Source organism: Monocercomonoides exilis, assembly GCF_001643675.1.
Source record: "Monocercomonoides exilis strain PA203 chromosome Unknown scaffold8-1962414, whole genome shotgun sequence".
In the NCBI taxonomy this organism is placed as follows: domain Eukaryota; phylum Preaxostyla; order Oxymonadida; family Polymastigidae; genus Monocercomonoides; species Monocercomonoides exilis.
This window is the reverse complement of record NW_027150553.1, coordinates 1,557,569-1,612,217: the sequence shown is the minus strand read 5'-3', so window position 1 is coordinate 1,612,217 and position 54,649 is coordinate 1,557,569. Positions and strand designations below refer to the sequence as shown.

At 35.0% G+C, this 54,649-nt stretch overlaps 10 protein-coding genes across 10 annotated transcripts; 6 read left to right on the top strand and 4 right to left on the bottom strand.

Moving 5' to 3' along the window:
- Positions 1–7,513: 7,513 nt before the first annotated feature.
- MONOS_14642 (uncharacterized protein) lies at positions 7,514–8,391 on the top strand (the record flags this gene model as incomplete). Its single annotated transcript, XM_067867459.1, has 4 exons — positions 7,514–7,608; positions 7,677–7,774; positions 7,840–7,885; positions 8,241–8,391. The coding sequence occupies 4 exons, from the start codon at positions 7,514–7,516 to the stop codon at positions 8,389–8,391; spliced, it is 390 nt and encodes a 129-aa protein (XP_067733130.1).
- Positions 8,392–12,382: 3,991 nt separating this feature from the next.
- MONOS_14643 (uncharacterized protein) lies at positions 12,383–14,078 on the bottom strand (the record flags this gene model as incomplete). Its single annotated transcript, XM_067867460.1, has 1 exon — positions 12,383–14,078. One exon carries the CDS (start codon positions 14,076–14,078, stop codon positions 12,603–12,605), a length of 1,476 nt encoding a protein of 491 aa, XP_067733129.1. The 3' UTR covers positions 12,383–12,602.
- Positions 14,079–16,556: 2,478 nt separating this feature from the next.
- On the top strand, positions 16,557–17,793 carry MONOS_18575 (uncharacterized protein). The gene is made up of 3 exons (XM_067871606.1): positions 16,557–17,303; positions 17,366–17,673; positions 17,740–17,793. Exons 1-2 carry the CDS (start codon positions 16,764–16,766, stop codon positions 17,480–17,482), a joined length of 657 nt encoding a protein of 218 aa, XP_067733128.1. The 5' UTR covers positions 16,557–16,763; the 3' UTR covers positions 17,483–17,673; positions 17,740–17,793.
- Positions 17,794–18,088: 295 nt separating this feature from the next.
- On the top strand, positions 18,089–19,867 carry MONOS_14641 (uncharacterized protein; the record flags this gene model as incomplete). The annotated part of the gene is made up of 2 exons (XM_067867458.1): positions 18,089–19,606; positions 19,666–19,867. One exon carries the CDS (start codon positions 18,089–18,091, stop codon positions 19,508–19,510), a length of 1,422 nt encoding a protein of 473 aa, XP_067733127.1. The 3' UTR covers positions 19,511–19,606; positions 19,666–19,867.
- Positions 19,868–20,180: 313 nt separating this feature from the next.
- MONOS_14640 (uncharacterized protein) lies at positions 20,181–20,708 on the bottom strand (the record flags this gene model as incomplete). Its single annotated transcript, XM_067867457.1, has 2 exons — positions 20,181–20,507; positions 20,682–20,708. 2 exons carry the CDS (start codon positions 20,706–20,708, stop codon positions 20,181–20,183), a joined length of 354 nt encoding a protein of 117 aa, XP_067733126.1.
- A 149-nt stretch (positions 20,709–20,857) lies between these two features.
- MONOS_14639 (uncharacterized protein) lies at positions 20,858–21,736 on the top strand (the record flags this gene model as incomplete). The annotated part of the gene is made up of 2 exons (XM_067867455.1): positions 20,858–20,885; positions 20,966–21,736. The coding sequence occupies 2 exons, from the start codon at positions 20,858–20,860 to the stop codon at positions 21,541–21,543; spliced, it is 606 nt and encodes a 201-aa protein (XP_067733125.1). The 3' UTR covers positions 21,544–21,736.
- A 5,528-nt stretch (positions 21,737–27,264) lies between these two features.
- Positions 27,265–27,526, bottom strand: MONOS_14638 (uncharacterized protein; the record flags this gene model as incomplete). The annotated part of the gene is made up of 2 exons (XM_067867454.1): positions 27,265–27,271; positions 27,333–27,526. The coding sequence occupies 2 exons, from the start codon at positions 27,524–27,526 to the stop codon at positions 27,265–27,267; spliced, it is 201 nt and encodes a 66-aa protein (XP_067733124.1).
- Positions 27,527–30,083: 2,557 nt separating this feature from the next.
- On the top strand, positions 30,084–32,224 carry MONOS_14637 (uncharacterized protein; the record flags this gene model as incomplete). Its single annotated transcript, XM_067867453.1, has 3 exons — positions 30,084–30,099; positions 30,151–30,775; positions 30,842–32,224. 3 exons carry the CDS (start codon positions 30,084–30,086, stop codon positions 31,710–31,712), a joined length of 1,512 nt encoding a protein of 503 aa, XP_067733123.1. The 3' UTR covers positions 31,713–32,224.
- Positions 32,225–36,660: 4,436 nt separating this feature from the next.
- On the bottom strand, positions 36,661–36,953 carry MONOS_17161 (uncharacterized protein; the record flags this gene model as incomplete). The annotated part of the gene is made up of 2 exons (XM_067870055.1): positions 36,661–36,813; positions 36,891–36,953. The coding sequence occupies 2 exons, from the start codon at positions 36,951–36,953 to the stop codon at positions 36,661–36,663; spliced, it is 216 nt and encodes a 71-aa protein (XP_067733122.1).
- A 15,977-nt stretch (positions 36,954–52,930) lies between these two features.
- Positions 52,931–53,223, top strand: MONOS_17160 (uncharacterized protein; the record flags this gene model as incomplete). Its single annotated transcript, XM_067870054.1, has 2 exons — positions 52,931–52,993; positions 53,071–53,223. 2 exons carry the CDS (start codon positions 52,931–52,933, stop codon positions 53,221–53,223), a joined length of 216 nt encoding a protein of 71 aa, XP_067733121.1.
- Between the last annotated feature and the right edge of the window lie 1,426 nt (positions 53,224–54,649).

Here is a 54,649-nt window from a genome sequence, read left to right as displayed (position 1 = left end):
CATTTTTTAATATTTTTGCAAAGAAATATGGACCACCCTGTAATTTTGAATTTTGAAATCGTGAATATGTCAACAATGATAACATTTAAAACAACAGAAACACAAAGCTTGTGGGAATACAAGCATGTCTTTGATCATAAAAATAAAACAAAAACATTATTTTGAAGATCTTTTTGAAAAGATAGAAATGATAAAAATTAATTTTCACATACAATGTCACATCATATTTCAAAGATATTTGCGTATATATTATGGGTTATCTTTTTTGAAATCAAATTATTTCTGTTAAAAATTTCGGTTTGAATATTTGTTTTGAGTATTCATAAATGAACACTAAAAAGTGATGGATCCGTTTTATGACGCCTCTACTATTTTTTCGTATCTAGCTTTGGCTTTTGTAATAATTGACATGCATTCAACATTCAGATGAAAATTATTTGGCTAATGACGAGAAACCTTTGGATATTCAACACACCGATAAAAGTTATGATTTGAAAAATAATTACCTATATATATTCAAAAAATTTTTAAATGAAAATTAATAATAATAATAATAATAATAAAAGGAAAAAAAAAGTCACTAATATAATTCTGACATTATCTTCCAGAAGGCAAAAAAATATAAAAAAAAATATCACCAGAAAAAAATATTGTTGTGATGTGTAACATCAACTCATTGAAGGAGATTGCAATAGATTTACACAGAATCATGATCTTAATAATCGCTTTTATGAGAACAAGGTCAGGATATAGCGCATAGTACAGAACTTAGCCCACGCCTTTTTAAAGAAGCAAATAATTAATCACCGTTTATCAAATTAATATCACCTTGAGTCAAATGAATCATGGAAAATACAATCGGTCTTATCAAAAACATAAATTTTAGAAGTTGAAATCAAAGTTATCAGCAAGCAGATCTGCTGGCTGTTTAATAAATAAATTCAGATAAAATAACAATGGCTCGTAAAACAGAGCTCTCCTTTCTCGCTCTCCTCCTTTTTCAAAAGAAAAAAAATATTCTATTTGCTATTTGTAATAAAGTTAGCTTATTTTTTCCTGTTGATATACCTCCCTTTTCACACAGCCTTATTCCAATAAAAATCATTCGCCTCTTAAATGCTTGTGCTGCTATCTTATAAATTCTCAAATGATTCATACCAAAAATACATCTACGTACCCATCATTCCACTTACCCCAGCTGTCGTGCCAACCAAAGTAAATGGCGTCTTCTCTCGTGCTAAAGAAGAAGAAAAGAAAAAGAAGAAGAAAAAGAAGAAGAAAAAGAAGAAATCTTTCCTGTTCCAATGACCGAAATCTTCTTTGATCCAATCACAATTATTGCTGCCTCACTTATGTGTTCCCCTTCCATCAGCGTAACAGACAGGCTCACCTGGATCTTGCTCTTATCAACTGCAACACCAATGGTTCTGCATGCACTTGGCTCATCCAATCCACACAACTCTTCTTCACCACCACCACTCACTGCCACAAATCGGTTGAGAATCCCTCTCTTCAGCCAATCATTTTTTGATGTTTCGTCATATGCCCAACTCCCCGAATTCGATGCATTGTATGCGTAGCACACTCTCTTGTCATCTGTGTTTGTGGTGTAACATTCATAGAATGGATTTCCTGAATTCAAATAGAGATTAAAATGATCTCCATATACCATATCGTGACCATAAGGAGGATTGGCCGAACATTTGCATTCACATTTATGGAAAAAAAGAAAATAACAATAGAAGCCATCATCTGGTGCCGTTGACAATTTCGGTTCCAATCTCATTCCTCCTCCATACCCCATTGCCGAGCACGAAATGAACTGAATATTCCTCATTTTGAATTGAAAAGGAACGCCGTAGCAGTAAATGCCTCCTCCATGATAAGTTGAAACTGAGCATGAAGTGAAACAGCAGTCAAACACACACGCACTTTCCCCTTCTCCACTTTCTGTTCCAATGCACCCTGTTCCTGAAACATCAAAAGTATGAAGCAAAAGCCCTCCTCCTTGACTGTTTGCTTTACAATTCTGGAATTCACATCCACTGATCCGAACACACGTTGAAATCGTAAAAGCATACATTCCTCCCCCCAATTGATTTTGCGCGGTGCATGAATTGAAAGAATTGTTCATAACCTCAACGGATTTTATATTATAGCACATTATTCCCCCTCCCCGGCTGTATGCAATGCATCCATTGAACACGCAATGCGAAACAGACACCGATGCCGACGACTGGCTGTACATGCAGATTGCCCCTCCGCTTGATATTCCATCAGCATACGAGTCGCTTTCTCCTGTTGTCCTCGATCCATCCCACTCGCACCAAGTGAATGAATTTGCTCCATTTTCTGTTTCGTTTTGTCTCCCTGGCTGTTTCTTATTGTCTTCAGTTCCAGCGCATTCAACATTTCTTGTCCTGCAGCATCCGATGAATGATGTGTTTGAGGCAGACAATGAAGCTAAAGGATTGTTGAAGGAATGAACAATCCAGCCATCATATGCATCACAAACAGACGAAAATGAGCAGCTGCACATCATATATGAGGTTTGGGTTGATGTAGTTGCTGGGGACGGACAATCTGAAGATGCTGTTAAAATGTTAAAAAAAATGAGTTTGGAGAGAGAAGCAAAGGGCATCGAGGGAGTTGAGAGGAATGGACAAAAAGAATAGAGGTGTGATTCATTCACAATAATTCTTCCTTTCTCTTCACCCATTTACTATGTGCTTCTCTTGTATCTATCCGCAATTTTGTAATAAACTCGGAAAAGTTCAAATTCCATTTTCCTGCCTCTTTTGCACCTTCTGAAAAGTTTTTTGTAAAATAATAGAAATGCATCTTTCCCTTCAGCGCCTCAAAATGGAAATGCATTCCAACATTCTTCCTCATCTGTCTTTCCACAAAATCGCTTTTTTGGCTGTTGTCATCTTTTGCCTTCTTTCCAGCATCTCTCATTCCATATGTTTTCATCGGCTGTAAATCTTCTCGCTTAAATGTCCTAATTTCAGAATAAAATAATAAAATAATATTTATTATTTATTAAAAATAAATTCATGCCTTTTATAACAATCAATTTTCATGGCTTCTTTCTTTCTTTATTCTTCACATATTTTCCCTTTCAATCAACTCATCCATCTGCCTCATCTACGCTGCTCATCTGATTGCAGAATGAATTGATTCATTTCTGCTTCCAGCGGAATAACTCCAACAGACAAAAATCTTAAAAACAGGCAATAACAGTGATGAAAAGATAAAGAAGAGAATGATGAAATACAAAAATTTGTTTCTGTTCCAATCGAACATGTTTCTCTTCTTTTCCCAATGACTGAAATCTTCTTTTCTCCAATCTCAATTGTTTCTGTCTCGCTTGTGTGATTCCCTTCCATCAGCGTAACAGACAGGCTCACTTGAATCACGCTCCGAATGACTGCAACACCAATGGTTCTGCATGCACTTGACTCATCCAATCCACACAACTCTTCTTCACCACCACCACTCACCGCCACAAACCGATTGAGAATCCCTCTCTTCAGCCAATCCCACTTTTCTGTGTGCTGAAATGTCCAACTTGTTGAACTCGATGCAATATATCCATAGCACACTCTCTGATCATCTGTGTTTGTTGTGTAACATTCATGGAACGGATTCCCAGAATCCAAATATAAATTGTAATTATCTAAGTATATCATATCGTGACCATGTGGAGGATCACCCAAGCATTTGCATTCATGGAAGAAGAGGAAATAGCAATAAAGCCCATTAGCTGGCACAGTTTTTTTTTCTGGCTCCAAATGAAATCCACCTCCCCCTGGTCGATGCATTACACGAAATAAACCTGACGCTTCTAATCTTGAATTGATTGGGAACATTTCTGCAATACATGCCTCCACCCCATGTGCTTGTAATTGAACATGAAGTGAAACTGCAGTCAAACACACACGCGCTCTCTCCTCCTCCACTTTCTGTTCCAATGCATCCTTGTACTGAAACCTGAAAATCATTAAGATAAAGTCCTCCTCCATAGCCATTTGCTTTACAATCCTGGAATTCACATCCGCTGATACGAACACATGTTGTAATTGCCACAACGCACATCCCTCCTCCAGCATTTCTTTGAGCTGTGCATGAGTTGAACGAATTGTTTTCAATCTCAACAGATTTAATATTTGCACACAATATTCCACCTCCATCCCAATAAGCAAAACAGTTGTTGAATGAACAATGTGAAACTGATGCAGTGGCAGATGACTGATTGTACATACAAATTGCCCCTCCATTTGAGACCCCATCGGTGTGAGTATTATTTGTTCCAGTCGTATTTGATCCATTCCACTCGCACCAAATAAATGAATTTTCTCCATTTTCTGTTTCATTCTGTCTCCCTGGAGTCAGCTTGTTGTCTGCAGTTCCTTCACATACAACATTTCTTGCCCGACAACACCCAACGAATGAGGTGTTTGACGCAGACAATGAAGCTAAAGGATTGTTGAGGGAATGAACAATCCCTCCATCATACCCATTGCAAACTGATGAAAATGTGCAGCTGCTCATCAGACATGTAGCTTGGGTTGACATTGTGGTTGAAGGTGAACATGCCTCATTTGCTGTTGATATATTGAAAAATGTCAGGTGAGATAGGGATATAAGGGTAATGAAGATTGATGAGAGGAATGGGGTTGAAGATTGGATAAGAGATTCTCTCACAGAAATTTCTTTCCTTCAACGTTTCCTTCTCTTCCCCTTCATTCAGAAAAATTTTGCAAAATATCCCAATAAGTTTCAGTATCTTTTTTTGTCTTCGCTCGCCTCTTCTGATAGGAATGTTATCGCCTAAATCTTTTTTTTTTCCTTCTGTTTCCGTTTTCTTCCTTCTTTCCATATTCCATTCGCATTCATCCCTTTTGGATATTCATGCAAAACTCCCTGTCATCATAAAAAAAAAAAAGAAAAAAAATATTTTAAATGTAATACAAAATATCACAAACCAGTACCATTTTCCTTTCGCAATCTGCTTCCTTTTCTTCATCTTCATATCCTTCTTGACTTCCTGTCACATTTCTTCTTCAGCCATTTCCTCAATTTTCCGATTATTCTTTTCCGTCGCTTCGCCTTCTTCTTTTTCAAAATTCAACATAAATCTTCAAATCCCTCCTCTCACATTCATTTCATTTAATGCCTCTGGCTTATTCATCTATATTCTCAAATTTTTTGTCATTGTCTGATTTCTGAAAAGCATCAAATGTGCTCTTTTCCCCATGTTCATTCATTGCCTGAAAATGTCCTTCCATAAATCTTAATCTCTCAAAATAAATAAAAATAAATATGTGAAAAATTGGAGAAAAAAAATTAATACAAAACAAACTCTAAAAATATGTTTATTGCCAATCTTCACACACTTTCTTCTTCTTCTTCGAGTGCCTCTCAAAATATTGTTCTTTTCTGCCAACAAAACTCGCCTTTTTTGCTTCTGCTGCCTATCTCAACATCAATGAAATCAATTCTGTTCTGCTTCCAAAAACTTGCTTTATTTCCAATTCTTGGCACTGATTCCACTCGAATAATACACAAATAATAAAAATGCTTCAATATAATTTTAATGAAGATGAGGATGATGATGACAGCGATGATGGCAATGACAGAGATGAAGATGATAAAGGTGGTGAATGCGATGTTATTTTCAAGTTTGAATACTATACATCTTCTGTCAGAAGATATTCTCAGCATCACTGCCTCGTTCTCTGCTCTTGTGAATAACGTTTCAATGATAGAAGGCTGAAGACAAAGGTCAAACGATAAAAGTCCATTTTGCCTGTAATTTGCCTCCAGCTGCCGTATTACGCAAAACTGTCCGTTTTTCTCGTTTTTTCGCCTCTCAAGCCAAGCAATGAAAAGCAGTTCCATCCCTCTCCTCAGTCCGTAAAATCAATGTCTTGTCCTTCTTCTCCAAAGAAAGGCGCATTGTTCTGTCCAAACTGATTTCAATCTCCTGTTTCAGTTATTTGCCCCAATCTTTCCAACAAACTTAAAAATGAAAATGTCTTCTTCCTCTTTTTAAAAAACGCTCCCTTTTCATTGAATTTGGTTATTCTTCCTTTTTGCCTTGGATATCTTCCAACCCCGTTGATTTCTGCTCCATTAAATTTCATTTTTCATCACATTTCTATCGATTGTGCATGTTGAGTTAATAACAAGTCACATAAACATTTATGATAAAATACATTCTGGCTCTAATATATTTGTAACATAACATTTGTCTCGCTTCCTCGCTGTTCTGCTCTGCATGGAATAAATTGTTCATTTTAAATAAGTTGTCTGAATCACGACTTTGGAGAGGTTACGGATGATAACATCTTCACAATCAACAGAACAATAAAAATTACATACATTGAAAATTCATCATTTCCATCGAAAATATTGTTGCTCCACAGCCATTCATCAATCAATATGAACAATTTCATCTTTCATCAAGCAAACATTCTTTTGTAATACCCCACATTTTCACTGGAAATATTTCACTTGGTCAACCTGTATTTGTTTAAACCTCGGAATCTGACCCCGTTGACAGTTTCTGAGCATTTGACATTGCTTGATCATGTTCCATAACGAATAAGAGCCACAAAAGAAAAGAAAGTCCTACTCGATGTGCCGTGGCTGAATGGGCATATGAAGACAATGCGATAACAATAGGATGGATTTATGGTGTGGGGTGAAGGAGTTGAGTTCTTGGAGGAGGCAGGGTTTAGAGAGGGAATGGAACGATTAAAGGATATTTTTTGTGGAAAAGAGGTATTTTTGTGATATTTCAGAGGCAAAATGGATGTGTAGGAGATGGATAGGGATAGACTTTTGTGGGGTAGTTTTTTCGATTTTTGTGAGTTGGAAGGTGTGGAAGTTGCGTTTATTATTTGAGAAAAGGAATTTGCTGTTGAGGAGGTGGGATAAGAGGGAACAGAGGGGAAGAAGATGAGTGGGGCTAATGGAATATATTTATTGGAGGAGAGGATTAGAGATGGAAAGGAAATGGAGAGATATGTGGAGGAGGTGTTTTTTTTTTTCAAATGCAGAGAGAGAGGGGGTTCATATGGGGCAGGGCAAGAGGGAGAGTATTTGCGAACTGATGTTTGATAAGAAAGAGAAGTGGGGTTGAAGAAAAAAAAGTGAAGAAAAATTTTCTTCATATTTTTATATAATTTATTTTGCGAACCGTTTGGTCGCGCCTCTCATTTGCAGGGCAAGGGATGGAGGCGGAGGCGGAGGAAGACGGGAAGAAGGAACATCAGGCTCAACACTTTGCATTGGAGGTGTGGGGACGGATTCGCGACAGGGATGGATCGAGATGAGGTGCTGGCTATGAGAGGGTGTCTTGCGCCAGAGACATACAAAGAAATGAAGTATTTATTTTTGATTAGGAGAAGGATGACGGGAGAAGAAGTAACAGGGAGTGAAGGAGAAGGGATTTGGGCGAAGGGGTTGAGACATTTGGTGGAGGGGCGTTGATATTTTAGAGGAAATGGAGAGAGGAAGAGGGCAATACAGCGATAAGGGATGGGAAGGGATTCTTCAGATGGAATCTTCTTCTTTACCAGTTTTTTTTAATAGAACGGAGTTTGTGGAGGTTATTTGAGAGAAGCAGAACAAGAAGTTGGACTTTGATTAACTTTTTTGTGTGGAAGCAGAAGGGAAGCGAAGAAGGGACAGATGGGTTTTGTTGCAGAAAGGAACGATATTTGGAGGAGGAGAAGAAAGTTTGAGAAGAATGATCATTATAAGGGTGTGTATTTATATTTTTTTAATTTTAATTTTTTATATATTATTTTTTTTTTTTGATGAAATTAGGATTTTTGCAAGAATGTTCAACGACAATGAATGAACATGGGATGTGGTTTGAGGGGTTATTGGATGCATATAAAGAAATCTGGATATAATAATTGGAGGGAAGCATGGAGGGATGAGCGGGCGCAAAATATAAATGAAAGGAAACGAGAAGAAGATATTTTTATTTGAAGGTTTTGGATGGCATTTACGATGAATCTTAATGAAGGCGAAAAATGGGATCAAGGAATTGATGATATGACAGAAGAAGAAATTTGAGAAAATTTGAGAAGAAGAAGCGGAAGATGGTGAAAAGAAAATGGTACGGGGCTTTTCATATCTATTATTGGAATTTTTTTTAACAATTTTATATTTTTGTATATTTTTAAATTTTTGTTTTATTAAATATATTTTTTAAATGATAGCAGGGGCTTTTGCGTGAATATTCAAAATGAATGGATGCGAATGGAATATGGAAAGAAGGAAAAAGACGGAAACAAAAGGAAAAGGAATACCGGGAAAGCAGACGATGAAGAAGGGGCAGAAGAGATAGGAAAAGGGATACGGCCACATTAGGATATTTTGCAACGCTTTGCCATGAATCATTGAGAAGAGAAGGAGGAAAAGAAAGAAGTGCTTCAGTGAGCGAACTGCATTTCTCTTTTTTCTGTATTTTTCTCTTCCAACATATTTTTTTCAATATTTCAACAGCAAATGATGTATGCTCGCCTTCAACGACTACTTCATCCCAAACCTCGTGTTTGATGAGTAGTTGTTCATTTTCATCAGTTAGCGACACATATGATGGAGGAATTGTCCCTTCCCTCAATAACCCCTATGCCTCTCTGATAGCCTCAAACACCTCGTTTATTGGGTGTTGCAGGACAAGAAACGTTGAATGCACTGGAACTGCAGATAATAAATTAAAGCCAGACAGGCAGAACACAACAGCCAATGGACCGAATACATTCACGTGGTGTGAGTGGAGTGGATCGAAGACGACTGGAAACAAAGATGATTATGCTGATGATGCTTCAAATGGTGGAGCAATTCGCATGTACAATCTGGGAAATGGAGAACTTTCTGTATCTCATTGCTCGTTCAACGACTGTTATGCCTATTGTAGAGGCGGTGGGATTATGTGCCTAACAATTAAGTCTATACATATCGAAAATAATGTGTTTAATGCTTGTACTGCACAAAATCAGCATGGAGGAGGAATGTATGCGTATGGAATTTCATCATGTGCCCGAATCAGCGAATGTAAATTCCAGGATTGCAAAGCATACAGCGCTGGAGGAGGACTTCTTCTTGAAAATTTTCAGGTTTCAGAAACAGGATGTATTGAAGCAGAAAATGGTGGAGGGGAGAGTGCGTGTGTGTTTGACTGCAGTTTCACTTCATGTTCAATCACAAACACATGGGGCGGAGGCATGTTTTGTAAAACTGTTCCTGCGACACAATTCAAAATGAGGAGCATTCAGTTTATTTCATGTTCAGCACGGCAAGAGGGAGGAGGATTGTATTTTTATCCAAATCGAGCAACAGCACCAAATGATAAAATTTATTGCTTTTTCCTTTTCTTTCATGAATGCAGCTGCAGGGATGCAGCCAATCCACGAGGACATGATGTGATGTATTATGATTATTACAATGCCATTTCGACTTCAGACAATCCATTTCATGAATGTTACACCACCAACACAGATGACAAGAGAGTGTGCTACGGATATAATTATGCAAATGCAAGTGCCTGGACATATGATCAAACATCAAAAAAAAATTGGTTGAAGGACAAGACGATTTATGTTTCGGTGAATGGAAATGATACATCTCCATTTTGCGGGGCAAATGAATCAAATCCGTGTCTGACAGTGAAGAAAGCGTTTGAGATGTGTGAAATACAGATAAGCTTAACAATCACGCTGATGAACGGGAATCATGTAAGTGAGGCAACAACGATTGATATTGGAGAAAAGAAGATTTCGGTCATTGGGAAGGGAAGGGAAGCATGTTCGATTGGAACAGGAACACTTTCATGGACAGGAGCGCTGTTCAGTGTGACGACAGGTCACCTTGGTTTATTGCACATGAAGATTTATTGCAACTCAACAGCAGATTTTTCTTCACCAAGCGTGGTTGTGGCATCTGATGGAGCAGGCAGAGCACTTTCCCTGAAAGAATGTTTCAGGAAGAGAGTTATTTGTATGCAGAACGCGATAGCCGAAGGATGCAAATAGACATGGCTTGCCATGGCAGTGATATTTTCATCGTGCCCTGAATCAGTTCTTGTGTATGCAATTTTTCTTTCAAAAATTGTTCGAAGATATGATGCATCAGTTGATATGTGTTTCTTCTTTTTTTCTTTTCTTTTGGAGGGAGGGGAATAAAAATAAAATAAAATATTAAAAACAAAAAAATCTAAGCTTATTGATGATTTATTTATTTTTAAAGAGGAACTGAAAAAGAAAAAAATAAAAACAGTTGTTGTTTGATCTTTCTCTGAACCATTTAACTCATCAAACCCTTTTTGTCAATGATAATATTTTTATTTTATTTTTTGATTTTTATTTTTTGATTTTTGAAGAGGCTTGGAGATGTTCAAGGAGATTCAAATAAATATTATTATTATTATTTTCTGAATATTGTGTTTGTTTTGTGAAGCATTTTATGAGCATTATGTTTTGGAAGTTTGTTTTTGTTTACAGATGTGTGATTACTGGCTGAGAGTTTTTTCAGAGAAAGTTATTTCTGATTTTAAAAATACTTTTGAGGTTGATCCGTCACGGGCATTTGCTTGTTTTCTATAACACGCACACAACACATTCAAACAAATAGAAATCAAAAAATACAGACATTTTATAAAATGCTCATGTTTTGTGTTTTTTCTTTCCATGTTTTTTTTTCTGCAAAAATCTTTCATTCTTCAATAAATAGTGTTTTTTTCTGTGTGACTTTGTTTTATAGAAGAATTAAAAAGTTTTGGAGGAAAACAAGGAATTGCAATTATTTTTCGTTTTTCAGATGAAAGAGAAGAGAAGAGAAGATGAAATTGGTTTGTTTCTTTTTTTTTCCCCAACAATGAAATGTTTGTTCGAGAGATATGTGAAAATAAGAAAAAAAACATGATCAATGACATTGATCCGATTGAATTCATGAGTTTATTCAATGGAGAATGAACCACTCAGATTTATTATTTTCTGTTGAATCCCTATGATATGATTAAACAATGAAAATACTGATTTCAAAAAGAATCACCCATCCATTTCCTTGAGATAACAAGGATCAGATATTGATATGGAACTCTTCCTTTGATTAGTTGTGATTCACCAAAATTATTCTTGAACAATCTTTTTGAAATAGATTGAATGAGAATATGATTTCAAAAAAAACAGCCCTTTGTTCCATTTTGTTTCCAAAAAGTCAATAATTCTGTTTTCATTTTCCAAAGTGATTTAGGAACATTTCCAATTTTTTGTGAGAAAAAATACCAATCTTTCTTTTTTGATAAGTGATATTATTTGCAAAAACATTCGTGATTATTTATTTGAATTTTACTGGATTTGTTGAAATTAATAATTGTGATATTTCTTTGGAAATTAAAAAATGAATTATTGACTTTTTGGAAACAAAATGGAACAAAGGGCTGTTTTTTTTGAAATCATATTCTCATTCAATCTATTTCAAAAAGATTGTTCAAGAATAATTTTGGTGAATCACAACTAATCAAAGGAAGAGTTCCATATCAATATCTGATCCTTGTTATCTCAAGGAAATGGATGGGTGATTCTTTTTGAAATCAGTATTTTCATTGTTTAATCATATCATAGGGATTCAACAGAAAATAATAAATCTGAGTGGTTCATTCTCCATTGAATAAACTCATGAATTCAATCGGATCAATGTCATTGATCATGTTTTTTTTTCTTATTTTCACATATCTCTCGAACAAACATTTCATTGTTGGGGAAAAAAAAAGAAACAAACCAATTTCATCTTCTCTTCTCTTCTCTTTCATCTGAAAAACGAAAAATAATTGCAATTCCTTGTTTTCCTCCAAAACTTTTTAATTCTTCTATAAAACAAAGTCACACAGAAAAAAACACTATTTATTGAAGAATGAAAGATTTTTGCAGAAAAAAAAACATGGAAAGAAAAAACACAAAACATGAGCATTTTATAAAATGTCTGTATTTTTTGATTTCTATTTGTTTGAATGTGTTGTGTGCGTGTTATAGAAAACAAGCAAATGCCCGTGACGGATCAACCTCAAAAGTATTTTTAAAATCAGAAATAACTTTCTCTGAAAAAACTCTCAGCCAGTAATCACACATCTGTAAACAAAAACAAACTTCCAAAACATAATGCTCATAAAATGCTTCACAAAACAAACACAATATTCAGAAAATAATAATAATAATATTTATTTGAATCTCCTTGAACATCTCCAAGCCTCTTCAAAAATCAAAAAATAAAAATATTATCATTGACAAAAAGGGATTGATGAGTTAAATGGTTCAGAGAAAGATCAAACAACAACTGTTTTTATTTTTTTCTTTTTCAGTTCCTCTTTAAAAATAAATAATTCATCCATAAGCTAAGATTTTTTTTTTTTTTTTTTTTTTTTAATATTTTTTTATTCCCCTCCCTCCAAAAGAAAAAAAAAAGAAGAAGAAACACATATCAACTGATGCATTTCATTTACAAACAATTTTTGAAAGAAAAAATGCACACATAAGAACTGATTCAGGGCACGATGAAAATATCACTGCCATGGCAAGCCATGTCTATTTGCATCCTTCGGCTATCGCGTTCTGCATACAAATAACTCTCTTCCTGAAACATTCTTTCAGGGAAAGTGCTCTGCCTGCTCCATCAGATGCCACAACCACGCTTGGTGAAGAAAAATCTGCTGTTGAGTTGCAATAAATCTTCATGTGCAATAAACCAAGGTGACCTGTCGTCACACTGAACAGCGCTCCTGTCCATGAAAGTGTTCCTGTTCCAATCGAACATGCTTCCCTTCCCTTCCCAATGACCGAAATCTTCTTTTCTCCAATATCAATCGTTGTTGCCTCACTTACATGATTCCCGTTCATCAGCGTGATTGTTAAGCTTATCTGTATTTCACACATCTCAAACGCTTTCTTCACTGTCAGACACGGATTTGATTCATTTGCCCCGCAAAATGGAGATGTATCATTTCCATTCACCGAAACATAAATCGTCTTGTCCTTCAACCAATTTTTTTTTGATGTTTGATCATATGTCCAGGCACTTGCATTTGCATAATTATATCCGTAGCACACTCTCTTGTCATCTGTGTTGGTGGTGTAACATTCATGAAATGGATTGTCTGAAGTCGAAATGGCATTGTAATAATCATAATACATCACATCATGTCCTCGTGGATTGGCTGCATCCCTGCAGCTGCATTCATGAAAGAAAAGGAAAAAGCAATAAATTTTATCATTTGGTGCTGTTGCTCGATTTGGATAAAAATACAATCCTCCTCCCTCTTGCCGTGCTGAACATGAAATAAACTGAATGCTCCTCATTTTGAATTGTGTCGCAGGAACAGTTTTACAAAACATGCCTCCGCCCCATGTGTTTGTGATTGAACATGAAGTGAAACTGCAGTCAAACACACACGCACTCTCCCCTCCACCATTTTCTGCTTCAATACATCCTGTTTCTGAAACCTGAAAATTTTCAAGAAGAAGTCCTCCTCCAGCGCTGTATGCTTTGCAATCCTGGAATTTACATTCGCTGATTCGGGCACATGATGAAATTCCATACGCATACATTCCTCCTCCATGCTGATTTTGTGCAGTACAAGCATTAAACACATTATTTTCGATATGTATAGACTTAATTGTTAGGCACATAATCCCACCGCCTCTACAATAGGCATAACAGTCGTTGAACGAGCAATGAGATACAGAAAGTTCTCCATTTCCCAGATTGTACATGCGAATTGCTCCACCATTTGAAGCATCATCAGCATAATCATCTTTGTTTCCAGTCGTCTTCGATCCACTCCACTCACACCACGTGAATGTATTCGGTCCATTGGCTGTTGTGTTCTGCCTGTCTGGCTTTAATTTATTATCTGCAGTTCCAGTGCATTCAACGTTTCTTGTCCTGCAACACCCAATAAACGAGGTGTTTGAGGCTATCAGAGAGGCATAGGGGTTATTGAGGGAAGGGACAATTCCTCCATCATATGTGTCGCTAACTGATGAAAATGAACAACTACTCATCAAACACGAGGTTTGGGATGAAGTAGTCGTTGAAGGCGAGCATACATCATTTGCTGTTGAAATATTGAAAAAAAAATATGTTGGAAGAGAAAAATACAGAAAAAAGAGAAATGCAGTTCGCTCACTGAAGCACTTCTTTCTTTTCCTCCTTCTCTTCTCAATGATTCATGGCAAAGCGTTGCAAAATATCCTAATGTGGCCGTATCCCTTTTCCTATCTCTTCTGCCCCTTCTTCATCGTCTGCTTTCCCGGTATTCCTTTTCCTTTTGTTTCCGTCTTTTTCCTTCTTTCCATATTCCATTCGCATCCATTCATTTTGAATATTCACGCAAAAGCCCCTGCTATCATTTAAAAAATATATTTAATAAAACAAAAATTTAAAAATATACAAAAATATAAAATTGTTAAAAAAAAATTCCAATAATAGATATGAAAAGCCCCGTACCATTTTCTTTTCACCATCTTCCGCTTCTTCTTCTCAAATTTTCTCAAATTTCTTCTTCTGTCATATCATCAATTCCTTGATCCCATTTTTCGCCTTCATTAAGATTCATCGTAAATGCCATCCAAAACCTTCAAATAAAAATATCTTCTTCTCGTTTCCTTTCATTTATATTTTGCGCCCGCTCATCCCTCCATGCTTCCCTCCAATTATTATATCCAGATTTCTTTATATGCATCCAATAACCCCTCAAACCACATCCCATGTTCATTCATTGTCGTTGAACATTCTTGCAAAAATCCTAATTTCATCAAAAAAAAAAAAATAATATATAAAAAATTAAAATTAAAAAAATATAAATACACACCCTTATAATGATCATTCTTCTCAAACTTTCTTCTCCTCCTCCAAATATCGTTCCTTTCTGCAACAAAACCCATCTGTCCCTTCTTCGCTTCCCTTCTGCTTCCACACAAAAAAGTTAATCAAAGTCCAACTTCTTGTTCTGCTTCTCTCAAATAACCTCCACAAACTCCGTTCTATTAAAAAAAACTGGTAAAGAAGAAGATTCCATCTGAAGAATCCCTTCCCATCCCTTATCGCTGTATTGCCCTCTTCCTCTCTCCATTTCCTCTAAAATATCAACGCCCCTCCACCAAATGTCTCAACCCCTTCGCCCAAATCCCTTCTCCTTCACTCCCTGTTACTTCTTCTCCCGTCATCCTTCTCCTAATCAAAAAATAAATACTTCATTTCTTTGTATGTCTCTGGCGCAAGACACCCTCTCATAGCCAGCACCTCATCTCGATCCATCCCTGTCGCGAATCCGTCCCCACACCTCCAATGCAAAGTGTTGAGCCTGATGTTCCTTCTTCCCGTCTTCCTCCGCCTCCGCCTCCATCCCTTGCCCTGCAAATGAGAGGCGCGACCAAACGGTTCGCAAAATAAATTATATAAAAATATGAAGAAAATTTTTCTTCACTTTTTTTTCTTCAACCCCACTTCTCTTTCTTATCAAACATCAGTTCGCAAATACTCTCCCTCTTGCCCTGCCCCATATGAACCCCCTCTCTCTCTGCATTTGAAAAAAAAAAACACCTCCTCCACATATCTCTCCATTTCCTTTCCATCTCTAATCCTCTCCTCCAATAAATATATTCCATTAGCCCCACTCATCTTCTTCCCCTCTGTTCCCTCTTATCCCACCTCCTCAACAGCAAATTCCTTTTCTCAAATAATAAACGCAACTTCCACACCTTCCAACTCACAAAAATCGAAAAAACTACCCCACAAAAGTCTATCCCTATCCATCTCCTACACATCCATTATGCCTCTTAAACCTCCCAAAAACACCTCTTTCTCCCCCCAAAAAAACCATCCTTTAATCGTTCCATTCCCTCTCTAAACCCTGCCTCCTCCAAGAACTCAACTCCTTCACCCCACACCATAAATCCATCCTATTGTTATCGCATTGTCTTCATATGCCCATTCAGCCACGGCACATCGAGTAGGACTTTCTTTTCTTTTGTGGCTCTTATTCGTTATGGAACATGATCAAGCAATGTCAAATGCTCAGAAACTGTCAACGGGGTCAGATTCCGAGGTTTAAACAAAGACAGGTTGACTAAATGATATATTTCCAGTGAAAATGTGGGGTATTACAAAAGAATGTTTGCTTGATGAAAGATGAAATTGTTCATATTGATTGATGAATGGCTGTGGAGCAACAATATTTTCGATGGAAATGATGAATTTTCAATGTATGTAATTTTTATTGTTCTGTTGATTGTGAAGATGTTATCATCCGTAACCTCTCCAAAGTCGTGATTCAGACAACTTATTTAAAATGAACAATTTATTCCATGCAGAGCAGAACAGCGAGGAAGCGAGACAAATGTTATGTTACAAATATATTAGAGCCAGAATGTATTTTATCATAAATGTTTATGTGACTTGTTATTAACTCAACATGCACAATCGATAGAAATGTGATGAAAAATGAAATTTAATGGAGCAGAAATCAACGGGGTTGGAAGATATCCAAGGCAAAAAGGAAGAATAACCAAATTCAATGAAAAGGGAGCGTTTTTTAAAAAGAGGAAGAAGACATTTTCATTTTTAAGTTTGTTGGAAAGATTGGGGCAAATAACTGAAACAGGAGATTGAAATCAGTTTGGACAGAACAATGCGCCTTTCTTTGGAGAAGAAGGACAAGACATTGATTTTACGGACTGAGGAGAGGGATGGAACTGCTTTTCATTGCTTGGGTTGAGAGGCGAAAAAACGAGAAAAACGGACAGTTTTGCGTAATACGGCAGCTGGAGGCAAATTACAGGCAAAATGGACTTTTATCGTTTGACCTTTGTCTTCAGCCTTCTATCATTGAAACGTTATTCACAAGAGCAGAGAACGAGGCAGTGATGCTGAGAATATCTTCTGACAGAAGATGTATAGTATTCAAACTTGAAAATAACATCGCATTCACCACCTTTATCATCTTCATCTCTGTCATTGCCATCATCGCTGTCATCATCATCCTCATCTTCATTAAAATTATATTGAAGCATTTTTATTATTTGTGTATTATTCGAGTGGAATCAGTGCCAAGAATTGGAAATAAAGCAAGTTTTTGGAAGCAGAACAGAATTGATTTCATTGATGTTGAGATAGGCAGCAGAAGCAAAAAAAGGCGAGTTTTGTTGGCAGAAAAGAACAATATTTTGAGAGGCACTCGAAGAAGAAGAAGAAAGTGTGTGAAGATTGGCAATAAACATATTTTTAGAGTTTGTTTTGTATTAATTTTTTTTCTCCAATTTTTCACATATTTATTTTTATTTATTTTGAGAGATTAAGATTTATGGAAGGACATTTTCAGGCAATGAATGAACATGGGGAAAAGAGCACATTTGATGCTTTTCAGAAATCAGACAATGACAAAAAATTTGAGAATATAGATGAATAAGCCAGAGGCATTAAATGAAATGAATGTGAGAGGAGGGATTTGAAGATTTATGTTGAATTTTGAAAAGAAGAAGGCGAAGCGACGGAAAAGAATAATCGGAAAATTGAGGAAATGGCTGAAGAAGAAATGTGACAGGAAGTCAAGAAGGATATGAAGATGAAGAAAAGGAAGCAGATTGCGAAAGGAAAATGGTACTGGTTTGTGATATTTTGTATTACATTTAAAATATTTTTTTCTTTTTTTTTTTATGATGACAGGGAGTTTTGCATGAATATCCAAAAGGGATGAATGCGAATGGAATATGGAAAGAAGGAAGAAAACGGAAACAGAAGGAAAAAAAAAAAGATTTAGGCGATAACATTCCTATCAGAAGAGGCGAGCGAAGACAAAAAAAGATACTGAAACTTATTGGGATATTTTGCAAAATTTTTCTGAATGAAGGGGAAGAGAAGGAAACGTTGAAGGAAAGAAATTTCTGTGAGAGAATCTCTTATCCAATCTTCAACCCCATTCCTCTCATCAATCTTCATTACCCTTATATCCCTATCTCACCTGACATTTTTCAATATATCAACAGCAAATGAGGCATGTTCACCTTCAACCACAATGTCAACCCAAGCTACATGTCTGATGAGCAGCTGCACATTTTCATCAGTTTGCAATGGGTATGATGGAGGGATTGTTCATTCCCTCAACAATCCTTTAGCTTCATTGTCTGCGTCAAACACCTCATTCGTTGGGTGTTGTCGGGCAAGAAATGTTGTATGTGAAGGAACTGCAGACAACAAGCTGACTCCAGGGAGACAGAATGAAACAGAAAATGGAGAAAATTCATTTATTTGGTGCGAGTGGAATGGATCAAATACGACTGGAACAAATAATACTCACACCGATGGGGTCTCAAATGGAGGGGCAATTTGTATGTACAATCAGTCATCTGCCACTGCATCAGTTTCACATTGTTCATTCAACAACTGTTTTGCTTATTGGGATGGAGGTGGAATATTGTGTGCAAATATTAAATCTGTTGAGATTGAAAACAATTCGTTCAACTCATGCACAGCTCAAAGAAATGCTGGAGGAGGGATGTGCGTTGTGGCAATTACAACATGTGTTCGTATCAGCGGATGTGAATTCCAGGATTGTAAAGCAAATGGCTATGGAGGAGGACTTTATCTTAATGATTTTCAGGTTTCAGTACAAGGATGCATTGGAACAGAAAGTGGAGGAGGAGAGAGCGCGTGTGTGTTTGACTGCAGTTTCACTTCATGTTCAATTACAAGCACATGGGGTGGAGGCATGTATTGCAGAAATGTTCCCAATCAATTCAAGATTAGAAGCGTCAGGTTTATTTCGTGTAATGCATCGACCAGGGGAGGTGGATTTCATTTGGAGCCAGAAAAAAAAACTGTGCCAGCTAATGGGCTTTATTGCTATTTCCTCTTCTTCCATGAATGCAAATGCTTGGGTGATCCTCCACATGGTCACGATATGATATACTTAGATAATTACAATTTATATTTGGATTCTGGGAATCCGTTCCATGAATGTTACACAACAAACACAGATGATCAGAGAGTGTGCTATGGATATATTGCATCGAGTTCAACAAGTTGGACATTTCAGCACACAGAAAAGTGGGATTGGCTGAAGAGAGGGATTCTCAATCGGTTTGTGGCGGTGAGTGGTGGTGGTGAAGAAGAGTTGTGTGGATTGGATGAGTCAAGTGCATGCAGAACCATTGGTGTTGCAGTCATTCGGAGCGTGATTCAAGTGAGCCTGTCTGTTACGCTGATGGAAGGGAATCACACAAGCGAGACAGAAACAATTGAGATTGGAGAAAAGAAGATTTCAGTCATTGGGAAAAGAAGAGAAACATGTTCGATTGGAACAGAAACAAATTTTTGTATTTCATCATTCTCTTCTTTATCTTTTTCATCACTGTTATTGCCTGTTTTTAAGATTTTTGTCTGTTGGAGTTATTCCGCTGGAAGCAGAAATGAATCAATTCATTCTGCAATCAGATGAGCAGCGTAGATGAGGCAGATGGATGAGTTGATTGAAAGGGAAAATATGTGAAGAATAAAGAAAGAAAGAAGCCATGAAAATTGATTGTTATAAAAGGCATGAATTTATTTTTAATAAATAATAAATATTATTTTATTATTTTATTCTGAAATTAGGACATTTAAGCGAGAAGATTTACAGCCGATGAAAACATATGGAATGAGAGATGCTGGAAAGAAGGCAAAAGATGACAACAGCCAAAAAAGCGATTTTGTGGAAAGACAGATGAGGAAGAATGTTGGAATGCATTTCCATTTTGAGGCGCTGAAGGGAAAGATGCATTTCTATTATTTTACAAAAAACTTTTCAGAAGGTGCAAAAGAGGCAGGAAAATGGAATTTGAACTTTTCCGAGTTTATTACAAAATTGCGGATAGATACAAGAGAAGCACATAGTAAATGGGTGAAGAGAAAGGAAGAATTATTGTGAATGAATCACACCTCTATTCTTTTTGTCCATTCCTCTCAACTCCCTCGATGCCCTTTGCTTCTCTCTCCAAACTCATTTTTTTTAACATTTTAACAGCATCTTCAGATTGTCCGTCCCCAGCAACTACATCAACCCAAACCTCATATATGATGTGCAGCTGCTCATTTTCGTCTGTTTGTGATGCATATGATGGCTGGATTGTTCATTCCTTCAACAATCCTTTAGCTTCATTGTCTGCCTCAAACACATCATTCATCGGATGCTGCAGGACAAGAAATGTTGAATGCGCTGGAACTGAAGACAATAAGAAACAGCCAGGGAGACAAAACGAAACAGAAAATGGAGCAAATTCATTCACTTGGTGCGAGTGGGATGGATCGAGGACAACAGGAGAAAGCGACTCGTATGCTGATGGAATATCAAGCGGAGGGGCAATCTGCATGTACAGCCAGTCGTCGGCATCGGTGTCTGTTTCGCATTGCGTGTTCAATGGATGCATTGCATACAGCCGGGGAGGGGGAATAATGTGCTATAATATAAAATCCGTTGAGGTTATGAACAATTCTTTCAATTCATGCACCGCGCAAAATCAATTGGGGGGAGGAATGTATGCTTTTACGATTTCAACGTGTGTTCGGATCAGTGGATGTGAATTCCAGAATTGTAAAGCAAACAGTCAAGGAGGAGGGCTTTTGCTTCATACTTTTGATGTTTCAGGAACAGGGTGCATTGGAACAGAAAATGGAGAAGGGGAGAGTGCGTGTGTGTTTGACTGCAGTTTCACTTCATGCTCAGTTTCTACAAATAATGGCGGTGGCATGTTTTGTCAAAGCGCTCCAATTGCATTCAAAATGAGGAGCATTCAGTTTATATCATGTAATGCATCGGCATATGGAGGAGGATTTTGGTTTCATCCAAATCAAGCAACAGCGCCAAGTGATGGGCTTTATTGTTATTTTTTATTTTTTCATGAATGCAAATGTTCAGCCAATCCTCCTTATGGGCATGATGTGATGTATTATGATCGCTATGAACTTTTTAATTCATCTGGAAATCCATTTCATGAATGTTACACAACGAATACAGACAGCAGGAGGGTATGTTATGGATATAATTATACGGGAAGTAGCTGGCTATTTCAACACACAGAAAAGAAGGATTGGCTGAAGGACAAGACGATTTATGTTTCGGTGAATGGAAATGATACATCTCCATTTTGCGGGGCAAATGAATCAAATCCGTGTCTGACAGTGAAGAAAGCGTTTGAGATGTGTGAAATACAGATAAGCTTAACAATCACGCTGATGAACGGGAATCATGTAAGTGAGGCAACAACGATTGATATTGGAGAAAAGAAGATTTCGGTCATTGGGAAGGGAAGGGAAGCATGTTCGATTGGAACAGGAACACTTTTATGGACAGGAGCGCTGTTCAGTGTGACGAGTGGCCATTTGGGAATGAGCCATTTGAAGGTTAATTGCAACTCAAATTTAAGTCCTTCGCCGAATGTGGTTGTGGTGTCTGATGGGAGTGGATATTTTCATTTGAGTTTAGGAGCAAATTAGTCAAATGAGAAATGGAGTAAAACATTAAATAAAAAATATACATATTAATTACAAAAAAGATTTGATTTGCAAATTTCTTTTATTTAAATATTTGGAGTTTTGTTTTCAAATGCATATTGTTTTCATTTCATAATAATTTTTATGGATTTTTTGCGAGATGGAAAAAAGAAATAATTTTTCAAAAATTCAAATATTTATTATTTTTAAGAATAAATGAAAAAGGAAGGAAAGAAGAAAAACCTCTTCAGTGCCATTTTTTTGAGTTCGAGAAAAGAGAAAAGATTGTTGAAAAAGAAATATCCCAAGTTATTCTTTTTCATGAAATGTTTGTTATCTTGTGAATATTACACATAAAGAATGAAATTCTTATGCCTAACAAAAAATCTTTTTCACCTTCAACAGAATAATCTCATTTCTTGTATTTTTGTTTAAATCGTTATCTTTTTAACTCATTTGTTTGTTTGTTTTTTCAGAATTTTCAAATGTGATCTTTCATTCCATTTTTTTGTCAAAGAAGAGATATTTGAAATAATTATTCCTGTTTTCAATGGGAAAAAATAAAGTTATAAACTTGTTTCTTGTTTCTTAAATTTTTTTTAACACGTAAATTCAAAGAAGGACGAAAAAAAATAACGGATGAATTTAAAGACAGAACGAAAATTTTCAATGTTATTAGAATGTTGATTGTTATTTCAGACTTTATGTCATTATATTGCTTTGTTCAAAAAAAACATACACATTACGATTTTTCTTTTTCTTTTTCTTTTTTTTTTACACATCAATTGAATTGTGTTCATGACAGAATAACTTTTTCTAAAAACAATCAAAAAATAGTAATGATGCGGATTCATTTGAATAAAGCTGTTTTTGTTTGATAACAATCCAGCATGAGAATTGTGATATCAAAAATAATCACCCAAAAAATCTGGCTGAATCTTTCATTGAGTTGAAAATGTTTTCTGTGATTTGTTTGTGATTATTTTAATGTATTGAGTGTTTTTGTTTTTTTCACTTTTTTTCGAATACTCAATTGAAACACAAAGGTTCAATCAAAAAATAAACGATTAAATAGAGGAAAACATTCAAATGAGAATATGGATGATTATTTTTAAAATCATGACATTTTTTGGAGTATGTGTAATTTTCTGATTCGCAGTTATTTGCAAAAGAATTTTAACAAAAGTGTCACATGTTTTCAAATTATTATCTTCCAAACACACATTGTCATTGAAAGACAGAGAAGCACATTGAAGATTTCAATATAAACATATGATAGATTTCTCAATGTTTGCGACAAAATGTGATTCCAATATTTTGATAGGAAAAATATGAAATCAAAAAGAATCACACATATTCAAAATAAAGAAAAAAATCAATTTGTTTGAAATGATTTTCTCTTTCAAATAACTAATGTGTGAATGGGTGTTGAGTCCTTCAAAGGAAATCTTCATTTTCTGTTAAATATCATTTTTGTTAAAATCACCAATTTTTCCCTACATCAATTCAGGTGCAAAACAAATATCCGAATTCAGAAAAATATTGATTTTCAAACTTATTTTTTGCATAATACATCAAAACTTCTTTTCTCCAAATAAATTCAATATTCTGGCTGGTAATAATAAATTAATCGATTATTCATGTTTGTTATGAAATACAAGAATTTTGATGAAATATTGTTTGGAAACAAGAAATATGTGTTTTTCAAACAATTTTTATTTTAAGTGTTTTTTTTAAAAACTATAAATTTTATTCACAATTCGTTTTTTTTATAAAAAGTGATTGAAGTTCCACTCTTTCCCCTTTCAATGGCAGACATTCATTCTCCATGTCATTAACTGAAATGAAAATATGTTTCAACCTTGAAGAGATAATACTACTGAACTCGACGGAGTACAAAATTTCAATTTCTTTAGGATATTAAAAAGGAAATGTGTTCTCGGTTCAATAAATCATTCAAATCAAATAGATTTTGACTTTTAAATTCTAATCAGTTTATTTTTCTTATTGAAGAATTTTTTTTCTGAATCACTGTTATTCTTTCAAATCAAAAAATGAAAAATTTGACTTTTTTTTGTTCAAATCAACAAAATATTTAGACAAAGAGTTTTTGATATCATGGTTTGCAGATGCACTGTTATCTTGTCCATATGTTTAGAAATGATTAATATTTCGTATTTTTCAAACATATTTTTCTCCCCAAAAGAAACCAATACAAAACTCGCTTTTTGCAACCGAACAACAGTCAACAATAATCACAATTTTTAAAAATTTATAATCTTTATTTTTTTGTTGAATTCAAGTGGAATGATTATTTTTTTCTAATTTATTGATCGAAATATAAGTTGGAATGTGATTGGGTGAGAACAAAACTTATTTTTTTTCTCCAGAAACACCGAATACTTTCTGAGCAACGATGTGATATCGCGAGCAGAATGGAGAGGTTTGCCAGCTGCTTCATTACCGAAAATGGCATGTCTTTTATGGAACGAACAATAAACAGTTTTGTATCGAAATCACTGAATTTCCTCATTCTGTTTGTTCCAGCAGTTGTTCCACAAAAAGACACTCGCAGTTGCTGGGCATCCACCAACAGAGTCTGGCGCACGAGCAGCTTCAGCGAATCTTTCCATTTTGTGTTTTGTGTGAAAGGAGGGGAAACGACAAGAAACGAGATGTTTTCATGAACACTCAAGATTGAGTGCGATTGCTCGAAATACTGGTTGCATATTGCCAAACATGAATCCTGCCACATGGATTTCATGCACTATTTTTTTTGGACAACAACCGATGCAGTATTTGAATTTATTATTTTTTTTACAAAACATTGCAGAACTGAATCCCTCACAAATCACGTGGAATGAGAATATTTGGAGTATTGCTACATGATCAAGCGTATATCCGATATTTTCTCTTCGAAGCCTTTGCCGACTTGTGCCAATGACGATTTTTTGGTTGCTTGTCACAATTTCTCCATTGACTTGCACAGAGCAATTTGTTTGTCCTCACATATGAGCGAAATGCAATAATTCGTATCATGGATTGAGCTGATGAAGCTTTTCGCAAGCATTTTTGCAGATTGAGTCTTGATGATTTTTAACTGATCCTTTTGAGTTATTCACCGTTCCCTCCAAAGAAGCCTTGTTGGAGCCTCGGAACATGATTTTCGACCAAGCATATTATTGTCCTCCTACAAAGAAATTCTACATATTTCTTCACCACATTCATTGTCTTACCACCAATTTCAGCCTCAGTGGAGAAACTCTACCAAAGAAACGATTTGAAAAGACAACGAGACTGCCATTTGCCATTCAATCAATGATAAATATCCTTCCCCTGCCATCATTGGTTCTATTTGATTGCAGCATTTGTTGGAATACGAAACCATCTTCAACAACAACATCATCATTCTTCACTGATTCACACAAAAAAGTTCTTATAACGAAAATGAAATTATTTCTTCGTTGTTTGTTTCAATCACATTTCAATGACAGATCAGAAGAAGGCGATTGAGGCAGAGAGATGAATGAAGAGCGTTATTCGCCAATTGTTTTCTTTATTGAGGAGGAAGCAGCCAAGCAATTTGGATGAAGAAATGAAGATGGGATGAAATATTCATTTGATATTTGCAATGGAAGGGGGAAAATGGGTGAAGAGACATTCAAATTGATGATGTTTGAAGGTTTGTTTGTTGTTTTATTGATTTATTTATTTTATTATTCAACATATTTTATCTGTTGATTTTTCATCAGAAAAGATTTAAGAGAATAACAGGATTTGGCGACTGAGGTGCCATGGAGAATGAACAGATTGGGAGGCATTGGAGAAAAGAAAAAGAAGGCTCAAAGAGCAGCAAGGGAAATGAATGAATGAATGAAGAACAATGAGAACAATTCGACCACAAAAAGGAAGAACCAAAAAGGCGGATGGAAACGAGGGCATTTGCCATTCAGTGCGATTTATTCGGTGTAATTTCATCCACGCTCACTTTCACACAATTCTGATTGAATGGAGGAGGAGGGGAAGAGGGAAGAGGGAAGAGGAAAGTTTGCCAATTGATTGCGGAGTGGGTGAAGGAGATGGTTGATGGAAGGCAAATTAACGTCAACATTAAAGTCAACATCAACATTAACATTAACATTTTCATGAGCAATGACATTGAAATTGGCATCGATATCAGCAGGGCTGCTGGCAAGTAATTTCATTGTGAGTGATAAAGGAGGAGGAGAAGGAGAGCCGGCAGTTGAAAGAGTGTTTTCATTGTCTTTTTGATGGAGGCTGTTGAGCAGGGATGCCGAATGGGGGTTTGGAGGTGCCATTTGCATGAGCCGTTTTGCAGCAAAGCAGCCAACGAAGAAGCAGAAGGGGATGGACATTGCTGCACTCGACGAGGAACGAAATGGGGTTTATGCGTGTTGTGGTACCTCCATAACACACACGCACACACACACATGCAACACATAATAGGATGATATTTCCTTCTTCTTCTTCTTTTTCTTCTTCTTTTTCTTCTTCTTTTTCTTCTTCTTTTTCTTCTTCTTCTTCTGACTCAAAAAGAACTTTGGAGCATATTTGCTTTTGCGCAGGTGTTGTCACACATTTCAATTTTATTTATTTATTTATTTTTTTTATTAAAAAAAAAAAAACAGGATGAAATGATATTAAAAGAAGGATTTGCCTTTTGTATTTGTATTTTTATTTTTTTGATGAAGCGTTTGACCTCAAAAAGAAGTCAAGGCAATTTGCTCAAACAAACAAACAAACAAACAAACAAGAAAGAAAGAAAGAAAGAAAGAAAGAAAGAAAGAAGTGCTTGCTCGCATTTCATCTGAACATGCTGGCCAAGGAGAGCACTCGGCTCCCAAAGCAAGAAACGGTGCGGCTTCAACATGACAAAGCATCCGCCTTCCATTTTTCCTCCCTCCTTCTCAGTTTGCTTTGTGCTCACAGAGTCGCCCATCAAGCGACGGCAGCGCGGTGCAGACACACAAAAATACAAACAGGCCGCTCTTTTGCTCATGCAATGGCCCAATCCCACCACTCAACCTTCATTCCCTTCTTCCTCCTCCTGCTCCGCCACGCTTCTCTCTTCATCTCTTATTCCTTTTTTGCCTCTTCGCTTTCTTTTCCCTTCCCTTCTTGTTCTCCAGTCTGCTTGCAAAGTTCTCTGAAAAAAACGACAAACAAACCTCAATCTGAGTGCATCCAACTTCTGATCGAACGATCCCTTCCAAGCTGCCATCGATGGCTCTGTCTTTCATTAACCCTTCAATTTCTATCAATTTGCCATCCGTTGCTCCATAGAATAAAACAAATCCATTCCTTCCCCATTCCTCTCTTGTTATCCTTCGCTGCTCCAGATGCCCCAGCAACCCTGTTGATAGGCCCTGAATATTCTTTGCTCCACAACGCGCATGAGCACAAGAAAGACTCCAATGCTCGCAGCCATCTCTTCAAAAGAATCTCTTTTTCTCATCGTCTTCTTTCTTCTCTCTCTCTCTCTCTCTCATTTCCAATTCCTTTGCTGCTTCCTTCCAAAAATCAGGCTCATTCGCGGTGACTGTTTCCAATGATCCATCGCAGATAAACATGGCTAATCAAAAACTCCCGAGCTGACCGACACACACAAGCCCAGCCAGATTGTTGTGCTCTGGATGATACTCCATGATTTCCGCCAGCTCCTTCAGGGATCCTTCTCTTTCTGTCGTCTATTCCATATTTTCTCTATTTTCTGAAAAATAACAAAAATAACAATCATAAAAATGTTTCAAACCCGAATGTCATTGACACACCTCAAACTCAGCAAAGCCATTTCCTCTTCTGTTTGCGTCTCCTCGTTGCCTTCTCTCTTCAGCAAAGCTTTCACAAGGCAAGACACACAAATCGAAAGCAATCCAGGCGGGTAGTTTTCACTCAGAGAAACATGGCATTCGCAAAGATCAGTCACCTGCTTTTCCCTCTTTCTCTTCTTTCTTCTCAGTTTCATCTGCAATCATTCCTATCAACTCTTCCGTTCAACTCGGAAAAAATGAGAGCGACAATTAAGGATCCTCTTCATTATTTTATTATATCCACCAACCTTCAATATCAACATTGAATTTTCTGGTGAATATTTTCCTTTCTTTAATCTTTTTCTGCATTCTGTTGAGCAGCTCTGCCTCGAAAACGGATTGGAACTCGTTCACATCCATCCGCTCCTTAACATCCAAGGGGCTTTCTGCTTCTGCCCATCCTCCGCGAAATCTTCAAGCCCACAAAACAATTATTCAACAAAAAAGCAATCAAAGAAAAAAAGAAAGAAAGAAATGAAATTGACAAGAATTCCATTGAAACGATGTCTGCAGACCATAAACATCCATTTGTGCAAAGCACAGCCTGCATTTTTGGAAAGTAATTGCAGCCAGAAAGAAATGCCATTTCATCATTCATATTGAATGAGCCCATGCCTGAACAGGAAAAACAGACAAATAAATACAATGTTATGCAATCACGAAAATAGCTGTGCTCGCGCCATCCTATTTACTGTTGGTTATTTTTGGCTTGCATCCGAGAAGAAAAACAACGGTTTGTAACTTGAGTCTTTTTTGTAATGGATTCTATGATCATCAGATTTGAAAAAACGGAATATTCCATTCACAGAATGAGAAATCCGTGAGTGAACATTGCCTGTAGGGCTAGAAATATTATTTCCTGTGTGACAACAGACAATGGTGGAGATGCAATTATGCTGAAATTCTGTCTGATGATTATTGATAATTGGGTGGCCAAGGGGAACACAACAATTTCATCAATAACACAAAAAGATATAATGTATGTAATTTATATTGTTCTATTGATTGTGAAGATATTTCCATCTGTATCCTTTCCAAAGTGCAGGAATCCGAATTATTGTTGAAATGGCCAATCTCCGCTTTGTGGAGCAATACGATGAGAACGGAGCAGATTATTATATAGACATTGGGAATCAAATGAAGTTATGGAAGATACATGATTTTTATAAATTTTTATTTGGTGCAAGAGGTGAAAACAAATTCAACTTTCATATTATAAAATGAAGACAAAAAGTGGATGGAATTCTGTGAAGGACAAAATCTGCACAATATTGTATAGCATTTTGGAATTTAATGCAGTGAAGCATTTTTTTGCAAGGAAAGTGGCAGGCAATATCGAGGGAAGGATATTAATCACAAAAAAAAAGGCAAGAATTCAATGGAAAAAAGCAGAGCCCCAAAATATCAGTTTTATTTATAAGACTTTCCTGCTTCTCGGACTGTGCCAGGCAGCCATGGAAGGCTGCGAAATTCTATTTGTGATTCCGCTTTTGCTTCAAAAGAGTGGAGAAACGCCAACTACGAGACATCCAATTGTCGAATATTTGTTGGCAGTCGAACAACATTCAGGCCAAACGCTTTTGGATTTCATTTTTCGAATGGACTGCCATTTTGAGCAAGCAAGGCGATTATCATTCGAAGTTTGCTTTCTTCGACACCACAGGCAACTACAGAAAAATACAGAATATTTGTGTCAACCTCTTCAAGCGCAGCCATCCAGAGATTTTATTGTTGCGCACCATTTGCGTGGCATCAATGCGGAGTTGATTTGTGGGGACTTTGTTGCTTCGTATTGGGTGCGCTGAGGTGTTTGCAAACGTTAGACAAGACGGCCATGTTTTCTCAGACGAACATCGAGGGTGAGCAATTTCTCTGAAGACTGTTTAATTTAATTATTTCTGATTGTTATGATGTTGGTTTGTGTTTATCTTGTGTTGTGGCTTCTATTAGAAATGGTTTTTAAAAATGGAGAATTCTTCAGATTCTGCTTTCAAGCGAACATATTTTCTAGCGCTGATTGAGTTCACTCTGCTGCTCGTGTGCCAACAAGAAGAATGAAGTATCAGACATTCGTCTTCTTTTCATGTTGCAATAATTATTGAAGCAGTGGCATTTTTTTAATGTGAGGGTGCTTCCACAGCGCGTTGTAGCTAATGCAATGAGACGGGGAATTCAATTGTTTGTTGGCGGGAGACAGCAGCGGTGGTGGAAGAAAAGCAAAAGAATGCTTCGATCAGATGCAGGACAAGGAAGCTATTTGTTGCAGAAGCAGAACTGCAGAGGAAGGAAACGAACGAGAACAAAAGAAGAAGGAAAGAAAGTGAAGAAATGAGAGGAAGAAGGAGGGAAGGGACGTGGGAATGAATCAGGATTTGGTGCAGATAACGATGGCTGTGAATCAATTGAGGTTTTTTATTTATTTTATTTTTTATTTTCTTCTTTTTTCTCACAATTTTTATTTGGCACTGATTATTTTTAGATGATTCTTTTATTCTTTAGAGAGTGAAATCCTTTGACGAATCATCGATAACAACCTCATTTGAATTTTCAATTCAGAAAGAAAGCTTATTTGCGTGCTTTGGGAAGAATAGCAGAAGATGGAAACTGAATAAATTTATGTGAAATCTTTCTGAAAAAGAAGGTGTGACAGGTTTGCAATTAGAAAAGGCAGTTTTGTGGAGATACTTTTGGTGTGAGTGTGCGTTTACTTCTATGAGCAGGAGAAGATGTGGAAAGGGAGATAGGCTTATTTAGGCATTGACAAACATTACATTGAAAGGGTGGAGAAGAGAGGGAGAGATATACTCGGGCAGGCTGTTTGGAGGGAAGGGATATGGAAGGGAGAAGAGTGGAGATGAAGAAAAAGGAGGAGAAGGAGGAGAAAGAGAAAGGGGGAGAGGAAGAGAAGGAGATGGATATGGAGAAGGCATTGAAGGGAGTATTTCGGTGAGCGAATCACACTTCTCTTCTTTTTGTGTCTCATCTGCCCCATTCCTCTCATCCCCTTCAATACCCCTTATATCCCTCTCTCAACTGACATTTTTCAACATTTCAACAGCAAATGATGCATGTTCACCTCCAACAACTACGTCAACCCAAACCATATGTCTGATGAGCAGTTGCTCATTTTTATCTGTTTGTGATGCATATGATGGCGGAATTGTTCCTTCTCTGAACAACCCCTTGGCTTCCTTATCTGTTTCGAACACATCATTCGTTGGATGTTGTCGGACAAGGAATGTTGAATGCATTGGAACTTCAGAAGTTCCATTGAAACCAGACAGACAGAATGAAACATTCAATGGAGCAAACTCATTTATTTGGTGTGAATGGGATGGATCGAGGACAACAGGAGAAAGCGATTCATGGACGGATGGAATGTCAAGTGGAGGGGCTATCTGCATGTATGGTCAATCAAACGCCTCTGTGTCTGTTTCCCATTGTGTGTTTAATAATTGTTTTGCATACAGCCGAGGTGGGGGAATAATGTGCGCAAGCATAAAAGAAGTTAAAATAGAGAATAATACGTTTGATTCTTGTACTGCGCAAAGTCATTACGGAGGAGGAATGCTAATTTATGCTATTTTGGCATGTGTTCGGATCAGCGGATGTGAATTCCAGAATTGTAAAGCATATAGCACTGGAGGAGGACTTTATCTTAATGATTTTCAGGTTTCAGAAACAGGATGTATTGAAGCAGAAAATGGAGGAGGAGAGAGTGCGTGTGTGTTTGACTGCTGTTTCACTTCATGTTCAATCACAAGCACATGGGGCGGAGGCATGTATTGTGCAAATATTCCCATCACACAATTCAAAATGAGGAATATCAAGTTCATATCGTGCACTGCATCTTCTCATGGCGGGGGATTGGATTTGTATCCATTGAGACAAGGATCACAAAATGATATTATTTATTGCTATTTCCTTTTCTTTCATGGTTGTAGATGTTCAAGAGATCAGCCTCATGGCCATGATGTATATTATGAAGATCGATATAGCCTGTATTTATCCTCGAATAGTCCGTTCTATGAATGTTACACAACAAATACAGATGATCAGAGAGTATGTTACGGATATGATTATACGGATTCTAAGGGTTGGACATATCAGCACAAGGAAAAGAAGGATTGGCTGAAGAGAGGGATTCTCAACCGATTTGTGGCAGTGAGTGGTGGTGATGAAGAAGAGTTTTGTGGGGCGAATGAATCATATACATGCCGAACCGTTGGTGTTGCAGTTGAAAAGAGCGTGATCCAGGTGAGCCTGTCGGTTACACTGATGGGAGGGAATCACACAAGCGAGACAACAACAATTGATATTAGGACAAAGACAAGAGTGTGATTGAGATGAAATCACTTTTGAAGATATCTACAGCAATGAAGGTGAGTTTTGCTGGTAACTTTGGGGAATTGAATCTGGATATTAATCATTACTTGGCAAACGTGCATTTGTTGTGGATGATTGCGGCATCTTGTGGGTCATAATACATTGGAGCAGGGGAATGTGTTATTATTATTTTTTACTGGAATTGCATTCAACATTGGAAAGTGGAACTTATGCTCGCCAAATTTTTATTTTATTTTATTTTATTTTATTTTATTTTATTTGACATTATTTCAAACGTGCTTCATAAAAATTTTCATTTGAAAAATCATTATTAGGTTCAGTAATTTATCATACCCCGTTTTTTTTTAATCGGGACCTAAATTTTCTGACTCCCAAGAGCACTTCTGAAAAAATTAAATAATAGAAAACTTTCAAAATATTATTATATACTATTCCTCAAAATATTTTTTATTTATTGATTTTTGAAGACAAATCTTGAGTTTTTTCTTTTTATTTTTAAGATCAAAGACATGCTCATATTTCAACGAACTTTTTGTTTTGAGTGTTCTGAGTGTTGATATTGCTATTAAACTTATCTTTTTTATGTTTTTGGTTATTTTTTTTATTATTAAACACTCATTATTTCATTATTTATATTATTTCACAAAGTTTTGTTTGAATAAAAAATCGATTGCATATAGGGTTATTCTTTTTCCTCTGACCTCTTTTTTTATCCCCACCCTTTTTTTGTGGAGCTAGCTACGGCTTGATACAAGCTCGGAACCAACGAAAAATAACTAGAAACGTATATTTTTATATATTTAACTTATGCAGCAAAAATTTTTTTAACAATTCTTTATTATTTCGAGATCTCAGTATTTTTTAATTGTATTTTTTAATCATTAAAATGATGGTCTTTCCATGAATATGACATTTTGGAAGTTTTAAGTGACATCATCATTGCACCTCATATCCTTTTTATTGTTTTTATAACTTTTCTCATTTCACATGTTTCTTTTTCACCTGTGTGATAATTATTGAAATCATAACTTTTTTCGGGGCGCTATTTTTTCAAAGGATGTTAGTCTTTGGAAAGTTTTTTTGTATTCAAATGATAAACACGTCTTTAGTGTTTGATTAATTAATGTCCTTGTAAAAATAAAGATAAAGGTGTCTTCTATGAGCCTTTTCATTTTTCAGTGTTCTTTTGTTAATGTTCAATGAAATTATTCGATTCAAAAATATTGAAAGAAAAATTATGATTTCAAAATTAATCACACAGGTGAAAAAGAAACATGTGAAATGAGAAAAGTTATAAAAACAATAAAAAGGATATGAGGTGCAATGATGATGTCACTTAAAACTTCCAAAATGTCATATTCATGGAAAGACCATCATTTTAATGATTAAAAAATACAATTAAAAAATACTGAGATCTCGAAATAATAAAGAATTGTTAAAAAAATTTTTGCTGCATAAGTTAAATATATAAAAATATACGTTTCTAGTTATTTTTCGTTGGTTCCGAGCTTGTATCAAGCCGTAGCTAGCTCCACAAAAAAAGGGTGGGGATAAAAAAAGAGGTCAGAGGAAAAAGAATAACCCTATATGCAATCGATTTTTTATTCAAACAAAACTTTGTGAAATAATATAAATAATGAAATAATGAGTGTTTAATAATAAAAAAAATAACCAAAAACATAAAAAAGATAAGTTTAATAGCAATATCAACACTCAGAACACTCAAAACAAAAAGTTCGTTGAAATATGAGCATGTCTTTGATCTTAAAAATAAAAAGAAAAAACTCAAGATTTGTCTTCAAAAATCAATAAATAAAAAATATTTTGAGGAATAGTATATAATAATATTTTGAAAGTTTTCTATTATTTAATTTTTTCAGAAGTGCTCTTGGGAGTCAGAAAATTTAGGTCCCGATTAAAAAAAAACGGGGTATGATAAATTACTGAACCTAATAATGATTTTTCAAATGAAAATTTTTATGAAGCACGTTTGAAATAATGTCAAATAAAATAAAATAAAATAAAATAAAATAAAATAAAAATTTGGCGAGCATAAGTTCCACTTTCCAATGTTGAATGCAATTCCAGTAAAAAATAATAATAACACATTCCCCTGCTCCAATGTATTATGACCCACAAGATGCCGCAATCATCCACAACAAATGCACGTTTGCCAAGTAATGATTAATATCCAGATTCAATTCCCCAAAGTTACCAGCAAAACTCACCTTCATTGCTGTAGATATCTTCAAAAGTGATTTCATCTCAATCACACTCTTGTCTTTGTCCTAATATCAATTGTTGTTGTCTCGCTTGTGTGATTCCCTCCCATCAGTGTAACCGACAGGCTCACCTGGATCACGCTCTTTTCAACTGCAACACCAACGGTTCGGCATGTATATGATTCATTCGCCCCACAAAACTCTTCTTCATCACCACCACTCACTGCCACAAATCGGTTGAGAATCCCTCTCTTCAGCCAATCCTTCTTTTCCTTGTGCTGATATGTCCAACCCTTAGAATCCGTATAATCATATCCGTAACATACTCTCTGATCATCTGTATTTGTTGTGTAACATTCATAGAACGGACTATTCGAGGATAAATACAGGCTATATCGATCTTCATAATATACATCATGGCCATGAGGCTGATCTCTTGAACATCTACAACCATGAAAGAAAAGGAAATAGCAATAAATAATATCATTTTGTGATCCTTGTCTCAATGGATACAAATCCAATCCCCCGCCATGAGAAGATGCAGTGCACGATATGAACTTGATATTCCTCATTTTGAATTGTGTGATGGGAATATTTGCACAATACATGCCTCCGCCCCATGTGCTTGTGATTGAACATGAAGTGAAACAGCAGTCAAACACACACGCACTCTCTCCTCCTCCATTTTCTGCTTCAATACATCCTGTTTCTGAAACCTGAAAATCATTAAGATAAAGTCCTCCTCCAGTGCTATATGCTTTACAATTCTGGAATTCACATCCGCTGATCCGAACACATGCCAAAATAGCATAAATTAGCATTCCTCCTCCGTAATGACTTTGCGCAGTACAAGAATCAAACGTATTATTCTCTATTTTAACTTCTTTTATGCTTGCGCACATTATTCCCCCACCTCGGCTGTATGCAAAACAATTATTAAACACACAATGGGAAACAGACACAGAGGCGTTTGATTGACCATACATGCAGATAGCCCCTCCACTTGACATTCCATCCGTCCATGAATCGCTTTCTCCTGTTGTCCTCGATCCATCCCATTCACACCAAATAAATGAGTTTGCTCCATTGAATGTTTCATTCTGTCTGTCTGGTTTCAATGGAACTTCTGAAGTTCCAATGCATTCAACATTCCTTGTCCGACAACATCCAACGAATGATGTGTTCGAAACAGATAAGGAAGCCAAGGGGTTGTTCAGAGAAGGAACAATTCCGCCATCATATGCATCACAAACAGATAAAAATGAGCAACTGCTCATCAGACATATGGTTTGGGTTGACGTAGTGGCTGAAGGTGAGCATACATCATTTGCTGTTGAGATGTTGAAAAATGATAATTTGGAGAGGGATACAAGGGAAATAGAAGGTGAAGCGAAATATTGGCAAAAAGATGAGAAATTAAATTCATTCACAGAAGTTCTTCCTTTTCCTTCTCTTCCCCACGCATCTTGGCAAAGCGTCGCAAAATATCCCAATGCAGCTGTATCCATTTTCCTGCCTCTTCTGCTGCTGCTTCCGAAAAGATTTTTGTTAAAAAAAATATTCACAAAAATTTCTTTTCCCGTTCGCTCCATTTTTTCCGCCTGGATCATTCTGCCAAATATCTTCTGCTGCTGTTTTCTCCCAATTTCTTCCAGGAATGTCCCAGAAAAAAGTTCTGTTTCCATGTCCCATGCTTCATGCTCCCCAAGCGCTTCTGACAACACCTGATCGCATTACACATCAATCAAATTAAAATATGCAAATATAAATAAAAAATGGAACATGAAGAAAATGAACAAACAAGAATAAAATACCTCCACAATTCTTCATTTCCCTTCACTCCCCTCTTCCCCTGTTTGCCTCTCTCCAAATACCTCTCGCCCCAACATCATCCACTCCAAGCACCACACCACACCACGCCTTCGCCTTTCAAACTCAATTCCAAAAATAAAAAAAAAATTAAATGTTGTTTTCGCCCGCTCTTCCATTGCCCATTCAACCTCACTCTCACCATTCTTCTCTTCCCATCTTCCTCCATCCAACCCTCAATCCAAAAAATATGAAATATTTCTCTTCCTCCTCTCATTCTTCAAACAAAGCTATAAAAACAATCTGCGCTCCTCAGGCAATATATGATGGATTTCTGTGCATCTTTCGGCAATTCACTCAATATTCTGAATAAAAATATATATTAAATAAAAAATATCATGAAATTTTTATTTAAGAAAATATACAAATTTGAAAAAAAATATCAAAGATATTTTTTTAAAAAAAACAAAACAAATAACAACAAACTGTTTCATAATGAATTTTCTTCACACACTTTTTCTAATTCGTCCTTTCTTCTTCATTTCCTTTTTTTCTTAAAATATCGTTCTTTTATGCCTATAAATTCCATTCTTCCATTTTCGCTTCCCTTTTACTCCAAAAATCATTTATTTCCAATCCTTGGTCCTATTTCCAGAGGAATGACTTCACAAACTCCATTCCATAAAGAACTGGAAAAGAAGAAGATTCCATCTGAAGAGCTCCTTCCCATCCCTTTCTGATGCATCACCTTCTTCTTCTTTCCATTTCCCCCAAAAACAACATCAACGCCCCTCCACCACACATCCTCCATCTCTTCCACAAGCAATGACAAAATCTCTTCCACTTCATTCTCCATCATCCTTCTTCAAATTAAAAATAAAATATCTCCATCATTTTTCTGTCTCTTTCCATTACAAGACAGCTCCCATAGTCAGCCCCTCATCTTCCTCTGTCTCCGCACCTCCAATGCAAAGCGCCAGTGCTGATGTTCCTTCTTCCCGTCTTCCTCCGCCTCCGCCTCCATCCCTTGCCCTGCAAATACCTGGCGCGTCCAAACTGTTCATCTAGAAAAAATAAAAAAAGATAAAAAAATATCTCTCGCTATTTTTTACTTCAACCCCACTTCCCTTTCTTATCAAACATACATCCACAAAATCTCTTCTCTTTGTTCCGCCTCATATGAACCCCCTCTCTCTCCCTGCATTCAAAAATAAAAAAAAAAATAATATTCCTTTTCCATTTCTTCTCCATTTCCTTTCCATCTCTCATCCTCCCCTCCAATAAATATATTCCATTCACTCCACCCATCTTCCTCCCTTCTTGTCTCCCTTCTCATCCCACCTCCTCAACATCAAATTCCTTTTCTCCAACAATAAACACGACCTCTGCACCTTCCAACTCACAAAAATCGAAAAAGCAACCTTTCCAAAACTCCATCCCCATTCATCCCACAAACATCCATTTGCCTCTTAAACCTCACAAAAATATCTCTTTTCCACAAGAAATATTCCTTTATCGTTCCTTTCCCCTCTCAAAACCCTGTTTCCTCCAAGAACTCAACTCCATCACTCCATACCATAAATCCATTCTTTTGTTATCGCATTGTCTTCATATGCCCATTCAGCCACGGCACATCGAGTTGTGCTCCTTTTCTTTTGTGGCTCTTATTCGTTATGGAAAATGATCAAGAAATGTCAAATGCTCAGAAACTGTCAACGGAGTGAGATTCCGAAGCTAAAACAAAGACAGATTGACTAAACGAAATATTTCCAGTGAAAAGGTTGGGTATTACAAAAGAATGTTTGCTTGATGGAAGATGAAATTGTTTATTTTGATTGTTGGAATGCTGTGGAGCGACAATATTTTCAATAGAAATGTTGAATTTTTGATGTATGTGTTTTATATTGTTCTATATGTTGTGAAGATATTTCCATCCGTAACCTCTCCAAAGTCGTGATTCAGACGATTTATTAAAAATGGACAATTTATTCTATGCAGAACAGAACAGCAATGAAGCGAGTCAAATGTTATCTTACAAATATATTATTAGAGCCTGAATGTATTTTGTTACGAATGTTTATGTTACTCATTTTGGACTCAACATGCGCGATGGATAGAAATGCGATGAAAAATGAGTTTTGATGGAGCAGAAATCAACGGGGTTGGAAGATATCCAAGGCAAAAAGGAAGAATGTCCAATCTCTATGAAAAGGGAGCGTTTTTTAAAAAGAGGAAGAAGACATTTTCATTTTTAAGTTTGTTGGAAAGATTGGGGCAAATAACTGAAACAGGAGATTGAAATCAGTTTGGACAGAACAAGGAGCCTTTCTTTGGAGAAGAAGGGCAAGACATTGATTTTACGGACCAAGGGGAGCGATGGAACTGCTTTTCATTGCTTGGGTTGAGAGGCGAAAAACGAGAAAAACGGACAGTTTTGCGTAATACGGCAGCTGGAGGCAAATTACAGGCAAAATGGACTTTTATCGTTTGACCTTTGTCTTCAGCCTTCTATCATTGAAACGTTATTCACAAGAGCAGAGAACGAGGTTGCGATGCTGAGAATATCTTCTGACAGAAGGTATATAGTATTCAAACTTGACAATAACATCGCATTCACCATCTTTATCATCTTCATCTCTGTCATTGCCATCATCGCTGTCATCATCATCCTCATCTTCATTAAAATTATATTGAAGCATTTTTATTGTTTGTGTATTATTCGAGTGGAATCAGTGCCAAGAATTGGAAATAAGCAAGTTGTTGGAAGCAGAACAGAATCGATTTCATTGGCAATGAAATTGGCAGCGGAAACAAAGAAGGCGAGTTTTGTTAGCAGAAAAGAACAATAATTTGAGAGGCTTTAGAAGAAGAAGAAGAAAGCGTGTGAAGATTGGCAATAAATATATTTTAGAGTTTGTTTTGTATTATTTTTTTTTCCTCCAATTTTTTCACATATTTTATTTTTATTTATTTTGAGAGATTAAGATTTATGGAAGGATGTTTTCAGGCAATGAATGAACATGGGAAAAAGAGCACATTTGATGCTTTTCAGAAATCAGACAATGACAAAAAATTTGAGAATATAGATGAATAAGCCAGAGGCATTAAATGAAATGAATGTGAGAGGAGGGATTTGAAGATTTATGTTAAATTTTGAAAAAGAAGAAGGCGAAGCGACGGAAAAGAATAATCGGAAAATTGAGGAAATGGCTGAAGAAGAAATGTGACAGGAAGTCAAGAAGGATATGAAGATGAAGAAAAGGAAGCAGATTGCGAAAGGAAAATGGTACTGGTTTGTGATATTTTGTATTACATTTTAAATATTTTTTTTCTTTTTTTTTTAATTGATAATAGGGACTTTTGCATGAATATTCAAAAGGGATGAATGTGAATGGAATACAGAAAGAAGGCAGGAGACGAAAACAGAAGGAAAAAAAAAAAAGATTTAGGCGAAAACATTCCTATCAGAAGAGGCGAGCGAAGACAAAAAAAAGATACTAAAACTTATTGGGATATTTTGCGAGATGGCTCCAAGAGGCAAGGGGAAGAGAAGGAGGCAAAGAAGGAAGTGTTTCGACATGCAAATCTCTTATCTCATCTTCAACCACATTTCTCTCATCACCTTCAATCCCTCTTGCTCTCCAAACTCACATTTTTCAACATTTCAACAGCAAATGATATATGTTCACCTCCAACAACAATGTCAACCCAAACCACATGTTTTATGAATAGTTGCTCATTTTCATCGGTTTGCAATGCATATGATGGAGGGATTGTTCATTCCCTCAACAATCCCTATGCCTCTTTGACTGTCTCAAACACCTCCTTTGTCAGATGTTGTCGGACAAGAAACGTTGAATATATTGGAACTGAAACTAATAAGAAACAACCAGAAAGACAGAATATAACAGAAAATGGACCGAATACATTCACGTGGTGTGAATGGGATGGGTCAAAAACAGCGGGAAAAGGCGATTCATGGGATGATGGTATATCGAGCGGGGGAGCGATATGCATGTTCAATTTGGGAGAAGGAATGTTGTCTATTTTGTTTTGCAAGTTCAACAACTGCTATTCTGATGCGCATGGCGGAGGTGTATTTTGCCATGCAATCAAGACAATTGTGTGTGAGAACAGCACATTCAGCAGCTGCACAGCACAAGCAAATACAGGTGGCGGAATTCATGCTTATTCGATTTTATCATGTGCTCGGATCAGCGAATGTGAATTCCAGAATTGTAAAGCAAATAATAATGGAGGAGGACTTTATCTTAATGATTTTCAGGTTTCAGGAGCAGGATGTATTGAAGCAGAAAATGGAGGAGGAGAGAGTGCGTGTGTGTTTGACTGCAGCTTCACTTCATGCTCAGTTTCAAATACACAAGGTGGAGGAATGCGTTGTTATAATGCTCCTGTTCAATTTAAAATGAGAAATATCAGGTTTATTTCATGTAATGCTTCATCGTATGGTGGAGGGCTAAGCTTTGATCCGAATAAACCAACACCACCAGGTGATGGGATTTATTGCTTTTTCCTTTTCTTTCATGAATGCAAGTGCAGGATTACATCCACTCCATATGGTCATGATGTGATGTATTATGATTACTTTAATCTTTATTTGGAATCAGGAAATCCGTTCCATGAATGTTACACCACAAATACAGATGACAAGAGAGTATGCTACGGATACAATGCATCGAATTCGGGGAGTTGGGCATATGACGAAACATCAAAAAAGGATTGGCTGAAGGACAAGACGATATATGTTTCTGTGAGTGGGAATGATAATTTTGAGTTGTGTGGGGCAAATGAATCAAATCCGTGTCTGACAGTGAAGAAGGCATTTGAAATGAGTGAGGTGCAGATAAGCTTGGCAATCACGCTGCTGGATGGAAATCATCAAAATGAGACAACAACTATTAAGATTGGAGAAAAGAAGATTTCGGTCATTGGGACGGGCAAAGAGAAGAGCGCGATTGGAACAGGAGTGCTTTTTTTAAATCATGGCTGGATGGTTTAAGATGTATGAATAAGTTTTCCCAACATTTTTCAAAAACAAAAGTGGATTAATATTTTGCATATAAATGCCAAAAAAAATGCATTTAGTCGTAGCTATTGTTTGTAATAGGAAAAAGCTTTTTTACATATATATTTATCGATTTTTCATCATTTTTTTTCATTCTTGTATTTATTACAAAAACATTATTAGCAACAGAAAAAACAAATATATTTTTTTCTGTGCAAAATTTGAAAAGAACACGGGTGATTATTTTCGAAATCATAACTTTTTTTGAGGAGTGGATAATTATGAAAATTTTATTAATTCGAAAAATATTTTTTTGATGAAATGTTTTGTTCATTTTTTTGAATCGAAAGACAAAGTTTGATGTGAAAAAAAGACAGAGATGATTTTTGCTGTTGTTATTTCTTTTCTGTGTTCATTGACATAAATTCAAAATATCAATTTTGAACAGATAATTTTTTTCGAAAAAAATGATTTCAAAAATAATCACCCACATCAGGTCGAAAAAATATATTTTTATTAAGCCTGGGTGACGTGAAGAAAAAAGTTCGTCACGTCCGTCACCAATTTTCCACTTAAAAAAAAAAAAAAAAAAAAAAACAAAAAAAAAAATTTGAAAATATAGAAAATATAGAAAAAAAATATGATAATGATTTATTTTTGAATAACTTTGTCTTATTTGAGAGAAAAATAAACTTTTGACAAAAATTCTTCAATATCTGTTTTGATCATCGTATCCCATAATAACATTAATTGAATTATAAATCGAGCAATTCTTTTGTTTCACTTGTTAAAATATATAGACTCACAATGAAATGGTGTGAAAATTGATAATTTCGAAAGTATTAATAATCGAAAGTGAGCAAATATTTTTATTTCAGTTTTTTGTCCGTTCAAAAAGAGAAACAAACGTTGTACTGTTTTCTGCGATAACAATATCGAAAATGCAAACTGGTTGAATGCAATCATAAAAGATACAGCTTGCACAAGTTGAAGTGTTTGATAAAAATATTTTACAACGACAAAAGTTTGGAATATGTAATTGTGAATGATCTGCATTTCATAAGAGAAATAAAAAGAGAACTGGAAGAACTGGCAAGATTTGTTGTTTAGACGAGAAAGGAGGAGGAAAGAGGAAGAGAAGTCAAGGAAGTGCTTCTTTTAATGAGATAAATTGAAATGTTAGTAATTTATTTTGGCTATTGTCGATTGCGAAATGAAGAATTAGTTTGGTTTTTCAGCAGCATTGTCCAGGTTCATCGAGCATCAAAAGATTATTTCAGAGATATTTTACAGTCAATGTATTTTTTGATTGAAGCAGCTTTGAATAACAGAGCTTTTGAAGTTTTTGACTTGTTGAAAGGAAGATCCATTGATATTGTTTTGAGGAGATTCATAAACAAACGCAGAATGACAGAATTACATATGATGGCTTGAGATTTTTTTAAATTCTGTTTCAAGGCGATTGAAAGGAAAGATGGTTAATGAAATGGAGAAAGAAAAAGGGAAATATTTGAAAAGAAAGAAAAAGAAAAATATGAAGATATTTTCATTTTATTTCATGTAACATTTGAATTTTTTTTGATAAAATTTGATGATTTTGTTTTATCGTTTATTTTAATTGATTATTTTATGAATGAATGATGAATAGAGATATTTTTTATCTTTAACTCTTCCTTTTTTTAAATGCTCAAAATTGAAAACAAGGAATCTTTTAATGTTTTATTCTATTATGTTCAATTTATAATTTACTTTTTCTAAATGATGTGAATAGACAAAAATGGACTTATCCTTTAGACATTTTCATTTTCTGATTTTCTTTTGTGAAAATCTTTTTCGAATAACTAATTTGTATATCAGTCTCATAAAAAAATGGATAATAACTCTTTTTCTCGTTGCTCCAATCTGTATTTCATCCAAATCTTTTTCAAGTTAAAGTTCATCTCACCTGCTCAAATATTCCGCTCCAATTACCTAAATATCAAACAACTTCAGAAGAGAGAAGTTGATATTGAATAAAACAAAATCGCAAAAAAATATAAACAAACGTTCAGAAGTTTTAAAAAAAGTCCGAATAAGAAAAACCTTGTTCTATAAATGAAAAGTTGTAATTCTGATGAGAAAAGAAATTGCCATTCGCTTTATTATATTTATACAACACAATTCAAATGTCTGGGAATGAAATGTAAATCATTTGTTTCATTCAAAAATTCCAAATCTTATGTGCTAATTTACATCAATAATTTTCAAATAGCAATGCTGCCCATTCTGAATATCTGCTTTTGACAATTTCAATAACTTCTTGTAAAGACTCAGTTTATATTTCGCTAATCATTGAAGGAAAATCCGTTATTATCATTCTTTAATATGTGTTAATAGTGCGAAATGTTAATGCAATCGATTTATTTATCTGTTGAAATGGAAGCATTTTTAAAATGCTCTAAATTTTCTAATGAAAATTTTGAATGACATTTATTCGCTAAGAAAGATCAATAAACATTTCGAAAAAGAATTATAACAAAAATGATAAAAAAAATTTTTTTTTAAAATTGATGTGCAATTCAAACCTTGTCAATGTTCTCCATTCCATTGTTTGCATCAGTGTGAAAAACAATAAATAGCATTATTTTGTGGATTTTTCAAATTTGTCATTGCCTCTTTCATTATAAAATTAGAATAATCTTCAATAATAAGAAAATTAATGGTCGTGTTTCCTGAAAAATGAAATCAAAACTTTCTTTTGATATGAGTGGTTAATTTTGTTCTTTTGCTCATTCATTTAACTTTTTCGAATAGCTGACAGGAAGTGACGTCAGTGACGTCAGTGACTTCAGTGACACGTCAAAATTCCGATTGCCGCTTAAACGTCAGTGAAAAATACATTATGGAAAATTCGATGTTCACAATTTTCGAAAAAACTTTTTTTTGGAAATATTTACAATTATGTGACAAAAAAACAATAATGTTGGTTTTGCTTTGTGACGTGAAAAATCTTGACACGTCCGTCAAAAATCGAAAATGTCACGTCAGAAGTCACCACGTCACCCAGGGTTAATTTTTATGATTGCTTATGCAGAATCATTTTTTCCCCTTGTTATTGTGAATAAAATCTTTCATTCATGCGAGTTATTATCTGTGGAAACTCCAGCATATGGGAAGATATTTTTTGCTTTATGAATTTTGTTCCATTCTGCACATTTAATTAATTTATCAATTTTGAAAAATTTCCTATGTTTTTTTGACATGAGAATGAAAGATTTCTCATGATAAGGTTGTGGAAAAAGTGTGGAACATATTGTAGTTTTTTTCATAAATGAAAGAATTGTTCCCCATATGAACTTAAAGATACTGTTTGCCAAAACGAAATCCATATTCCGTTGAAAAGCCGAATCTTCCTTTTCGGATTATTTTTACACACATACATATTAACAAGTGTGTATACATATGGACAATTCTTTTGAATTCATGATAATTTTTAATCTTTTTTTTTCTTTTTCTTTTTTCAATAAAAATATTTCTTTTTTTGAAAACACTTCAGAAGCATTAACCAATCTTTGTGAAGAATTGTCATTAGCAAAACTTATCAATGTATATTGTGTGATTATTTTTGATGTCATGCCTTTACTGTAAAAAATTTCGGTTCCAACATTTGCCTTGAATGGTGATAAGTGAACACTGAAAATTGATAATACCTTTTCAAGATAATTATGTCATGAACTTATCTCAAATAATGGCTTTTGCAACAATTATTTTATGTTCGAAATTTGATAAAAAAACTTCTTGTTATTGGCAAAAAAACATTTTTTCAAATCAACACTCCGAAAAAAGTTTTGATTTCAAAACAAAAAAAATCGCACAATATAACTTTTCAATAACGTTTCAGATGTGTAATGAAAATCAGATCTGATAAAACTTCTTTCGAATTTGAATTGGACTTGATTCAAATGGTTTTTTTTTCAGAAATTATCTTTGGCAACAAATGTTTGTCATCATGATTTCATTTTTTTCATTCAAATCATAATTGTTCAGCAATCATGGAATATGTCAAATATGTCTTGATTTCTCAAAAATTCTGTCATTATTCATCAAAAATGTAATGTTTGTTTTATTATCAATTATTAAACAATCACATTCGTTTGTCATATTTCAATTTCAGATCTCAGAGTTTCATAGAAAAGGAAATGGGTCATTAAAAATGTTTGTTTATGTTCAAACCGGAAAAAGATACTTTTATCACATTTTTGATGAATAATGACAGAATTTTTGAGAAATCAAGACATATTTGACATATTCCATGATTGCTGAACAATTATGATTTGAATGAAAAAAATGAAATCATGATGACAAACATTTGTTGCCAAAGATAATTTCTGAAAAAAAAACCATTTGAATCAAGTCCAATTCAAATTCGAAAGAAGTTTTATCAGATCTGATTTTCATTACACATCTGAAACGTTATTGAAAAGTTATATTGTGCGATTTTTTTTGTTTTGAAATCAAAACTTTTTTCGGAGTGTTGATTTGAAAAAATGTTTTTTTGCCAATAACAAGAAGTTTTTTTATCAAATTTCGAACATAAAATAATTGTTGCAAAAGCCATTATTTGAGATAAGTTCATGACATAATTATCTTGAAAAGGTATTATCAATTTTCAGTGTTCACTTATCACCATTCAAGGCAAATGTTGGAACCGAAATTTTTTACAGTAAAGGCATGACATCAAAAATAATCACACAATATACATTGATAAGTTTTGCTAATGACAATTCTTCACAAAGATTGGTTAATGCTTCTGAAGTGTTTTCAAAAAAAGAAATATTTTTATTGAAAAAAAGAAAAAGAAAGAAAAAAAAAAAAGATTAAAAATTATCATGAATTCAAAAAGAATTGTCCATATGTATACACACTTGTTAATATGTATGTGTGTAAAAATAATCCGAAAAGGAAGATTCGGCTTTTCAACGGAATATGGATTTCGTTTTGGCAAACAGTATCTTTAAGTTCATATGGGGAACAATTCTTTCATTTATGAAAAAAACTACAATATGTTCCACACTTTTTCCACAACCTTATCATGAGAAATCTTTCATTCTCATGTCAAAAAAACATAGGAAATTTTTCAAAATTGATAAATTAATTAAATGTGCAGAATGGAACAAAATTCATAAAGCAAAAAATATCTTCCCATATGCTGGAGTTTCCACAGATAATAACTCGCATGAATGAAAGATTTTATTCACAATAACAAGGGGAAAAAATGATTCTGCATAAGCAATCATAAAAATTAACCCTGGGTGACGTGGTGACTTCTGACGTGACATTTTCGATTTTTGACGGACGTGTCAAGATTTTTCACGTCACAAAGCAAAACCAACATTATTGTTTTTTTGTCACATAATTGTAAATATTTCCAAAAAAAAGTTTTTTCGAAAATTGTGAACATCGAATTTTCCATAATGTATTTTTCACTGACGTTTAAGCGGCAATCGGAATTTTGACGTGTCACTGAAGTCACTGACGTCACTGACGTCACTTCCTGTCAGCTATTCGAAAAAGTTAAATGAATGAGCAAAAGAACAAAATTAACCACTCATATCAAAAGAAAGTTTTGATTTCATTTTTCAGGAAACACGACCATTAATTTTCTTATTATTGAAGATTATTCTAATTTTATAATGAAAGAGGCAATGACAAATTTGAAAAATCCACAAAATAATGCTATTTATTGTTTTTCACACTGATGCAAACAATGGAATGGAGAACATTGACAAGGTTTGAATTGCACATCAATTTTAAAAAAAAATTTTTTTTATCATTTTTGTTATAATTCTTTTTCGAAATGTTTATTGATCTTTCTTAGCGAATAAATGTCATTCAAAATTTTCATTAGAAAATTTAGAGCATTTTAAAAATGCTTCCATTTCAACAGATAAATAAATCGATTGCATTAACATTTCGCACTATTAACACATATTAAAGAATGATAATAACGGATTTTCCTTCAATGATTAGCGAAATATAAACTGAGTCTTTACAAGAAGTTATTGAAATTGTCAAAAGCAGATATTCAGAATGGGCAGCATTGCTATTTGAAAATTATTGATGTAAATTAGCACATAAGATTTGGAATTTTTGAATGAAACAAATGATTTACATTTCATTCCCAGACATTTGAATTGTGTTGTATAAATATAATAAAGCGAATGGCAATTTCTTTTCTCATCAGAATTACAACTTTTCATTTATAGAACAAGGTTTTTCTTATTCGGACTTTTTTTAAAACTTCTGAACGTTTGTTTATATTTTTTTGCGATTTTGTTTTATTCAATATCAACTTCTCTCTTCTGAAGTTGTTTGATATTTAGGTAATTGGAGCGGAATATTTGAGCAGGTGAGATGAACTTTAACTTGAAAAAGATTTGGATGAAATACAGATTGGAGCAACGAGAAAAAGAGTTATTATCCATTTTTTTATGAGACTGATATACAAATTAGTTATTCGAAAAAGATTTTCACAAAAGAAAATCAGAAAATGAAAATGTCTAAAGGATAAGTCCATTTTTGTCTATTCACATCATTTAGAAAAAGTAAATTATAAATTGAACATAATAGAATAAAACATTAAAAGATTCCTTGTTTTCAATTTTGAGCATTTAAAAAAAGGAAGAGTTAAAGATAAAAAATATCTCTATTCATCATTCATTCATAAAATAATCAATTAAAATAAACGATAAAACAAAATCATCAAATTTTATCAAAAAAAATTCAAATGTTACATGAAATAAAATGAAAATATCTTCATATTTTTCTTTTTCTTTCTTTTCAAATATTTCCCTTTTTCTTTCTCCATTTCATTAACCATCTTTCCTTTCAATCGCCTTGAAACAGAATTTAAAAAAATCTCAAGCCATCATATGTAATTCTGTCATTCTGCGTTTGTTTATGAATCTCCTCAAAACAATATCAATGGATCTTCCTTTCAACAAGTCAAAAACTTCAAAAGCTCTGTTATTCAAAGCTGCTTCAATCAAAAAATACATTGACTGTAAAATATCTCTGAAATAATCTTTTGATGCTCGATGAACCTGGACAATGCTGCTGAAAAACCAAACTAATTCTTCATTTCGCAATCGACAATAGCCAAAATAAATTACTAACATTTCAATTTATCTCATTAAAAGAAGCACTTCCTTGACTTCTCTTCCTCTTTCCTCCTCCTTTCTCGTCTAAACAACAAATCTTGCCAGTTCTTCCAGTTCTCTTTTTATTTCTCTTATGAAATGCAGATCATTCACAATTACATATTCCAAACTTTTGTCGTTGTAAAATATTTTTATCAAACACTTCAACTTGTGCAAGCTGTATCTTTTATGATTGCATTCAACCAGTTTGCATTTTCGATATTGTTATCGCAGAAAACAGTACAACGTTTGTTTCTCTTTTTGAACGGACAAAAAACTGAAATAAAAATATTTGCTCACTTTCGATTATTAATACTTTCGAAATTATCAATTTTCACACCATTTCATTGTGAGTCTATATATTTTAACAAGTGAAACAAAAGAATTGCTCGATTTATAATTCAATTAATGTTATTATGGGATACGATGATCAAAACAGATATTGAAGAATTTTTGTCAAAAGTTTATTTTTCTCTCAAATAAGACAAAGTTATTCAAAAATAAATCATTATCATATTTTTTTTCTATATTTTCTATATTTTCAAATTTTTTTTTTTTTTGTTTTTTTTTTTTTTTTTTTTTTAAGTGGAAAATTGGTGACGGACGTGACGAACTTTTTCTTCACGTCACCCAGGCTTAATAAAAATATATTTTTTCGACCTGATGTGGGTGATTATTTTTGAAATCATTTTTTTCGAAAAAAATTATCTGTTCAAAATTGATATTTTGAATTTATGTCAATGAACACAGAAAAGAAATAACAACAGCAAAAATCATCTCTGTCTTTTTTTCACATCAAACTTTGTCTTTCGATTCAAAAAAATGAACAAAACATTTCATCAAAAAAATATTTTTCGAATTAATAAAATTTTCATAATTATCCACTCCTCAAAAAAAGTTATGATTTCGAAAATAATCACCCGTGTTCTTTTCAAATTTTGCACAGAAAAAAATATATTTGTTTTTTCTGTTGCTAATAATGTTTTTGTAATAAATACAAGAATGAAAAAAAATGATGAAAAATCGATAAATATATATGTAAAAAAGCTTTTTCCTATTACAAACAATAGCTACGACTAAATGCATTTTTTTTGGCATTTATATGCAAAATATTAATCCACTTTTGTTTTTGAAAAATGTTGGGAAAACTTATTCATACATCTTAAACCATCCAGCCATGATTTAAAAAAAGCACTCCTGTTCCAATCGCGCTCTTCTCTTTGCCCGTCCCAATGACCGAAATCTTCTTTTCTCCAATCTTAATAGTTGTTGTCTCATTTTGATGATTTCCATCCAGCAGCGTGATTGCCAAGCTTATCTGCACCTCACTCATTTCAAATGCCTTCTTCACTGTCAGACACGGATTTGATTCATTTGCCCCACACAACTCAAAATTATCATTCCCACTCACAGAAACATATATCGTCTTGTCCTTCAGCCAATCCTTTTTTGATGTTTCGTCATATGCCCAACTCCCCGAATTCGATGCATTGTATCCGTAGCATACTCTCTTGTCATCTGTATTTGTGGTGTAACATTCATGGAACGGATTTCCTGATTCCAAATAAAGATTAAAGTAATCATAATACATCACATCATGACCATATGGAGTGGATGTAATCCTGCACTTGCATTCATGAAAGAAAAGGAAAAAGCAATAAATCCCATCACCTGGTGGTGTTGGTTTATTCGGATCAAAGCTTAGCCCTCCACCATACGATGAAGCATTACATGAAATAAACCTGATATTTCTCATTTTAAATTGAACAGGAGCATTATAACAACGCATTCCTCCACCTTGTGTATTTGAAACTGAGCATGAAGTGAAGCTGCAGTCAAACACACACGCACTCTCTCCTCCTCCATTTTCTGCTTCAATACATCCTGCTCCTGAAACCTGAAAATCATTAAGATAAAGTCCTCCTCCATTATTATTTGCTTTACAATTCTGGAATTCACATTCGCTGATCCGAGCACATGATAAAATCGAATAAGCATGAATTCCGCCACCTGTATTTGCTTGTGCTGTGCAGCTGCTGAATGTGCTGTTCTCACACACAATTGTCTTGATTGCATGGCAAAATACACCTCCGCCATGCGCATCAGAATAGCAGTTGTTGAACTTGCAAAACAAAATAGACAACATTCCTTCTCCCAAATTGAACATGCATATCGCTCCCCCGCTCGATATACCATCATCCCATGAATCGCCTTTTCCCGCTGTTTTTGACCCATCCCATTCACACCACGTGAATGTATTCGGTCCATTTTCTGTTATATTCTGTCTTTCTGGTTGTTTCTTATTAGTTTCAGTTCCAATATATTCAACGTTTCTTGTCCGACAACATCTGACAAAGGAGGTGTTTGAGACAGTCAAAGAGGCATAGGGATTGTTGAGGGAATGAACAATCCCTCCATCATATGCATTGCAAACCGATGAAAATGAGCAACTATTCATAAAACATGTGGTTTGGGTTGACATTGTTGTTGGAGGTGAACATATATCATTTGCTGTTGAAATGTTGAAAAATGTGAGTTTGGAGAGCAAGAGGGATTGAAGGTGATGAGAGAAATGTGGTTGAAGATGAGATAAGAGATTTGCATGTCGAAACACTTCCTTCTTTGCCTCCTTCTCTTCCCCTTGCCTCTTGGAGCCATCTCGCAAAATATCCCAATAAGTTTTAGTATCTTTTTTTTGTCTTCGCTCGCCTCTTCTGATAGGAATGTTTTCGCCTAAATCTTTTTTTTTTTTCCTTCTGTTTTCGTCTCCTGCCTTCTTTCTGTATTCCATTCACATTCATCCCTTTTGAATATTCATGCAAAAGTCCCTATTATCAATTAAAAAAAAAAGAAAAAAAATATTTAAAATGTAATACAAAATATCACAAACCAGTACCATTTTCCTTTCGCAATCTGCTTCCTTTTCTTCATCTTCATATCCTTCTTGACTTCCTGTCACATTTCTTCTTCAGCCATTTCCTCAATTTTCCGATTATTCTTTTCCGTCGCTTCGCCTTCTTCTTTTTCAAAATTTAACATAAATCTTCAAATCCCTCCTCTCACATTCATTTCATTTAATGCCTCTGGCTTATTCATCTATATTCTCAAATTTTTTGTCATTGTCTGATTTCTGAAAAGCATCAAATGTGCTCTTTTTCCCATGTTCATTCATTGCCTGAAAACATCCTTCCATAAATCTTAATCTCTCAAAATAAATAAAAATAAAATATGTGAAAAAATTGGAGGAAAAAAAATAATACAAAACAAACTCTAAAATATATTTATTGCCAATCTTCACACGCTTTCTTCTTCTTCTTCTAAAGCCTCTCAAATTATTGTTCTTTTCTGCTAACAAAACTCGCCTTCTTTGTTTCCGCTGCCAATTTCATTGCCAATGAAATCGATTCTGTTCTGCTTCCAACAACTTGCTTATTTCCAATTCTTGGCACTGATTCCACTCGAATAATACACAAACAATAAAAATGCTTCAATATAATTTTAATGAAGATGAGGATGATGATGACAGCGATGATGGCAATGACAGAGATGAAGATGATAAAGATGGTGAATGCGATGTTATTGTCAAGTTTGAATACTATATACCTTCTGTCAGAAGATATTCTCAGCATCGCAACCTCGTTCTCTGCTCTTGTGAATAACGTTTCAATGATAGAAGGCTGAAGACAAAGGTCAAACGATAAAAGTCCATTTTGCCTGTAATTTGCCTCCAGCTGCCGTATTACGCAAAACTGTCCGTTTTTCTCGTTTTTTCGCCTCTCAACCCAAGCAATGAAAAGCAGTTCCATCGCTCCCCTTGGTCCGTAAAATCAATGTCTTGCCCTTCTTCTCCAAAGAAAGGCTCCTTGTTCTGTCCAAACTGATTTCAATCTCCTGTTTCAGTTATTTGCCCCAATCTTTCCAACAAACTTAAAAATGAAAATGTCTTCTTCCTCTTTTTAAAAAACGCTCCCTTTTCATAGAGATTGGACATTCTTCCTTTTTGCCTTGGATATCTTCCAACCCCGTTGATTTCTGCTCCATCAAAACTCATTTTTCATCGCATTTCTATCCATCGCGCATGTTGAGTCCAAAATGAGTAACATAAACATTCGTAACAAAATACATTCAGGCTCTAATAATATATTTGTAAGATAACATTTGACTCGCTTCATTGCTGTTCTGTTCTGCATAGAATAAATTGTCCATTTTTAATAAATCGTCTGAATCACGACTTTGGAGAGGTTACGGATGGAAATATCTTCACAACATATAGAACAATATAAAACACATACATCAAAAATTCAACATTTCTATTGAAAATATTGTCGCTCCACAGCATTCCAACAATCAAAATAAACAATTTCATCTTCCATCAAGCAAACATTCTTTTGTAATACCCAACCTTTTCACTGGAAATATTTCGTTTAGTCAATCTGTCTTTGTTTTAGCTTCGGAATCTCACTCCGTTGACAGTTTCTGAGCATTTGACATTTCTTGATCATTTTCCATAACGAATAAGAGCCACAAAAGAAAAGGAGCACAACTCGATGTGCCGTGGCTGAATGGGCATATGAAGACAATGCGATAACAAAAGAATGGATTTATGGTATGGAGTGATGGAGTTGAGTTCTTGGAGGAAACAGGGTTTTGAGAGGGGAAAGGAACGATAAAGGAATATTTCTTGTGGAAAAGAGATATTTTTGTGAGGTTTAAGAGGCAAATGGATGTTTGTGGGATGAATGGGGATGGAGTTTTGGAAAGGTTGCTTTTTCGATTTTTGTGAGTTGGAAGGTGCAGAGGTCGTGTTTATTGTTGGAGAAAAGGAATTTGATGTTGAGGAGGTGGGATGAGAAGGGAGACAAGAAGGGAGGAAGATGGGTGGAGTGAATGGAATATATTTATTGGAGGGGAGGATGAGAGATGGAAAGGAAATGGAGAAGAAATGGAAAAGGAATATTATTTTTTTTTTATTTTTGAATGCAGGGAGAGAGAGGGGGTTCATATGAGGCGGAACAAAGAGAAGAGATTTTGTGGATGTATGTTTGATAAGAAAGGGAAGTGGGGTTGAAGTAAAAAATAGCGAGAGATATTTTTTTATCTTTTTTTATTTTTTCTAGATGAACAGTTTGGACGCGCCAGGTATTTGCAGGGCAAGGGATGGAGGCGGAGGCGGAGGAAGACGGGAAGAAGGAACATCAGCACTGGCGCTTTGCATTGGAGGTGCGGAGACAGAGGAAGATGAGGGGCTGACTATGGGAGCTGTCTTGTAATGGAAAGAGACAGAAAAATGATGGAGATATTTTATTTTTAATTTGAAGAAGGATGATGGAGAATGAAGTGGAAGAGATTTTGTCATTGCTTGTGGAAGAGATGGAGGATGTGTGGTGGAGGGGCGTTGATGTTGTTTTTGGGGGAAATGGAAAGAAGAAGAAGGTGATGCATCAGAAAGGGATGGGAAGGAGCTCTTCAGATGGAATCTTCTTCTTTTCCAGTTCTTTATGGAATGGAGTTTGTGAAGTCATTCCTCTGGAAATAGGACCAAGGATTGGAAATAAATGATTTTTGGAGTAAAAGGGAAGCGAAAATGGAAGAATGGAATTTATAGGCATAAAAGAACGATATTTTAAGAAAAAAAGGAAATGAAGAAGAAAGGACGAATTAGAAAAAGTGTGTGAAGAAAATTCATTATGAAACAGTTTGTTGTTATTTGTTTTGTTTTTTTTAAAAAAATATCTTTGATATTTTTTTTCAAATTTGTATATTTTCTTAAATAAAAATTTCATGATATTTTTTATTTAATATATATTTTTATTGAGGATATTGAGTGAATTGCCGAAAGATGCATGGAAAGCCATCACATGTTGTCTGAGGAGCGCAGATTGTTTTTATAGCTTTGCTTGAAGAATGAGAGGAGGAAGAGAAATATTTCATATTTTTTGGATTGAGGGTTGGATGGAGGAAGATGGGAAGAGAAGAATGGTGAGAGTGAGGTTGAATGGGCAATGGAAGAGCGGGCGAAAACAACATTTAATTTTTTTTTTATTTTTGGAATTGAGTTTGAAAGGCGAAGGCGTGGTGTGGTGTGGTGCTTGGAGTGGATGATGTTGGGGCGAGAGGTATTTGGAGAGAGGCAAACAGGGGAAGAGGGGAGTGAAGGGAAATGAAGAATTGTGGAGGTATTTTATTCTTGTTTGTTCATTTTCTTCATGTTCCATTTTTTATTTATATTTGCATATTTTAATTTGATTGATGTGTAATGCGATCAGGTGTTGTCAGAAGCGCTTGGGGAGCATGAAGCATGGGACATGGAAACAGAACTTTTTTCTGGGACATTCCTGGAAGAAATTGGGAGAAAACAGCAGCAGAAGATATTTGGCAGAATGATCCAGGCGGAAAAAATGGAGCGAACGGGAAAAGAAATTTTTGTGAATATTTTTTTTAACAAAAATCTTTTCGGAAGCAGCAGCAGAAGAGGCAGGAAAATGGATACAGCTGCATTGGGATATTTTGCGACGCTTTGCCAAGATGCGTGGGGAAGAGAAGGAAAAGGAAGAACTTCTGTGAATGAATTTAATTTCTCATCTTTTTGCCAATATTTCGCTTCACCTTCTATTTCCCTTGTATCCCTCTCCAAATTATCATTTTTCAACATCTCAACAGCAAATGATGTATGCTCACCTTCAGCCACTACGTCAA

Coding starts and splice junctions, on each gene's coding strand:
- MONOS_18575 (XM_067871606.1), top strand. CDS start 16,764: ATGGAACTGCTTTTCATTGCTTGGGTTGAGAGGCGAAAAAACGAGAAA. Junction 17,304..17,365: donor GCAATAAACATATTTTTAGA/GTTTGTTTTGTA, acceptor ATTTATTTTGAG/AGATTAAGATTTATGGAAGG.